The sequence below is a fragment of the Mobula birostris genome, chromosome 7, assembly GCF_030028105.1.
Source record: "Mobula birostris isolate sMobBir1 chromosome 7, sMobBir1.hap1, whole genome shotgun sequence".
Lineage (NCBI taxonomy): Eukaryota > Metazoa > Chordata > Chondrichthyes > Myliobatiformes > Myliobatidae > Mobula > Mobula birostris.
This window is the reverse complement of record NC_092376.1, coordinates 168,724,967-168,797,055: the sequence shown is the minus strand read 5'-3', so window position 1 is coordinate 168,797,055 and position 72,089 is coordinate 168,724,967. Positions and strand designations below refer to the sequence as shown.

At 41.9% G+C, this 72,089-nt stretch overlaps 3 long non-coding RNA genes across 4 annotated transcripts; 2 read left to right on the top strand and 1 right to left on the bottom strand.

The window, feature by feature from the left end:
• Nucleotides 1–18,076: 18,076 nt before the first annotated feature.
• LOC140200881 (uncharacterized) lies at nucleotides 18,077–21,429 on the bottom strand. The gene is made up of 3 exons (XR_011886748.1): nucleotides 21,242–21,429; nucleotides 19,556–19,696; nucleotides 18,077–19,468 (listed from the first exon to the last, which is right to left on the bottom strand). It is a non-coding gene; the product is annotated as an uncharacterized lncRNA (long non-coding RNA).
• A 161-nt stretch (nucleotides 21,430–21,590) lies between these two features.
• On the top strand, nucleotides 21,591–55,181 carry LOC140200563 (uncharacterized). 2 transcript variants are annotated; one of them, XR_011886664.1, is made up of 3 exons: nucleotides 21,591–21,917; nucleotides 43,956–44,124; nucleotides 54,614–55,181. It is a non-coding gene; the product is annotated as an uncharacterized lncRNA (long non-coding RNA). The 2 variants fall into 2 exon arrangements; XR_011886665.1 differs by lacking the exon at nucleotides 54,614–55,181 and adding an exon at nucleotides 49,290–49,383.
• A 10,342-nt stretch (nucleotides 55,182–65,523) lies between these two features.
• Nucleotides 65,524–69,836, top strand: LOC140200562 (uncharacterized). Its single transcript, XR_011886663.1, has 3 exons — nucleotides 65,524–66,130; nucleotides 68,609–68,729; nucleotides 69,120–69,836. It is a non-coding gene; the product is annotated as an uncharacterized lncRNA (long non-coding RNA).
• The last annotated feature ends 2,253 nt before the right edge of the window (nucleotides 69,837–72,089 follow it).

The window sequence follows — 72,089 nt, the reverse complement described above, 5'->3', positions numbered from 1 at the left end:
GCTAAACAAACAATGTCATCTTGGCTAGCCCCCCAAAAAAAAAACTCTCTGTTGAAGGCCATGTTTATGGGAAGACTGGCTAACAATGAATGTTCTATGCAGTAATCTTAAATCCAATACTCTTTGTTCAAAACCTTGGTCAGGCCAATCCATTCCTCCCAACTTCAGTTAGCTTTCAAGACAACTGTTCTCATATGCCAGAGATGTGTTCAATTATACAAAACTTGTCACCACTTGATAAGTTTTCCGTGTCTACTTCTCAAACTTGAGCTGTGATTTTGGATTGCCTCATGGGAATTGCCCGTGACAATTTCTTGTAAGAGGAGAAAAGGAAGGTGAGTAACAATATTAGGTGTGCATAGCTGTAGGAAGAAATTAATTTGTTTATTGCGCTCTCCTGTTCCTGATTACAGAGGAATTTCCAGTGTAACTATACTTGTTGCCAATCACTCACAACTCTGAGGAACAAATATCTGGCAATTTAGATGGGATTTGTAGTGATTCATTCATTCACTATAGGCAGTGTCATATGACTTGGGTGAACATGGTTCCATGACTATGATTGTTCTTGGCAAATTTTTCTACAGAAGTAGTTTGCCATTGCCTTCTTCTGGGTAGCGTCTTTGCAAGACGGGTGACCCCAGCCTTTATCAATACTCTTCAGAGATTGTCTGCTGGCATCAGTGGTCCCATAATCAGGACTTGTGATACGTACCAGTTGCTTGCATGACCATCCACTACCTGCTCCCATGGCTTTATGTGACCATGATTTGGGGGCTAAGTAGATGCTACACCTTGCCCAAGGTTGACCAGTAGGCTAATGGAAGAAAGGAGAACGTTACACCTCCTTTGGTAGAGACCTATCTCCACCACATCACCAATGGATTTAGAATAGTTCCCTCTAAAACAGAAATTGTTTCCCTTTCTTCTGTTGCTTTGCTTTGCACTTATGTTGAGGCACAAGGTGTTTGGACAAGTAAAATTTGCAAAGCTCTTGATTTGTCTCCCAGAGGCCTCTGTTGGTTGGGGTCATTCATGGGTCATCCTAGCTGTTGTACGCAAGTCAATACACAAGCCAGGGCAATCCAATATGGAGAACAAACTGTTCATCTGTGGGTGTCAGCTCATCGAGGAGAAGGAAACGTCCTGAAGAAGGGTCTCGGCCTGAAGCGTCAACTGTACTCTTTTCCACAGGTGCTGCCTAGCCTGCTGAGTTCCTCCTGCATACTGTGTGTGTGTTGTTTGGATCTCCAACCTCTGCTGCCTTGCAGCCACATTCACTCATGGCGGAGGCTTTGGGAGTAAACCCTGAGGAAAAGTGCAGAGCCTGGGCCCCAAAGGCATCTTATGTCGAGTTCAACGCAGACTGACAACTCCTGCGACGCCGCTACTGCCAAACTGTCTCCTTGACATTGTAATAGTATTATTATATTCCCCATCAGGCAAGGTAAATAGGACCCGACGCAGACTGGGAGACCGCTTTGCTGAACACCTACGCTCTGTCTGCCAGAGAAAGCAGGATCTCCCAGTGGCCACACATTTTAATTCCACATCCCATTCCTATTCTGATATGTCTATCCACGGCCTCCTCTACTGTAAAGATGAAGCCACACTCAGGTTGGAGGAACAACACCTTATATTCCGTCTGGGTAGCCTCCAACCTGATGGCATGAACATCGACTTCTCTAACTTCCGCTAATGCCCCACCTCTCCCTCGTACCCCATCTGTTACTTATTTTTATACACACATTCTTTCTCTCACTCTCCTTTTTCTCCCTCTGTTGCTCTGAATATACCTCTTGCCCATCCTCTGGGTCCCCCTCCCCCTTGTCTTTGTTCCCAGACCTCCTGTCCCATGATCCTCTCGTATCCCCTTTTGCCAATCACCTGTCCAGCTCTTGGCTCTATCCCTCCCCCTCCTGTCTTCTCCTATCATTTTGGATCTCCCCCTCCCCCTCCAACTTTCAAATCCCTTACTCACTCTTCCTTCAGTTAGTCCTGACGAAGGGTCTCAGCCTGAAACGTCGACTGCACCTCTTCCTAGAGATGCTGTCTGGCCTGCTGCATTCACCAGCAACTTTTATGTGTGTTGCTTGAATTTCCGGCATCTGCAGAATTCCTGTTGTTTGAGAAGGTGCCTTGAAGTATTTTTAATGCACTGGTGAATAGCCATTTTGTGGGGATGGGTACATTTGCTATCCAAATCAATTTGAATTCCACTCAGAGGAAAGTTGTTTTATTTACCATTTCTAAACTGAATATTAATATTTTTAGAGCAACATGCACAAAATGCTGGAGGAACTTAGCTTGTCAAGTAGCATCTAGTGGCCGCCCATTTGTATTCAACTTCATCTCAGCTCTGCTACATGTTCACAATTTTTTGCTAGTCCTCTTCAATCATCATCACAGCATTTGGAGTTTGTATGCTATTCCCAAGACCATGTGAGTTTCCTCTAAGTGCTCTGATTTCCTCCAAAAATACATGGGTTAGTCAGGGTTACTAATTTGTAGGCATATGCTGTATGTTGGCAACACTCGCAGGCTGCCCCCAATACATCCTCAGACTATGTTGACCTTTAATGCAAATGACTCATTTCATTGTATGTTTCAATGGATCAATGTGTCTGACAAATAAAGCTAATCGCTAAATCTTCTCAGGATCAGTTTCAAGCAATGGATAGAATAATTAGAAATAAGATTAAAAATACTACAGATGTTGAAATTTGGAATTAAATTAAAATTAAAACTACTGGAAACAACGAAACAGGTTAAGCAGAACCTGTGCAGGTAGAATCAGATTTAAAGTTTCTGATTGAAGCCCCTTTACTGATAGCTTTCAGATTTACAGGTAGCTTTCAGTTTCAGAGAAGGGGCAAGGCAGATAGATAGAACAAAAGAAAGATGTGTGATAGGATAAGGGCAGGCTTTCCCAGGGCATGAGTTGTAGGGTTCTACCAGTCAAAAAGATTAACGGGGGCAGCTAGAGGGTGATAAAAAATAATCTGTAGTTAATAGCAGGGCTGCGGAACATGACTGGAATAGGGAGAAAAACTGAGCCATAATCACAGGCGGATGGCTTAAAACATAAATGGCCTACTCCGATACAAACAGACAAAGTAAATTGCGTTTGGAGAAGTTGGAGAATTCTGTGTTCAGTTCAGAAAACTTCGACATGCTCAGATGCTCAGATGGAAGATGAGTTGTTGTTCTTCATGCAGGCATTGGGCCTTTTTTGTAACTATGTAGGCTGGTAGGTTAATGTGGGAGTTGGATGGAGAATTGGTAAACAAAAGCTCGGGGTGATTTCTGCAGAATGAACACATGTGCTCCACAAAGCAATCAGCCCCCAATATGTGTTTTACTTCTTTAACATAGAGCAGTGCTGTACAGTGCTGTATAGGCTCTTCAGCCCACTAAGTTGTGCCGACATTATAACCTACTCCAACAACAATCAGACCTTTCTCTCCTATATAATCTTCGTTTCCTGACATCCATATGCCTATCTAAGAGTCTCTTAAATGTCTCTAATATACAATATCTGCCTCTATTACCACACATTCCATGTATCCACTACTCCCCATGTAAAAAACTTACCTCTGACATCCACCCTATATTTTCCTCCAAACTCTTTAAAATTATGCCCTCTAATATTATCCCTTTCTACCCTGAGAAAATGATGCTGACTGTCCATTCTATCAATGCCTCTTCTCATTTTATATCCCTCTACCGACTCAGCTTTTATCCTCCACTCCAAAACTAAAAGATCTAGCTCTCTCAATTATCCCTATAAGACATGCTCATTAATCCAGGTAGCATCCTGGTAAACCTCTTTTGCACCCTTTCTACAGTTTCCACATCTTTCCTAAAATGAGGTGACCAGAACTGGACATAATAATCAGAAGAAACAACATTGTCAACACAGCAGCATTAGATTATAGCATTGCCTAATCAGCACAGCTTGATGCATCAAACCTTAAATCACTGGTTGAATTCAGTTAGACCTTTTAAGTTTCTCCATCTGGTCACTCAGTTTGCCAAGTAAGCATAAGGTATAGCTTGCAAGATCACATTTCTGACAGCCCTCACCAAATTCAGTGAAACAATTTAATCAGACAATTCTAAACTGTAATTGCCAAGTCTTAATGTCTACAAATACATTTCTTCATAACACAGAAGTGATTATACATCAAAAATATAATAACTTTTGAGTAATTATTGACACCCTAATAATATGAAATCAATAATATTGTAACTGCCTTTCTTTTGTAGATGGGTCTGGTTAGATTTGATTAAAATGAATATTGCTTGAACACTTATGGACAAGTTTGATTCACAGTAGGAGCTGGAGATTTCTGTATTACCATTGGAATGGTGAGATAATTACTGTATGGTTGCACAGAACATCAGACGAAATCTTAGAAAACCAAACCGGAAACTATGGATGAACTGGGAGAACAACTCCCTACTTGAAGTCGAGCACTGCAGCATTCAAATCAGGTAACCCTGGTCTTTACAAGAAATTAAGATATGACCTTCATAAAGCTCTTTCAGATATGTCAGGAGATAGTTGTAGTCCAAAGTCAAGTCCTAGACCAGCCATCAGTTGTGGCAGAGATTGCATGCTACAGTGGGCTGCAAAACAAAATCAGACAGCATCGCCAATAACAGTACATCACTTCCCGATGAGCTTAACACATTTTGAACAGAAGGAAGTAATAGCTTACAACTGACACCTCTAGTACACCTGAACCTAGAGTCACATTACAATATAAGGTCAGCCTTCCCTTCCAGATTGTTTAGAGTAAAGAGAATGCCAGGCAGGATGTTGAAATGCTCCTCTTGCAGGATGTGGGAATCAGGGAGCCCTCCAGTTTCCCTGATGACGACACCTGCAAGAAGTGCATCCAGCTGCAGCTCCAAACAAACCACGTTAGGAAACTGGAGCAACACACATCAAAGTTGCTGGTGAACGCAGCAGGCCAGGCAGCATCTGTAGGAAGAGGTGCAGTCGACGTTTCAGGCTGAGACCCTTCGTCAGGACTAACTGAAGGAAGAGTGAGTAAGGGATTTGAAAGTTGGAGGGGGAGGGGGAGATCCAAAATGATAGGAGAAGACAGGAGGGGGAGGGATAGAGCCAAGAGCTGGACAGGTGATAGGCAAAAGGGGATACGAGAGGATCATGGGACAGGAGGTCCGGGAAGAAAGACAAGATGGGGGGGACCCAGAGAATGGGCAAGAGGTATATTCAGAGGGACAGAGGGAGAAAAAGGAGAGTGAGAGAAAGAATGTGTGCATAAAAATAAGTAACAGATGGGGTACGAGGGGGAGGTGGGGCCTTAGCGGAAGTTAGAGAAGTCGATGTTCATGCCATCAGGTTGGAGGCTACCCAGACAGAATATAAGGTGTTGTTCCTCCAACCTGAGTGTGGCTTCATCTTTACAGTAGAGGAGGCCATGGATAGACATGTCAGAATGGGAATGGGATGTGGAATTAAAATGTGTGGCCGTTGGGAGATCCTGCTTTCTCTGGCGGACAGAGCGTAGATGTTCAGCAAAGCGGTCTCCCAGTCTGCATCGGGTCTCGCCAATATATAAAAGGCCACATCAGGAGCACCGGACGCAGTATATCACCCCAGTCGACTCACAGGTGAAGTGTTGCCTCACCTGGAAGGACTGTTTGGGGCCCTGAATGGTAGTAAGGGTGGAAGTGTAAGGGCATGTGTAGCACTTGTTCCGCTTACACAGATAAGTGCCAGGAGGGAGATCAGTGGGGAGGGATGGGGGGGACGAATGGACAAGGGAGTTGCGTAGGGAGCAATCCCTGCAGAATGCAGAGAGAGGCAGGGAGGGAAAGATGTGCTTAGTGGTGGGATCCCGTTGGAGGTGGCAGAAGTTACGGAGAATAATATGTTGGACCCGGAGGCTGGTGGGGTGGTAGGTGAGGACCAGGGGAACCCTATTCCTAGTGGGGTGGCGGGAGGATGGAGTGATAGCAGATGTGCGTGAAATGGGGGAGATGCGTTTAAGAGCAGAGTTGATGGTGGAGGAAGGGAAACCCCTTTCTTTAAGAAAGGAAGACATCTCCCTCGTCCTAGAATGAAAAGCCTCATCCTGAGAGCAGATGCGGCGGAGACGGAGGAATTGCGAGAAGGGGATGGCGTTTTTGCAAGAGACAGGGTGAGAAGAGGAATAGTCCAGATAGCTGTGAGAGTCAGTAGGCTTATAGTAGACATCAGTGGATAAGCTGCCTCCAGAGACAGAGACAGAAAGATCTAGAAAGGGGAGGGAGGTGTCGGAAATGGACCAGGTAAACTTGAGGGCAGGGTGAAAGTTGGAGGCAAAGTTAATAAAGTTAACGAGTTCTGCATGCGTGCAGGAAGCAGCGCCAATGCAGTCGTCGATGTAGCGAAGGAAAAGTGGGGGACAGATACCAGAATAGGCACGGAACATAGATTGTTCCACAAACCCAACAAAAAGGCAGGCATAGCTAGGACCCATACGGGTGCCCATAGCTACACCTTTAGTTTGGAGGAAGTGGGAGGAGCCAAAGGAGAAATTATTAAGAGTAAGGACTAATTCCGCTAGACGGAGCAGAGTGGTGGTAGAGGGGAACTGATTAGGTCTGGAATCCAAAAAGAAGTGTAGAGCTTTGAGACCATCCTGATGGGGGATGGAAGTATATAGGGACTGGAAATCCATGGTGAAAATAAAGCGGTGGGGGCCAGGGAACTTAAAATCATCGAAAAGTTTAAGAGCGTGAGAAGTGTCAGGAACATAGGTTGGAAGGGATTGAACAAGGGGGGATAAAACCGTGTGGAGGTATGCAGAAACGAGTTCGGTGGGGCAGGAGCAAGCTGAGACAATAGGTCTGCCAGGACAGGCAGGTTTGTGGATCTTGAGTAGGAGGTAGAAACGGGAAGTGCGAGGTGTGGGAACTATAAGGTTGGTAGCAGTGGATGGGAGATCCCCTGAGCGGATAAAGTCGGTGATGGTGTGGGAGACAATGGCCTGGTGCTCCTTAGTGGGGTCACGATCGAGGGGTAAATAAGAGGAGGTATCCGCAAGTTGTCGCTGTGCCTCGGCAAGGTAGAGGTCAGTATGCCAGACTACAACAGCACCCCCCTTATCGACGGGCTCCTCCTCTACTGTAAAGATGAAGCCACACTCAGGTTGGAGGAACAACACCTTATATTCCGTCTGGGTAACCTGAACCTGATGGCATGAACATCGACTTCTCTAACTTCCGCTAAGGCCCCACCTCCCCCTCGTACCCCATCTGTTACTTATTTTTATGCACACATTCTTTCTCTCACTCTCCTTTTTCTCCCTCTGTCCCTCTGAATATACCTCTTGCCCATCCTCTGGGTCCCCCCCCCCCCATCTTTCTTCCCGGACCTCCTGTCCCATGATCCTCTCGTATCCCCTTTTGCCTATCACCTGTCCAGCTCTTGGCTCCATCCCTCCCCCTCCTGTCTTCTCCTATCATTTTGGATCTCCCCCTCCCCCTCCAACTTTCAAATCCCTTACTCACTCTTCCTTCAGTTAGTCCTGACGAAGGGTCTTGGCCTGAAACGTCGACTGCACCTCTTCCTACAGATGCTGCTTGGCCTGCTGCGTTCACCAGCAACTTTGATGTGTGTTGCTTGAATTTCCAGCATCTGCAGAATTCCTGTTGTTTAGGAAACTGGAGCAGGAGCTGGATGACCTCCTGGTCGTTCGGGAGAATAAGGAGATTATAGATAGTAGCTACAGGGAGGTAGTTACGCCAAAGGAGCAGAGGACAGGAAATTGGGTCACTGTCAGGTGAGGGAAGAGGAAAGGGCAGGCAGAGCAGGGTTCCCCTGTGGCCATTCCCCTCAACAACAAGTATACTGCATTGTATACGGTTGGGGGTGGGGGATGACTTACCTGGGACAAGCTGCAGCAGCCGGATCTCTGGCACTGAGTCTGGCTCTGCAGTGCAGAAGGGAGGGTGGAGAAAGAGGAGAGCGGTAGTGATAGGGGACTCGATAGCTAGAGGTGCAGATAGGAGGTTCTGTGGCTGTGACAGAGAATCTAGGATGGTTTGTTGCCTCCCAGGTGCTAGGGTCAAGGATGTCTCTGATCGATTGCATGACATTCTGAAGTGAGAGGGTGATCAGCCAGATGTCATGGTGCACATCGGTACCAATGACATAGCAAGGAAGAGTGAAGAGGTCCTGGACAGTGAGTATAGAGAGCTTGGTAGGAAGTTGAAAAGCAGGACCTCAAGGGTGGTAATCTCAGGATTGCTACCTGTGCTACGTGCCAGTGAGGGTAAGAATAGGATGCTCTGGAGGATGAACAAGTGGCTGAGGAACTGGTGTAGGGGGCAGGGTTACAGATTTCAGGATAATTGGGACCTCTTCTGGGGCAGGTGGGACCTGTACAAGAGAGACGGGTTAGGACCAATATCCTTTCAGGGAGGTTTGTTAGTGCTATTGGGAAGGCTTTAAACTAGATTTGCAGGGGGATGGGAACCAGAGTGTCAGAGCTGACAGTGGGGCTGGGGTGAAAATAAATGATGTTAAAAATTCAAGCAAAGCCGCAAATAGAAAGGTTGGGAGTGGTGGTAAAAATCTTCTGAGGTGTATATATTTTAATGCTAGGAGTATTGCGGGGAAGGCAGACGAGTTGAGGGCATGGATTGGCACGTGGAATTATGACGTTAAGGCAATTAGTGAAACTTGGCTACAGGAGGGGCAGGACTGGCAGCTTAATATTCCAGAGTTCCGATGTTTCAGATGTGATAGGGGCAAAGGAATAAAAGGTGGGGGGGGGGTAGCATTGCTTGTCGGGGAAAATGTTACAGCAGTGCTCAGGCAGGACAGATTAGAGGGCTTGTCTACTGAGTCCTTATGGGTGGAGCTGAGAAACAGGAAAGGTATGGCCACATTAATGGGGTTGTATTATAGACCACCCAATAGTCAGCGAGAATTGGAGGAGCAAATCTGCAGAGAGATAGCAGGCAACTGCAGGAAACATAAAGTTGTGGTGGTAGGGGATTTTAATTTTCCACATATTGATTGGGACTCCCATACTGTTAGGGGTCTAGATGGGTTAGAGTTTGTAAAATATGTCCAGGAAAGTTTTCTAAGTCAATATATAGAGGTACCAACTAGAGGGGATGCAATATTAGATCTCCTATTAGGAAACGAGTTAGGACAAGTGACGGAAGAATGTGTGGGGGGGCACTTTGGTTCCAGTGATCATAACACCATTAGTTTCAACTTGATCATGGATAAAGATAGATCCGGTCCTAGGGTTAAGGTTCTAAACTGGAAAAAGGCCAAATTTGAAGAAATAAAAAAGGATCTAAAAAGCATGGATTGGGACAGGTTGTTCTCTGGCAAGGATGTGATCGGTAAGTGGAAAGCCTTCAAAGGAGAAATTTTGAGAGTGCAGAGCTTGTATGTTCCTGTTAGAATTAAAGGAAAAGTGAATAGGAATAAGCAACCTTGGTTCTCAAAGGATATTGCAACTCTGATAAAGAAGAAGAGAGAGTTGTATGACATGTATAGGAAACAGGGAGTAAATAGGTGCTTGAGGAGTATAAAAAGTGCAAGAAAATACTTAAGGAAATCAGGACAGCTAAAAGAAGACATGAGTTTGCCTTGGCAGTCAAAGTGAAGGATAATCCAAAAAGCTTTTACAGGTATATTAAGAGTAAAAGGATTGTAAGGGATAAAATTGGTCCTCTTGAAGATCAGAGTGGTCGGCTATGTGTGGAACCAAAAGAAATGGGGGAGATCTTAAATGGGTTTTTTGCATTTGTATTTACTAAGGAAACTGGTATGAAGTCTATGGAATTAAGGGAAACAAGTAGTGAGATCATGGAAACTGTACAGATTGAAAAGGAGGAGGTGCTTGTTATCTTGAGGCAAATTAAAGTGGATAAATCCCCAAGACCCGACAGGGTATTCCCTTGGACCTTGAAGGAGACTAGTGTTGAAATTGCAGGGGCCTTGGCAGATATATTTAAAATGTCGCTGTCTACAGGTGAGGTGCCGGAGGATTGGAGAATGGCTCATGTTGTTCCGTTGTTTAAAAAAGGATCGAAAAGTAATCCGGGAGATTATAAGCTGATAAGTTTGACGTCAGTAGTGGGTAAATTATTGGAGGGAGTACTAAGAGACAGAATCTACAAGCATTTGGATAGACAGGGACTTATTAGGGAGAGTCAACATGGCTTTGTGTGTGGTAGGTCATGTTTGACCAATCTATTGGAGTTTTTCGAGGAGGTTACCAGGAAAGTGGTTGAAGGGAAGGCAGTGGATGCTGTCTACATGGACTTCAGTAAGGCTTTTGACAAGGTCCCGCATGGGAGGTTAGTTAGGAAAACTTCACTTGCTAGGTAGACATAGAGAGATGGTAAATTGGATTAGACATTGGCTCAATGGAAGAAGCCAAAGAGTGGTTGTAGAGGATTGCTTCTCAGAGTGGAGGCCTGTGACTAGTAGTGTGCCACAGGGATCAGTACTGGGTCCATTGTTATTTGTCATCTATATCAATGATCTGGATGATAATATGGTAAACTGGATCAGCAAATTTGCTGATGATGCAAAGATTGGAGGTGTAGTGGACAGTGAGGAAGGTTTTCAAAGTTTGCAGAGGGATTTGGACCAGCTGGAAAAATGGACTGTAAAGTGGCAGATGGAGTTTAATACAGACAAGTGTGAGGTATTGCACTTTGGAAGGACAAACCAAGGTAGAACATACAGGGTAAATGGTAAGGCACTGAGGAGTGCAGTAGAACAGAGGGATCTGGGAATACAGATACAAAATTCCCTAAGAGTGGCGTCACAGGTAGATAGGATCACAAAGAGAGCTTTTGGTACATTGGCCTTTATTAATCGAAGTATTGAGTATAAGAGCTGGAATGTTATGATGAGGTTGTATAAGGCATTGGTGAGGCTGAATCTGGAGTATTGTGTTAGTTTTGGTCACCAAATTACAGGAAGGATATTAATAAGGTTGAAAGAGTGCAGAGAAGGTTTACAAGGATGTTGCCGGGACTTGAGAAACTCAGTTACAGAGAAAGGTTGAATAGGTTAGGACTTTATTCCCTGGAGTGTAGAAGAGTAAGGAGAGATTTGATAGAGGTATATAAAATTATGATGGGTATTGATAGTGAATGCAAGCAGGCTTTTTCTACTGAGGCAAGGGGAGAAAAAAACCAGAGGACATGGGTTATGGGTGAGGGGGGAAAAGTTTAAAGGGAACATTAGGGGAGGCTTCTTCACACAGAGAGTGGTGGGCGTGTGGAATGAGCTGCCAGACGAGGTGGTAAATGCGGGTTCTTTTGTAACATTTAATGAATAAATTGGACAGATACATGGATGGGAGGTGTATGGAGAGATATGGTCCGTGTGCAGGTCAGTGGGACTAGGCAGAAAATGGTTCGGCACAGCCAAAAAGGGCCAAAAGGCCTGTTTCTGTGCTGTAGTTTTTCTATGGTTTCTATGGTTTCCCAAGGGTCAATCCATGGAAAGCATCTAGACCAGATGATGCCCCTGGCTGTGTGTGTACATTCTGTACAGATCAGCTAGTGGGGTACTTGCATATAATTTCAATCTTTTTCTGCTTGAATCTGAGATTCCCATGTACTTTAAGAAGATTATTATCATCCCAGTGGCTAAGAAAAGCAAGGTGCATTAATGACTACCGCACAATGGATATAACATCCACCACCATGAAGTGCTTCAAGAGGCTAGCTATGGCAGACACTAACTTCAGCCTCCCAGATAATCTCAACCCACTGCAATTTGCCAACCACCAAGGGAGATGGACACCATCATCCTGCCCCTACATTCATCTCTGGTTTATCTGGATAGTAAAAACAAATTTGTTGGACTATTGTACATTAACAGTTCTGCCTTCAGTACTACAATTCCAAACAAACTCATCTCCAAACTCCTAAACCTGGATTCTATGCTTCTTTCTGCAAATGGATCCTTAATTTCCTGTCCAACAGTAAGGATAGGCAGCATCACTTCCGCCATGATTATTGTCAACTCTGGCGCTCCTCACGTTGTGTTCTGAACCCCCTACTCTACTCCCTGGACTCTCATGACTGTGTGGCCAGATTCTGCTTTAACTCCATCTACAAGTTTGCAGATGATACCACCATAGTGTATCATAGTGTCGGTGGTGGGGAAACTGCTGGAGTCAGTTATCAAGGATGTGATAACAGCAGATTTGGAAAGCGGTGAAATGATTGGACAAAGTCAGCATGGATTTGTGAAAGGAAAATCATGTCTGACGAATCTCATAGAATTTTTTGAGGATGTAACTAGTAGAGTGGATAGGGGAGAACCAGTGGATGTGGTATATTTGGATTTTCAGAAGGCTTTTGACAAGGTCCCACACAGGAGATTAGTGTGCAAACTTAAAGCACACGGTATTGGGGGTAAGGTATTGGTGTGGGTGGAGAGTTGGTTAGCAGACAGGAAGTAAAGAGTGGGAATAAACGGGACCTTTTCAGAATGGCAGGCGGTGACTAGTGGGGTACCGCAAGGCTCAGTGCTGGGACCCCAGTTGTTTACAATATATATTAATGACTTGGATGAGGGAATTAGATGCAGCATCTCCAAGTTTGCGGATGACACGAAGCTGGGTGGCAGTGTTAGCTGTGAGGAGGATGCTAAGAGGATGCAGGATGACTTGGATAGGTTGGGTGAGCGGGCAAATTCATGGCAGATGCAATTTAATGTGGATAAATGTGAAGTTATCCACTTTGGTGGCAAAAATAGGAAAACAGATTATTATCTGAATAGTGGCCGATTAGGAAAAGGGGAGGTGCAACGAGACCTGGGTGTCATTATACACCAGTCATTGAAAGTGGGCATGCAAGTACAGCAGACGGTGAAAAAGGCGAATGGTATGCTGGCATTTATAGCGAGAGGATTCAAGTACAGGAGCAGGGAGGTACTACTGCAGTTGTACAAGGCCTTGGTGAGACCACACCTGGAGTATTGTGTGCAGTTTTGGTCCCCTAATCTGAGGAAAGACATCCTTGCCATAGAGGGAGTACAAAGAAGGTTCACCAGATTGATTCCTGGGATGGCAGAACTTTCATATGAAGAAAGACTGGATGAACTGGGCTTATACTCGTTGGAATTTAGAAGATTGAGGGGGGATCTGATTGAAACGTATAAGATCCTAAAGGGATTGGACAGGCTAGATGCAGGAAGATTATTCCCGATGTTGGGGAAGTCCAGAATGAGGGGCCACAGTTTGAGGATAGAGGGGAAGCCTTTTAGGACCGAGATTAGGAAAAACTTCTTCACACAGAGAGTGGTGAATCTGTGGAATTCTCTGCCACAGGAAACAGTTGAGGCCAGTTCATTGGCTATATTTAAGAGGGAGTTAGATATGGCCCTTGTGGCTACGGGGGTCGGGGCGTATGGAGGGATGGCTGGGGCGGGGTTCTGGGTTGGATGATCAGCCATGATCATAATAAATGGCGGTGCAGGCTCGAAGGGCCGAATGGCCTACTCCTGCACCTATTTTCTATGTTTCTATAGCAGGCCATAACTGAAATAATGATGAGTTATCAGAGTACTGCAATGAGATGGAGAGCTTAGTGACATGGCGTCCTGAAAACAATTTTCCCCTCACCATCAGCAAAACAAAAGAGCCGATCATTGAGGCGGTACAAATGTTTCTGTCTACATCAATGGTGCAAAGGTCGAGAGGGTTGAGAGCTTCAAATTCCTGGCAGCAAACATATGAATCCTCATTCAGTCACATAAATAGCACAGCCAGGAAAGCTCACCAAATGCTTGAACTTCCTCAGGGGGCTAAGGAAATTTGGCATGTTCCTGGTAATCCTTTCTAATTTTTATGCATTCTATGTACTACAGAACAAATCCTATCAGGCGTTGTACAGGAACTGCTCTTCCCATGACTGTAAAATCAGCACATCGCAGAAACCATCTTCCCCTGTGGGGATGCTGTCTATTCTCTTGCTGCTTCAGTAAAGAATACAGCAGAATCAAAGACCCCACCCGCTCAGGTCATTCTCTCTTCTTCCATCTCCCATTAGGCGGAAGATAGAAATGCCTGAAAGTACATACCACCAAGCACAAAGGCACTTCCTTACCCACTGTTATGAGATCATAAGGCATAGGAGCAGAATTAAGCCATTCAGCCCATCATCTGCTCTACCATTCCATCATGGTTGATTGAATGACTGGTTGAGTGGTTCCCTAGTAAAATAAGATGGAGTCTTGACATCACAATTTACCTTTTTATGACCTTGCACTTTATTGTCTACCTGCACTTGCACTTCCCCTGAAGCTGTCACACTTTATTCTGTGTTCTGTTATTATTTTACCTTATACTCCCTCAATGTACTGTGTAATACATTGATCTGCAAGAACGGTCTTTATTTTAGGTTTCCAGTATCTGCATTTGTTGTTGTTTTTAATTTATGTTTACTGTAACATTGAGTACATGTGACAATAATAAACCAATTTTATTAATTCCGTTTCTAACCTCAGAATTTTAGAGCGATGAAGTGAATTGCTTGTTCTTTGATAACGAGTCAGATTTTCATTCTGTGAATGGAATGAGAAGCAAAGTCTTGATTGAAAATATGCTAACAATGATCTAGTCTTCATGTCCAGGGCAAACACCAAACAGAATATGTCTGCTTCAGTGCTAACACAGTGTCTCAGCAGGAAACATTAGCCATCCCATTGCCTCCAGAGAAGCTGTTGAGTTTTTCTTTTGCTCTAGCCTCAGGACTGCACACAATACTCCACATTAGGGCTCAGCAATGTTTTATACAATTTCAACATGACATCCTATCTCCTGTATCGGTAGCTTGATTTATGAAGGATAAAGGCTCTCTTTACATCAGAGATCATTATTTGGAAGCCAGTTTCAAATGAGATTTGCCCACAATCAGGAGACAATTTTTATTTACTCAGAGTGTCTTACAAGACAGAAGAACATAAGAAGAATTGGAATGGGTGTAAGACATGTGTGCCATTCAATCTCCTTTTGGTTCCTTAAGGTCATGGTTAGGCTACTACACCAAATACATTTTCTGCCAGATCTCAATCCTTTGCCATAGTGCCTGAAATCTGTTGATCATAGACTTGAGTACATCTACAAGGAGTGCTGCCACGAAAAAGCAGTAACAATCATCAATGACCCCACCATTCTGACCATACCCTCTTCTTGCTGGACCTTTGGGCAGCAGGTACAGAAGTCTTAGGTCCCACACCACCAGGTTCGGGGACAGTTATTACCCTTCAACCATCAGGATCCTGAACCAGTGTAGATAGCTTCACTCACCTTAATGCTGAACTGATTCCACAACCAATGAACTCATCTTCAAGGGCTCCACAATTCATGTTCTCAATGTTAGATATTTACTGATTTATTTATTTTTTATTTGCACAGCTTGTCTTATTTTGTATGTAGGTTGCTTGTCAGCATTTGTTACTAGTTTTTCATTGATTATATTGTATTTCTCTATTCTATTGTGAATGCCTGCAAAAAAGTGAATCTTGAAGTAGTACGGTACACAATGACATATATGCACTTTGATAATAAATTTACTTTGAACATTGAACTTTGCATCTAGCCAGCAGATGAGCATCTGTATCTGTCTTGAACTGAAGAATTAAAAATGTTTATTCGTCTTCTTGGTGATAACTTTCTTCTCACCTCAGACTTAAATGGAAGATCTTCCATTCTGAGACCAGGTCCCAGAGATCTTGACTATCCATAGAGGGGAAATACATTGACCATCTTGACTGTCAATTCTCTAATAATTTTGTACACTTCAAAATAATTATCCTCAACCCTCTAAACCTGACAGAGTATATACTTTAAAGAATCAATAGATTCTGGCATGGTTTTGGAGGACCGGAAAACTCCAAATGTCACGCCACTCTTCAAGAATGGAGAGAGGCCGAAGAAAGGAAATTATAGGCCAGTTAGCCTGACCTCAAAGCTTGGGAAGATGTTGGAAATTATTGTTAACAATGTGGTTTCGGGGTACTTGGAGGTACATGACAAAATAGGCCAGCGTCAGCATGGTTTCCTTGAGAAGAAATCTTGCCTGACAAATCTGTTGGAATTCTTTTAAGAAATAACAAGCAGGATAGACAAAGAAGTATCAGTGGATGTTGTGTACGTAGATTTTCAGAAGGTCTTTGACAAGGTGCCACACATGAGGCTGCTAAACATGATCAGAGGCCAGGGTATTACAGGAAAAATTCTAGCTTGGATAGAGCATTGTCTGAATGGCTGGAGACAAAGAGTGGGAATAAATGGATCCTTTTCTGATTAGCTGCTGGTGACTAGTAGTGTTCCACTGGAGTCTGTATTGGGGAACCACTTCAGTATATTTTGTATGTCAATGATTTGGACGATGAAATTGATGGCATTGTGGCCAAGTCTGCGAATGATACAAAGATAGGTGAAGGGGCTGGTACTGTTGAGGAAGTGCAGAGGCTGCAGAAGAACTTAGACAGATCAAGAGAATGGGCAAAAAAATGGCAGATGGAATACAGTGTAGGACTGTCTATGGTCATGCACTATGATGGAAGAAATAAAAGCATAGACTATTTTCTAAATGTGTAGACAATACAAAAATCTAAGATGCGAAGAGATTTGGGAGTCTTTGTGCAGGATTCCCCAAGGGTTAATTTGCAGGTTGAGTTGGTGATGAGGAAGACAAATGCAATGTTAGCATTCAGTTCAAGAGGACTAAGTTATAAAAGTAAAGATGTAATGCTGATCTGTATAAAGCACTGGTGAGGCCTCATTTGGAGTATTGTGAACAGTTTTGAGCCCCTTATCTCAGAAAGGATGTGCTGACATTGAAGATGGTTCAGAGAAGGTTCATGAGAATGGTTACAGGAATTAAAGGCTTACCATATGAGCAGTGATTGATGGCTCTAAGCCTGTACTCACTGGAATTTAGAAAAATGAGGGGGGATCTCATTGAAACCTATCGAATGTTGAAAAGCCTAGGTAGAGTGAAGGTGAAGAGGAGTGGTAACCTAGGACCAGAAAGCACAGCCTCAAAATTGAGGGATATCCATTTAGAATACAAGTAAGCAGAAATTTCTTTAGCCAGAGGGTGGTAAACCCATGGAATTCATTGCCATAGGCGGCTGTGGAGGTCAGATTACTGGGTGCACTTTAAGCGGAGATTGGTAAATTCTGGATTAGTCAGGGCATGAAAGGTTATTGGCAGAAGGTGGAAGAATGGGGTTAAGAGGGAAATGGATCAGCCATATTGAAATGGCTGAGCAGACTTGATGGGCTAAATGGTCTCATTCTGAGTCTATGTCTTATGGTCTTATGGGCTACTTAACCTCTCCTTGCAGATCAACCCGTACTCCCCAAGAAGCAGTTTAATAAACATCTGTTGTTTTCTGTCTTAGGCAGGTAAATACACTTTAAAAGGGAATATAAGCTATTGCAAATTATTCTAACTATTTCCATTACAAAATCAAATGTCTGTAACTCTTGAGCTCCAAGTCACACCCAATAATTCCTCTTGTACATTTTGCTTAGGAGGATCATATATTTTACTCTTTCAATAGATTCTTGGTTCATCTTACATTTAGCATGTTCTGTGTATCTTTTGCTATAAAGGCAATCACAAGGAACTTGTTTCACATCTCAGTCAGTATTTCATTTAGAAGATGAGAGGGGTCCGTTATCTTTTTTTCTGTGTCTGATCATCAAAGTACCAATGTTTAGCTTTGCTAAGTTTAGTTTTGTTAAGTTCAGCTCACCTTTTTGTACAGCAAAATCTCTTCAATGTCTGTTTTTTTTTTCCTGTTCACTTTCATATTCTATGCCATCTCACTTTACCAATTTAGTTGTTATCTCACACTCTTTCTAGGGGTTATGTTTCCTCTTGGCAATGTAGTTAACTTTTTATTAGCTTATCAATTAATCCATTCATTGTCACTCTCAAAGTTAACACAAAACTTGACCACATTAATATTGTTCTTTTTTGTTACACAAAACAGGCCTGAAAGCTGATGTGGCTTGCACCTGTCATTTCTAGGCAATACTAATTTTTTGAGTGCATAGGATGCATAGGAGAACAGTTAAGTGTGAGTGGAGGAAAGTTTAGGGGAGATGTCAGAGGTAGGATATTTACGCAGAGAGTGGTAGGTGATGCAGCACACTGCCAGGGTGGTGGTAGAAGCTGAGGAATTCTGGACATTTTAGATTGGCACATGGATGTAGGAAAAATGGACAAATGCATTAGATTGATCGTGGACGTAGGTTTATACAGTTCAGTACAACATTATGGGCTGAATGGCCAGTACTGTGCTGTACTTTTCTATGTTTCATGTTTTATGCTTAAGCCTGGTACACTGCCGAATTTTCCTGCAAGATTCCCTTCAGAATCAGCTTTAAGTCACCAGCATATATGGTGAAATTTGTTAACTTTGCAGCAGCACTGCAATCGCATATATAATAATAGAGAAAAATCTGTGAAATACAAAAATACATATACACATTTAATAGTAAATTAAATAAGTAGAGCAAAAATAGAAATAAAAACGTAGTGAGGTAGTGTGCAAGAGTTCAATGTCCATTCAGATATCAGAGAGCAGAGAGGAAGAAGTTGTTCCTTAATTGTTGAGTATGTGCCTTTATGTTTCTGAACCTCCTTCCTGATGGTGGCAATGAGAACAAGGCATGACCTGGGTGATGAGGTCCGTAGTGAGGCCTTTCTGAGACATTGCTCCTTGAAGATGTCCTGGAATCTTCAGAGGCTAGTGCACATAGAGTGTTAAGCATTCTTAAAACTCCACCATAAATTGACAATCTAACACATCTTCTCTAGTGCCATTCAGTTTCTAGGCAATTGGTTTTTAGTCAGTTCTTGGTGATGAATCAAATCTAGTCTACTCTCTAACCTAAGGGGGGGTGCCCTTTCCCGCAGCCAAAGACCTTATAACTAACAATTATAAACCTCTTAATTACATGCATTTTTTTTAGAAAATAGAAAGTAAGCAAAAATAATTTACTCAGATATAAATATCGACAACAGTAACATCAATTACTATACACAATATAAAAATATTTTCTTATTACCATTTGAGTAACTCCCACAAGAGTGACATAATAAATAAATAAATACTATATAATTCTTAATTATTACATTCTTTTGAAACACAGTCCTTAAAAAAGGCAAATTATTCAATAAATCTCATTCATTAATTTGGAAATGTTATATGCATTTGTATTGATTTGAATCAAATAACTCATTAACTTGTTGGCATCTTTACCCTTTCAAGGGTTTTCAGTTTGACCAAAATCCAATATTATTTTGGGCTTAAATGCCTTCTGCCCCGGCTGTTTCTGTTAATGACTTGTAAAAGGTTAGTGAATCTTGTCAGGAACTCTGTCGACCTCACTTTCACCACTTGAGGTTGCTGGCAGTCTATTGTTCTTGACTAAAAGGTATTAAAATGTATCATTAGTGAAAAGTTAATTCAAAATGGTGTTTCTGAAAGTAGATAAACTGAAGAAATGTGACATACCATGTTTCCCTTTTCTATTTCTAAGTTTGACAGGATACGTTCCATAACAACATAGAGTTCACTGTGACTGTGACTGGACATGTTGACTTTCTTCAGTCCTTCATAAAACTTGCCAAGAACTTGATTACTACATCTAATATCCTAATGGGAAAAGTAACAGTAAATTGATATTGAAACACTTACCACTGTTTACCTTTGTCAATCAGATTTCTGCTGCAAGTCATCCATTTCTGATATTGGTTTAATTATTCTCTCTCCATCTGTATAGCCTGACCTGGAAGGTATAGTCCTATATTTCACAATATTTAACATTTCTTTGTAATATCACTATCCAAATTTCCCCTTTATCTATTGCAAAGTGGATATTGACAGATCCTCTTGGCAATCCTGGTCTCATTCTTTTACAGGTATTTCCTTTGTCCTCCCCATTCTATTTTTATTCCAACTTTCCAACACCTGCAGATTTTGTTTTATTTCTGTTTGTTTTTTTTTCTAATTATGCTTTCTGGATGTTTTTCTATTTGAATGGTGCTTTAAAATGCAGGTCACTATTAATGAAATTCAGCACTTGTAATGGAGAAATATACTGTGATAATAGAAAAGCGTCCCAGGACTATCACTTTTTAAATCAGATCAGATCAAGAGAAAAATTAGAGACCTATAGACTGGATAAAAGCTCTATTCTGTTTTAAAGAGCTTTTAATACACTGTGAAACAAATATTATGAAAATCATGTGGAAGTATTGGAGATAGTCTGAAAAATATTTATCAGAGTAGTTTCTGGGATGAGGAATTACTGTTATAAGGGTCTATTAGAGAATCTGAGGCTGTTCTGTTTAGAGGTGGCTGAGATAAGATCTAATAGAAGTATGCAACGTAATCAGGGATCTGTCCAGAATAGACAGAGGGAGGTTACTCCCTTTAGTGGAGAGTTTAGCGACTAGAAGTCACAGATATAAAGTAAAGAGAAAGAGCTTTAGGAGTGAAATAAGAAATTTAAAAAAACTTATTTTGTGCAAAGTATGGTTGAAATCGGGAATGCACTACTTGCATTTGTGTGTAACCAAGTTTGGTTGAGGCCTTCACAAAGGTAGTGGAGAAAAAATTAGAAGATCACAAAGTAATGGCTGCAGGGGGCCAGGTGGAGAGCAATCTGGACATGAAGTGTTGAGTGAACTCCTTCCGAGCTGGAATTATTCAATGATTCTATGAATCTATGATAGGTCACTCAGTTAACCAAGGAATTCCAATTAACAATAACAATATTTCTCTCCTCTACGTTTTTCCAATTTTTTTGGGTCTCTGCCTCTAGATACTTATGCTCCCAACTGGGTAGTCATGAATACAGGAGATTCTAAAGATACTACAAAAGCAGAGTAACTCATACAAAATGCTGCAAGAACTCAGAAGGCCAGGCAGCATCTATGGAGAAAAATAAACAGTCAAGGTTTCAGACCAAGATCCATTATCTGGGCTGGAAAGGAAGGGGGCTTCTTATTCTGGTTTCTTCCCTTTTCCATGGAAGCTGCCTGGTCTACTGAGTTCCTCTAGCATTTTGTCACATACATTTTCCATTGGAGTGCCTGAAAATAAGGGCCAACTACCTTTTACTCAAGGCTAGTACATAAATTAGAGTTCTTAGTACAAAGATATCCTTGCAAAGTTAAAAAAAAATTGATTCCTTACCAGATTAGTTCTTGGTGTGTCCATATTTCTTGGTAAGGCCTAAAAGGAATGATATTTGTTAATATTTAAGTCTCATAATAAAGGTGAAAATATAATAAGTGCAGCTGAAATTTAGGCACGTCTTAGTCTTCATGAAACATTAGGTTTCGTTGGAGAAGGTGGATCAGAATTCAACGAACAGTGATCAGTGACCCTGCGGTCAGCTGCAGTTTTTCAGCTCAGGGTGAATTTCCTAATCACAGCTGTCAGTGTGGGGGGGGAGGTACAGAGTGAACGCCGGACACTCCCCATCAGGAAGGGAGGCAAAAGTCAGGACAATAATGCACCAGATGCTCTTGCGCACACTCTTGGCACGAGAGGGAGAGACTGCCTCTTCAGCCCAATCTCCTGACTAAAGGTTACTTTCACCAGTGACAAACTTAGGATGAAAGCAACTAAATAAACCGCTATAAATAGACTTATCACAACTTCTGGATAGTTTTCCAGCTTCTAAACAAACTAAAAAATTCAGTTATCAGCAACTTGAACTTACCTTTAAAATCTTATCTTCGTTGGTTCTAATGTCTTGTAAAATTTCAGTAATCCTTGAAGAAGCATTGCCACTATGGTTACAATATCCAAACAAAAGCAGTAGGTATAGACCGATCATCTTGCTGCAATGTTCGAAAGATGCTGGGTAAGTACTTGTTTTACACAGCTGTTATGGCTCATATACACATCTGTAATTCAATTTATATACAAAATGCAGGAATAGTACTATTGTCTTGCTGTGGGGGCAGTGGGTGGAGTATGCTACTTGCGATTATAAAGTGCTTTCATTTCTCATAGCCATCGCAACCCTGTTTGCACTCACTGTTTCCGCTGAGAAAAAAATTGCTTACCCTGGAGAACACAGGACTTTCTGATACACAGTAGTTCCTAATTTTGTTGACTTTAAAGTTCCTGCTCTCACAGCATTACCAAGATTACCTCTGGCATTGATATCCGTAGTGATTTATCTCCCATGCATTTTTCCATGAGCTCTCTGCTGCACCCTGCTGATTCTCAGCCCATCTCCATGCACACACCAACTTCTCTGCAGTATTCTGTTCAGGGGTTCAAATTTCTGAGTTAAAAAAAAATTATTATCAAAATCCATATATGTTGCCCTGAGGTTAACTTACTTGCCAGCATTCACAGTAAAAAGAAAAAAAAACACACAATAGAATCAATGAAAAACTGCAAAGACGGACAATGTGCAAAAGACAACAAATTGTGTAAACCAAGTCAAGTTCAAGTTGACTATTATTCAGCTGTACGTATGTATACCACTAAACAAAACAACGTTCCTCCAGACAAAGGTTCAGTTGCGGTAGATATGACTCACACACAGCACATAAAGTAATAGTGCCACAAGTAAATTAACAAATCATAGGTGCATTTACGACACAGGTTAAAAAGTAGAGTATAATGGTACTGGTGCTTCAATCGTGATGAGACCTTGGTGGTGGCAGAGAGTTCAATCGTCTCAAAACCTGGTGAAACCCTGTTTCCCATCCTAACAGTCTTTGTCCTGATGCTGGAATGCTTCTTGTCTGATGGTAGTGGTCAAAGAGATTCTTTGACAGATGGGAAGGATCATTGACAATGCTCAAGGACATGTGTTAGCGGTGTTCCTGATAAATATCTCCAATGGGTTGAAAGGAAAACATGCAAAAAAGAAAAAAAATACAGAATAATAATGACAAATAAATAAATAATAAATAAAAACAACAGGAATTCTGCAGATGCTGGAAATTCAAGCAACACACATAAAAGTTGCTGGTGAACGCAGCAGGCCAGGCAGCATCTCTAGGAAGAGGTGCAGTCGACGTTTCAGGCCGAGACCCTTCGTCAGGACTAACTGCAGAAAGAGTGTGTAAGGGATTTTCCTTACTCACCCTTCCATCAGTTAGTCCTGACGAAGGGTCTTGGACTGAAACGTTGACTGCACCTCTTCCTAGAGATGCTGCCTGGCCTGCTGCGTTCACCAGCAAATAATAAATAAAGTTCAGAATCCGAAGTATATTTATTATCAAATTACCTATATGTCACCATTACATTTTCTTGAAAACATGCTTAATAAATCCATAGAATAATAACCACAACAGAATCAATGGTTATCGCTTTGCACCTTTTTGGCTAAGGTCTTGTGTAGATACTGTGTGACTAGGCATAGCTCAAATACCAATAAATTTGTTGATGATACAGCCATTATTGGTAGAATCTCAGGTGGTGACGAGAGGGCGTGCAGGAGTGAGATACGCCAACTACTGGAGTGGTGTCGCAACAACAAGCTGGCACTCAATGTCAGTAAGACAAAAGAGTGATTGTGGACTTCAGGAAGGATAAGATGAAGGAGCACATACCAATCCTGATAGAGGGATCGGAAGTGGAGAGAGTGAGCAGTTTCAAGTTCCTGAGTGTCAAGATCTCTGAGGGTCTAACCTGGCCTCAACATATTGATGCAGTTATAAAGAAGGCAAGACTATGACTATACTTCATCAGGAGTTTGAAGAGATTTGGTATGTGAGCAAATACACTCAACATCTATAGATGTAACATGGAGAGCATTCTGACAGCTTGTATCACTGTCTGGTATGGGGGGAGGGGTTCTACTGCACAGGACCGAAAGAAGCTGCAAAGAGTTATAAATTGAGTCTGCTCCATCTTGGGTACTAGCCTACAAAGTACCCAAGACACCTTCAAGGAGCGGTGTCTCAGAAAGGCAGCTTCCGTTATTGAGGACTTCCAGCACCCAGGGCATGCCCTTTTCTCACTGTTACCATCAGGTAGGAGATACAGAAGCCTGAAGGCACACACTCAGCGATTCAGGAACAGCTTCTTCCCCTCTGCCATCTGATTCCTAAATGGACATTGAACCTTTGAATACTACCTCTCTTTTTTAATACATATTATTTCTGTTTTTTGCACAATTTTAAATCTATTCAATATATGTGTACTGTAATTGATTTATTTATTTATAGTTATTACTTTTTACTTTTATATTATGTATTGCATTGAACTGCTGCTGCTAAGTTAACATAATAAACTTGATTCTCATTCTCATTCTGAGATCTTGAGTTATAGAGTTCTTGAAAGTGGGTAGATAGGTTGTGGAATTAGCTCAGTGTTGATGTCAGTGAAGTGATCCCCTCTCAGGTGGCATTTGTTTAATCAAGGTTTGCTTTGATTGTATTCATGATTGTAATTTAGCAGACTCCATTTGAGAACTATCTCTCTGTCAGGGTGTATAGCCAATGCTTCCCTTCTCAACTCTTTTAGGAGACATTTCTGTTCTTCCTGCCTCTTGTTCCTGCAGCTCTGCAGCCTGTGCCTGCAGGCCAGACAGCATCTCTAGGAAGAGGTACAGTTGACATTTTGGGCCGAGACCCTTTGTCAGGACTAACTGAAGGAAGAGCTAGTAAGAGATTTAAAAGTGGGGGGGCGGGGGAAGGGGGAGATCCAAAATGATAGGAGAAGACTGGAGGGGGAGGGATGGAGTCAAGAGCTGGACAGGTGATTGGCAAAAGGGATATGAGAGGATCATGGGACAGGAGGCCCAGGGAGAAGGGAAAGGTGGGGGGAACCCAGAGGATGGGCAAGGGGTATAGTCAGAGGGACAGAGGGAGAAAAAGGAGAGAGAGAGAAAGAATGTGTGTATATAAATAAATAACGTATGGGGTACGAGGGGGAGATGGGGCATTAGCGGAAGTTAGAGAAGTCAATGTTCATGCCATCAGGTTGGATTTCAAAAATGTAGAACTTGCAGTACACAGAGATAGAGTCTCTGCACTTGGCTCCACTACACTACTTGCCCCAGTCTGACATGGGGAGCAGTATCTCAGCTTCAAAAGGACCATGGTAACCAATGCGTGGTTTTGGTTTATTAATGTCATATGTGAAACACTGATTCAGTGAAAAGCCTGTCTTGCATATTGTTCACACAGTCTAGTGAGACATAACAAGGTAAAGCAATAACAATGCAGACATGTGAAAAAATTATGTAAAGCTAAGATGCTTTCAAAAATAATGAAATGAGAAGTTTCTAAAGATCAAAAGATCTACTATAAAGAGCAGTAAACAGTAAAAAAAAATCTAAATCAAACCAAATATTGCTGCCTTTAAAACTGCATCAATTTTCTTAGGTACACCATCGTGCAGCTTTATAAGAAAATTGGCTGGTAGGTTGTTCCAAGCATCTTGGAGAACTTGCCTCAGTTCTCCTGCAGACTTTGGTTGTCTTGTTTGCTTCTGCTCTCCAGGTAATCCCAGACAGCCTCGATGATATTAAGATCAGGACTTTGTGGAGGCCAGACCATCTGTTTCAGAACTCTTTGTTCTACTTTTCACTGAAGGTAGTTCTTTATAACCTTTGCCATGTGCATGGGGTCATTATCCTGCTGCAGAATGAAGCTGGGACGGATCAAACACCTCTCTGAAGGTGTTGAGTGATAGATGAGAATTTGGGCTTCTTAGTATTGAGGATTCCATTAACTCTGACCAGATCACCAACTTCATTTGCAGAAATGTAGCCTCAAACCCGCAGGGAGCCTGCACCATGCTTCACTGTTGGCTGCAGATGTTCATTCATGTAGAGCTCTCCAGCTCTTCTACAGACAAACTGCCTCCTGGTTGAGCCAAATATTTCAAACTTGACTTGTCCGTCCAGAGTACTTACTGCCAGTATTCCACACTCCAGTCCTTGTGTTTTTCTGTGTAAATAAGTCTCTTGGCTTTTTAGCAGCAACTCTTCCATAAAGATTACTTCTGACAAGACTTGTCTGGACTGTGGAGGGGTTTACCTAGGTTCCAGTGGTTTCTGTGAGTTCAGGGCTAACAACAGTGCTGAATGTCTTCTGAATTAGAAAGGACATCAGTTTGATGTATCTCTCGTCTGCTGCACTGTTTCCTTGGCTGACCATTGTGTTTCTGGTCCGCAGCCCTGCCCATTTCTTTGTGCTTCTTCCAAAGAGCTTGGACAGTACATCTTAAAACTTCTGTCTGCTGCATAATTTCTGCTTGGGAGAGGCCCTGCTGATGCAAGATGGCCACCTTATGTCTTGTTGCTATGCTCACTGTTGCCATGGTTTAAGAATTGATGATTTGAAGGCTTAACTGTCACATCTGCAACATCCTCAGTGTTTAGTTTAGTTGGCTTTGCCCAGTTTAATTCTTTCTACACCCAGTTCTGCTTCAGTTAATCAGTTTAGTTTATTCAACTCATTATGTCATTTTTCATTAGCATCCTGCTTGCTACCTTTCTTTAACCATGCTCTGGGCTATCTACCTACACAGTAATCACGTTTTATTAGAAAAGTGGTCAGTGACTTCATCTGTTACTTTCTTTAACAAAACACAAAAAAATCTCTGTAACATTTAATATTCTGCAAACCTAGTGCTTGGTAATTTAAAATTTGCTCTTTTCTTCAGACATACTAATGCAGAAGATAAAAAAGAAATAGCTAAAGCAAAATTTATGTAAAATATCTACAGTGCCTAAGACCTTTGCACAGTATTGTATATATTTAATAAATATATATTTGTTATCCTGAATGATGGTGACACCTTTTAGAGACCTCATGTTTTGAACTTGTCCTCAATGATCAGGACAATAATGCAGGCAAACAATAAAGAGCAAGAACATTATGATGAAGATATTGAGGTCAAGAGGCCACCTGATCATACAAGTGCTTGTTCAAAACATAGAAACATAGAAACATAGAAAATAGGTGCAGGAGTAGGCCATTCGGCCCTTCGAGCCTGCACCGCCATTTATTATGATCATGGCTGATCATCCAACTCAGAACCCTGCATACCCTCCATACCCCCTGATCCCCGTAGCCACAAGGGCCATATCTAACTCTCTCTTAAATATAGCCAATGAACTGGCCTCAACTGTTTCCTGTGGCACAGAATTCCACAGATTCGCCACTCTCTGTGTGAAGAAGTTTTTCCTAATCTCAGTCCTAAAAGGCTTCCCCTTTATCCTCAAACTGTGGCCCCTCGTTCTGGACTTCCCCAACATCGGGAACAATCTTCCTGCATCTAGCCTGTCCAATCCCTTTAGGATTTTGTACGTTTCAATCAGATCCCCCCTCAATCTTCTAAATTCCAACGAGTACAAGCCTAGTTCATCTAGTCTTTCTTCATATCAAAGTCCTGCCATCCCAGGAATCAATCTGGTGAACCTTCTTTGTACTCCCTCTATGGCAAGGATGTCTTTCCTCAGACTAGGGGACCAAAACTGCACACAATACTCCAGGTGTGGTCTCACCAAGGCCTTGTACAACTGCAGTAGTACCTCCCTGCTCCTGTACTCAAACCCCCTCGCTATAAATGCCAGCATACCATTCGCCTTTTTCACCGTCTGCTGTACCTGCATGCCCACTTTCAATGACTGGTGTATAATGACACCCAGGTCTCGTTGCACCTCCCCTTTTCCTAATCGGCCACCATTCAGATAATAATCTGTTTTCCTATTTTTGCCACCAAAGTGGATAACTTCACATTTATCCACATTAAATTGCATCTGCCTTGAATTTGCCCACTCACCCAACCTATCCAAGTCACCCTGCATCCTCTTAGCATCCTCCTCACAGCTAACACTGCCACCCAGCTTCGTGTCATCCGCAAACTTGGAGATGCTGCATTTAATTCCCTCATCCAAGTCATTAATATATATTGTAAACAACTGGGGTCCCAGCACTGAGCCTTGCGGTACCCCACTAGTCACTGCCTGCTATTCTGAAAAGGTCCCGTTTTTTCCCACTCTTTGCTTCCTGTCTGCTAACCAATTCTCTATCCACATCAATACCTTACCCCCAATACCGTGTGCTTTAAGTTTGCACACTAATCTCCTGTGTGGGACCTTGTCAAAAGCCTTTTGAAAATCCAAATATACCACATCCACTGGTTCTCCCTTATCCACTCTACTAGTTACATCCTCAAAAAATTCTATGAGATCCGTCAGACATGATTTTCCTTTCACAGATCCATGCTGACTTTGTCCGATGATTTCACCACTTTCCAAATGTGCTGTTATCACATCTTTGATAACTGACTCCAGCAGTTTCCCCACCACCGATGTTAGGCTAACCGGTCTATAATTCCCCGGTTTCTCTCTCCCTCCTTTTTTAAAAAGTGAGGTTACATTAGCCACCCTCCAATCCTCAGGAACTAGTCCAGGATCTAACGAGCTTTGAAAAATTATCACTAATGCATCCACTATTTCTTGGGCTACTTCCTTAAGCACTCTGGGATGCAGACCATCTGGCCCTGGGGATTTATCTGCCTTTAATCCATTCAATTTACCTAACACCACTTCCCTACTAACATGTATTTCTCTCAGTTCCTCCATCTCACTGGACCCTCTGTCCCCTACTATTTCTGGAAGATTATTTATGTCCTCCTTAGTGAAGACAGAACCAAAGTAATTATTCAATTGGTCTGCCATGTCCTTGCTCCCCATAATCAATTCACCTGTTGCTGTCTGTAGGGGACCTACACCAGTCTTTACCAGTCTTTTCCTTTTTACATATCTATAAAAGCTTATACAGTCAGTTTTTATGTTCCCTGCCAGTTTTCTCTCATAATCTTTTTTCCCCTTCCTAATTAAGCCCTTTGCCCTCCTCTGCTGAACTCTGAATTTCTCCCAGTCCTCAGGTGAGCCATTTTTTCTGGCTAATTTGTATGCTTCTTCTTTGGAATTGATACTATCCCTAATTTCTCTTGTCAGCCACGGGTGCACTACCTTCCTTGATTTATTCTTTTGCCAAACTCGGATGAACAATTGTTGTAGTTCATCCATGCAATCTTTAAATGCTTGCCATTGCATATCCACTGTCAATCCTTTAAGTGTCATTTGCCAGTCTATCTTAGCTAATTCACGTCTCATACCTTCAAAGTTACCCCTTTTTAAGTTCAGAACCTTTGTTTCTGAATTAACTATGTCACTCTCCATCTTAATGAAGAATTCCACCATATTATGGTCACTCTTATCCAAGGGGCTTCTAACGACAAGATTGCTAATTAACCCTTCCTCATTGCTCAAAACCCAGTCTAGAATAGCCTGCTCTCTAGTTGGTTCCTTGACATGTTGGTTCAAAAAACCATCCCGCATACATTCCAATAAATCCTCTTCCTCAGCACCTTTACCAATTTGGTTCACCCAATCTACATGTAGATTGAAGTCACCCATTATAACTGCTGTTCCTTTATTGCACACATTTCTAATTTCCTGTTTAATATCATCTCCGACCTCACTACTACTGTTAGGTGGCCTGTACACAACTCCCACCAGTGTTTTCTGCCCCTTAGTGTTATGCAGCTCTACCCATATAAATTCCACATCTTCCCGGCTTATGTCCTTCCTTTCTATTGCGTTAATCTCATCTTTAACCAGCAACGCCACCCCACCTCCTTTTCTTTCATGTCTATCCCTCCTGAATATTGAATATCCCTGAACGTTGAGCTCCCATCCCTGGTCACCCTGGAGCCATGTCTCTGTGATCCCAACTATGTCATAATCATTAATAACAATCTGCACTTTCAATTCATCCACCTTGTTACGAATGCTCCTTGCATTGACACACAAAGCCTTCAGGCGCTCTTTTACAACTCTCTTAGCCCTTATACAATTATGTTGAAAAGTGGCCCTTTTTGATGCTTGCCCTGGATTTGTCGGCCTGCCACTTTTACTTTTCTCCTTTTACTACTTTTTGCTTCTACCCTCACTTTACACCCCTCTGTCTCTCTGCACTGGTTCCCATCCCCCTGTTGTGAACTAACCTCCTCTCGCCTAGCCTCTTTAATTTGATTCCCACCCCCCAACCATTCTAGTTTAAAGTCACCTCAGTAGCCCTCGCTAATCTCCCTGCCAGGATATTGGTCCCCCTAGGATTCAAGTGTAACCCGTCCTTTTTGTACAGGTCACGCCTGCGCCAAAAGAGGTCCCAATGATCCAAAAACTTGAATCCCTGCCTCCTGCTCCAATCCCTCAGCCACGCATTTATCCTCCACCTCATTGCATTCCTACTCTCACTGTCGCGTGGCACAGGCAGTAATCCCGAGATTACTACCTTTGCAGTCCTTTTTCTCAACTCCCTTCCTAGCTCCCTATATTCTCCTTTCAGGACCTCTTCCCTTTTCCTACCTATGTCATTGGTACCTATATGTACCACGACCTCTGGCTCCTCACCCTCCCACTTCAGGATACCTTGAACACAATCAGAAATATCCCGGACTCTGGCACCAGGGAGGCAAACTACCATCCGGGTCTCTGGACTGATAAAGGCTGATAACTGTGGGATAGACTGTACTTGCACCTGGTGATACGTGATTTCAGGCATTTGTATCTTCGGCCTGATAAGAGAGGGGAGAAGAGAGAATATCTGGGGTGGAATCTTTGATTACGCTGGCTGCTCTACTGAGGCAGTGAAAAGTATAAACGGAGTCCATTGGTTGGGGGCAGGAGGGAAAGGTTGGTGGCAGAGCAAATGTTTTCCGTGATGACCTCATAACTCTCTGCAGTTTGGTTTGGTCAAGTGCAGCCCTGTTGGCATACAAACAAAGCATGATATGGTTTCCTACACCAATTTGATTCTGCAGCAGTAGGAATAAAACCATATAACCTTAAGATATAGGAGCAGAATTAGGCCACTTGGCGAACAAGTCTGTTCCGCCATTTCATCATGGCTGATTCAATTTTTCTCTCAACCCCATTCTCCTGCTTTCTCCTATCCCTTCATGACCTGACCAATCAAGAATCTATCAATGTCTGCCTTAAATATACATAAAGACTTGGCCTCCACAGCTGCCTGTGGCGAAGGATTCCACAGATTCGCCACCATTTTTTTCCTCATCTCCATCCTAGATGGACGCTCCCCGATTCTGAGGCTCTGTCCTCTGGTTGTAGACTCTCCCACTATAGAAAACATCTTCTCCACATCCATTCTATAAAGACATTTCACTATTCAATAGGTTTCAATGAGGTCACCTTTCATTCGGCTGATTTCCAGAGAATACAGGCCCAGAGTCAGCAAATACTCTTCACATGCAAGCCATTTAATGCTGAGATAATTTTCGTGAACCTCCTTTGAATTCTCTTCAATTTCAGCAATCCTTTCTAAGATAATGGGCCCAAAACTGCTCATAATTCTCCAAGTGAGGCCTCGCCAGTGCTTTATAAAGTTTCAATATTACATCCTTGATTTTATACTCTAGTCCCCTTGAAATGAATGCTAACATTGCATTTGCCTTCCGCACCACAGACTCAATCTGCAAATTAACCTTTAGGGAATCCTGTACAATGACCCCCACATACCTTTGCACCTCAAATTTTTGTATTTTCTCTCCATCTAGAAAATAATCAACCCTTTCCTTTCTTCTATCAAAGTGCATGACCATACAATTCCAGAGACTATATTCCACCTGCCATTTATTTGCCCATTCTCCTAATCTGTCTAAGTCCTTCTGTAACCTTCCTCAAAACTACCTGCCCCTCCACCTATCTTCATATTACCTGCAAACTTTGCAACAAAACCATCAAATCCATCATCCAAATTATTGACATATAACCTAAAAAGATCACTACTCACCAGATGTCTACCAGAAAAGGCTTCTTTTATTCCCATTCTTTGCCTTCTGCTAACCAGCCACTGCTTTATCCATGCTAGAATCTTTCCTGTAATACCATGGGCTTGTAGCTTGTTAGTAGCCTCATGTGTGGCACATTGTCAAATGCCTTCTGAAAATCTAAGTATACAACGTCAACTGATTTTCCTTTGTCTCTTCTGCTTGTTGGTTCTTTAAAGAATTCCAACAAATTTGGCAGGCAAGATTTTCCCTTGACGAATCTTTGCTGACTGTGGCCTATTTTATCATGTCTGTCCAAGTCCCCGAAGCCACATCCTTAACAATCGACTCAAACATCTTCACAACCACTGAGATTAGACCTATAATTTTTCCCTTCTTGAAGAGTGACATGACAGTTGCAATTTTCCAGTCTTCTGGAACCATTCCAGAATCTAGTGATTCTTGAAAGATCAATACTAATGCCTCCACAATCTCTTCAGCCACCTTATTCAGAATGCCGTAGTGTACACCATTTAGTCCCGGTGACTTATCTACCTTCAGTCCTTTCAGTTTCCTAAGAAACTTCCTTCTAGTTATCATAACTTCACATACTTCATGACCTCTGACACTTGGAACTTCCACCTAACTGCTAGTCTCTTCCACAGAGAAGAATGATGCAAAATGCTTATTCATTTCATCTCCCATTTTGTTGCCCCCCCACAACAATTCTAGCATCATTTTCCACCAGACCAATGTCTACTCTCGGCTCTCTTTTACACTTTATGTAACTGAAAAAAACTTCTGATACCTTCTTTAATATTATTGGCAAACTCACTTTTGTATTCCATCTTTCTTAATGACTTTTTCAGTTGCCTTCTGTTGGTTTTTAATATCTTCCAAATCCTCTTATTTCCCATTAATTTTTGTTCTATTATACGCCTTCTCTTCAGCTTTTATGATGGCTTTTACTTCTCTTGTTAACCATGGTTGTGTCATCTTTCCTTTAGACTACTTCTCCCTTTTTGTGATGTATATATTGTGTCTTCCGAATTGCTTCCAGAAATTCTAGTCATTGCTGCTCTGCCACCGTCCCTGCCAGTGTTCTTTTCCAATCAATTCTGGCCTGCTCCTCTCTCTGTAATTCCCTTCACTGCACTGTAATATTGATGGATCTGACTTTAGCTTCACTTTCTCAAATTTCAGAATGAATTTGATCATATTATGTTCTCTTGCCCCTATGGGTTATTTTACCTGAAATTCGCTCATCAATTCTTGTTCATTGCACAACACCCAATCCAGAATAGCTGATTCCCAAGTGAGCTGAACCACAAGCTGCTCTAAAAGGCCATCTTGTAAGCACTCTGGAGATTTCCCCTCCTGTAATCCAGCACCATCCTGATTTTCCCAATCTTCCTGCATATTGATATCCCCTATGACTATTGTAACTTCACCTTTTTGGGATGTATTTTTGAATCTCCCATTGTAACTTGTAGGCCACATCCTTATTCATCTTTGGGATCTCTATCCAAATTCCATTGGGGTCTTTTTACCTTTGCAGTTCCTTAACCCTATCCACAATGATTCAATACCTTTCAACTCTATGTCACATCTTTCTAATGATTTGAGTTCATTTTTTTACCAATAGAACAATGCCACCCCCTCTGCCTTCCTGCCTGTCTTTTTGATACAACATGTATCCTTGGACATTAAGCTCTCAGCGGGCCCAAAGATTATTGGGGACCCGAGTCACCCCAACCACAAACTGTTCCAGCTGCTGCCATTCGGGAAACGGTACCGCAGCATAACAGCCAGGACCAACAGACTCCGGGACAGCTTCTTCCACCAGGCCATCAGACTGATTAATTCATGCTGACGCAACTGTATTTCTATATTATATTAACTATCCTGTTATACATAATATTTATTATAAATTACTATAATTGCACATTGCATATTTAGATGGAGTCATAATGTAAAGATTTCTACTCCTTATGTACATGAAGAATGTAAGAAATAAAGTCAATTCCATGCAATTTCGTCCACCTTTTCCGTTGCAACTTATCCTGTTGACTGCAATTTTGCTCGATCAACAACTTCTCCTCACTGCACATTGCCTCTGTTTGCAAACCAGCTAACCCCCTTCAGCAGTACTCTCCGCCTTTCCTACAATACTTCTTGCATTGAAATATAGGCGACTCAGGATACTAGTTGCAACATGCTCAGCCTTTTGATTCCTGACTTTATCTGATCTCTTACTAACATCTTCTCCACTAACTGTTCTAGCACTCTGGTTTCCATCCCCCTGCAATTCTAGTTTAAACCCACTGTGCAGCATTAACAAACCTTCTCACCAGGATACTAGTCCCTTTCCAGTTCAGGTGCAAACTGTCCCTTCTGTACAGGTCCCGCATTCCCTAGAAGACAGCCCAATGATCCAAAAATCTTATGCCAACCCTCCTCCACCAACTCCTTAGCCACATCTTCAACTGTATAGTCTTCTTAGTTTTGGCCTCACTAACACATGGCAATCCTTAGACATCCTGCCCTTTAACTTAGCACCTAACTCCCTGAACTCCCTTTGCAGAACCTCATCACTTGTCCTACCCATATCATTGGTACCTACATGACCACAACTTTTGGCTGTTCACCATCCCACTTAAGAATGCTAAGGACATGATCAGAGATGTCCTGGACCCTGGCACTCAGGAAGCAAGATACCATCTGGAAATCTTGTTCTTGCCCACAGAACATCCTATCCCTTTCCCTAACTAAAGAATCCCCTATCATCACAGTGTGCCTCTTCTTTCCTCTTCTCTCCTGAGTCACAGAGGCAGATTCAGTGCCAGAGACCTGACTGCTGTGATTTTCCTCTGTTAGATCATCCTTATTGATATTATCCAAAGCGACATACCTGTTGTTGAGAGGAATGGCCACAGGGGTACTCTGCACTGGCTCCTTAACCCTTTTCCCTTTCCCAACTTTTGCCAGTTTCCTCTGTCCTTACCTTGTGTGTAATCACTTCTCTATATGTTATATCACCCCCTCAACATCCCGAACAATCTGGAGTTCATCCTGTTTCAGATCCCACTACTTATTGTGATTTGTTAGAAGCTGCAGCTGGACACACTTCTTGCAGTTGTAGTAGTCAGGACACTGGAGGACTCCCTGCCTTCCCACATCCCACAAGACGAGCATTCAACTAACCTGCCTAGCATCTCTACTGTCCTAGTTGAGCAGATATAAAGAAGCAAAGGAAAAAAATAACTTGAATTTTTCTTTTGTTTGCTTTCTCTGAGTGAAGCCTCTCCTTGACGAAGCCTTGAAGAGCTAAAACCTCAAGATCACCACTCTGACTGTCCATTCCGTTGACAGCCGCTGTGCTTGTTCCTGCCTTCCATTAGTTTGCTCTAAATGCCAATTGGTCGCTGCTCAAAGCTCATTATCACTGCCAGGACCAGCGGCTGCCTTTCTCTCCTTGGACAGAAAACCTCATTAAAGTCCCGCTCCCCCACCAAATTTCCGATGTCCGTATTGGTCGCTGGTCAAAAGCCTTTTTGAGATAATGTGAGTTAATGAGGAGCCAGCAGCACAGATAATTGTCTTTGTTCTCCCGACATCATGTTTTCAGGAATATGGCATTCAAAGGATTCAAAGGTTCATTTATTATCAAAATATACAACTCTAATTTTTTTCTTTTCCTGATAGCCATGAAACCAGAAAAAAGAGAATGGCAATATGATCATCAATCCTTCCTCCCCACACAAAAAAAAAAACAAAAATGGAACAGGAACATCGACCACCCCCCCAAACCTCCCTCTCCCCGCACAAAAAAACTGTGAAAGGTCGGATGAAAAACGCAGAATGTAAAATACTGTCAGACTGAAAAATAGTCTGTAGTCCATAGTCCAAAACGATATCCATATCTATAACCAAAGCACAGAAAACCTCGGGGCAGAGCAGTAGGCCACATAGTCTCCCCTCTCTGGTCACAGAGTGATCCCACCAGTGATCAAAAGGCAGGCAACCCGCACTCATCCTCCACACTTGCCTCAATGTTTCAATCTCCCTTGTCGCTTTAATCGGTGAACAATGAAAGCTTTAATTGACAAAATGGAGTCGAGCATCGGCTCACAAGCTCCCTGTCATGAGGATAGCACTCGCTGCTTCTGCCAACCAGAATCCTCTCGGAGACTGCGAAGCGCTGGATCACCCAAACAATCTCCACATTGCAAATCACAGGCACCAACAGTTCGAGAAAGACATTTGAGATGAAAAACAGACATAAAATAAATGAAATAAATAGTTTTGTGGTCTATCCAGAAGATGTTGACCATGGGAGTGTTGTACACAGGTGCCATCTTTACCAGAAACTTATCGTTGCTAGATGGTGTTATCATTCATTGTTAGATGACCTAGTTCTACCTCATGGTTTCTGCTAAGGGAAATCTCTGAACCTCTGAGGGGAGCTCTGATTAACACAAGAGGATTGTCACCATGGGAAACCAGCAATGCTGCCAGATGTCACATCCCAACATCACGTCTGCTCCTCTTGGAATCTTTCACAATCAAGGTACATTCTTAAGAAGAGATTTTATTTTCTCATTTAGTATGTGGGCTTTTTTCTCAGCATCACCTCATGGGTATGCGTTGTCCTTAGATAGTTTACTTGTTACGTCTAATTGTTTGTCATTGGACTAGCTCTGAGTTTTTGGTTTGTATTGCAGGTGTCTCATTTGGGATCATGGGGATTGTTAAGCTCCCTTTGAGTTTATCACTTTTCATCAATTTAGAATAATTTAATTAGCACAAAATTTTCAATGTCCAGAATTCCTATGTCTCCCAGAGTGTATGCGTGCCAACCTCTCTCTGCTGGGTCTTTGTGGTTCCTTGTCAGGTGAAACTCATACTGTGTTCTTCAGTGTATCGTGCATGATTTCAGTTTGTCAAGATTCTGTAGTTCGTCTGAGCTCTTGCTAATTTCTGTGATAAATCTTTAGTTTTATTTTAATTGTCGAAGTCTCTGTGATTCCTGCACTTGAGTTCACCAGTGACCCTCACAGAAACAAAGTCTTCAAGAAAGGTTTCAAGGGGATGGATGAAACGTGGGCAAGTAGGACTGGCTCAGATGGATGTCTTCATTGTTTTACTTGTCTTTAGAGCTACAGCACAGAAACAGGCATTCTGGCCCAACAAGTCCATGCTGCTCTATTACACCTGTGTGACACTGTAAGGTGTTTGTACATCTTTCCTGTAAACCTCCAGGTGCTCTGGTTTCCTCCCACTGTGTAAAGGTGAGCTGGTTACTAGCTTAATTGGTCATTGTAAATTGTCCTGTGATTAGGCTAGGGTTAAATAGGTGGTTAGTTGGTAGGTACAGCTTATTGGGTCAGAAGAGCCTGTTCCACGCTGTATCTCAAAATACATAAAGTACAAAATAAACAGTTAATGTTTTGGACCAAGACCCACAACAGTTTGTGTTTTTAACCTACATCTAGATGTGCAAGCAGATAAACATCTCATGGAAATAGAGCATCTGTTATTACCCGATAACCGAAATGGATAATGATAACTTTGTGAATGGAAGATAATTTTCACTTATATAATGCTTTTCAAGATAGCACAAAATAATCCAAGCTAATATGTTATGTACCTATTGAGTGGAATAGGCGCTTCCAGCCAATTCTTTGAGCTACTCCAGCCAGCAATCCCTGATTTAACCCTAGCGTAATCACGGGACAATTTACAATGACCAGCTAACCTACCAACCAGTACGTCTTTGGACTGTGGGAGGAAACTAGAGCACCTGGAGGAAACCCACACAGTCACGGGGAAAATGTAGAAGCTCTTTACAGAGGATGTGGGAATTGAACCCTGGTCACTAGTAATATAAAGGATTGTGCCTCATCATGAGGCTACTGTGCCACTCCAGTTTTGAAGTGTAAATACTATTCTTTAAGGAAAATGGACCTAGCAATTTCCAGCAAGGAGCAGTGAGATGTTTGGCTGGTTGATCATTTTTTATTGTGTTAGTTGAGAAAGAACAGCTACTGAAAAACATTCTCTTGTTTCGATGTTGCCCAGGAAACTCTCTAGAAAATAGAAGATCAAATAAATGTCTTATCCAAAAGAACAGCCTAGTTAATGAAAGACAAGAGGAGAGTTTGAGAATACAACCTCCAAAGTGACAAACAAGACTCACCAAATGACTCACAGGGTATTAACAAACTTCCTGCCTTCTATTTTTGGACAGATGAACAATACTGCCACTGATATCACTAATTGGCCATTGGGATGTGGAGGTGTATTTGCATTCATGCAACGTTGATGCAAGCCTGGGACTTCCACTCATAATTTCAAAGATTTTGGATGGAAAGGAGAAGTCTCAATGATGGAAAATATTAGCAAAGCATCGTACCGCAGAAAAGTGTTTCATTTTGAAACATCTAGCACACCTTCATACTTTTAACATTCTGCAAGGTGAATGGATGACATGTTTGCTGGTCTAATTGGTGGTTCAGATATTTTTCTTGAATGTAATTGAATAGAGAAGATCTTAGGAGACTCTAAACTCATTCTTATCTGTCGGTTGATTGGTCAAAAAGAGTCTATGACATTACAGCACAGTAAGATTTTTAACAAGATAGCTTTAATAAATAAATGATTATATAAAATATGCAACAAGTATTAGAATCAATAACTTCTCTCCCAATTCCTAAACTAAATAAAACAAAATAATATTAAATCCAGTGATTTTTCCAACGTATCACAGGCTTTGATGGTGGTTACATTCACTTATGAACAACTGTGTCTGTTTACTTTCAGAAGCAATTTTCTTTATTCATCGTGATTTTCCAGATTTCGATCTTAAAATCATTCTCAGAAATCTCTTAAATTCATGCAGGAATCTAGACACGGGCACAATATCAGTTTTCTTGCATTTGGAGCCTTCTTCCTATAGAAAAGACATCTAGGTAATTGTCTAGACATTTGCAATGCATAAACAATACTTAGCTTAGCATTATGCAATCAAAAATCAAAACAACACAAAGTAAAATGTGTAATAACGAACATTTCCAGAATTGGATTGGGAACTTTGTGTGTGGATGCACGGAAAATGTGTATGGTTTATTCTTGGTTTCATACATAATGTGAGAAAACAAGCAATGTACATCTGAAGCCTTCAGGAAATAAAGTGGGACAACCGGGTCCAGGAAATGGGCAGGTATCAGGTTGCCACAAATATGCAAGGAACATAACTCTGAGCTCTACTTCGACCCATATCCAAGTTCTCTCCATAAAAGCATATTGGAGACTATCATCACTTAGTTGCTAATATTGAAGCTTCTTCTGGAGTCTGGAAAAGCACTGTGTCAGAAAGAATCACTATCACTGAGTTGACTCTCTTCCTTGTCATGGTGGTTCTTGACTCACTGGATAATACAGAGTCATGAAATCAGAAACAGTCCCTTCAGTTCCATGCCAAACTATTATTCTGCCTAGTCCCATTAAAGTGCAGCCAGACCATAGCCCCCCCATATGCCTACCATCCATATATTTATCCAAATTTCTCTTATATGTTGAAATCAAACTCATATCCACCATTTCTGGTGAACAACTTGTCCCACACACTCACTGTCCTCTGACCTCAGTTGAAAACACTTATTGCAATTACGCCACCTATACTCTTCATAATTTTATATACTGAACCTCAAGCAAATCTAATATAATACAAAATGCTATCTCTAGTTTTACTTATAAGTTTAATCTTTGAGTGGGGAATTGCTGTGGGAATAAGTCAGGACTTGAGGTGAATAACAATCCAAGTGTATGTTTGAAGCGTAGCACAAGGTATGGATATGTTTAAGTTACCTTGTGTCAAAATCAGAATCAGGTTTATTATCATAGTCATATATATAACATGAGGTTTGTTGTTTTTTGACAGGAGTCCAGTGCAAAGACGTAATGCAAAAGAATGAGTAATGACATAGTTTCCATGGGTTCATAGACCATTCAGATATCTGATGATGGAAGGGGAGAAACTGTTTCAGAATCATTGAATGTGGCTCTTCAGAATTCTATATCTCCTTCCTGATGGTAGTAAAGAGAAGAGGGCATGTTCTGTATGGTGAGGGTCTACCTTGAAGGTGTCCTAACTAGTGGGGAGGTGTGTTTGTGTGTATTTGCTTGCATGTCCGCCTATGCATTTATATTTTTATGCGTATGAGTATGACTGTGTGGATGTGTCAGCATTCAAGAGCAGAAAGAGAAGTCTGATGATATCTGAATTACTTAATTGAGCTATTGTATTATGCAGCATGGAAAGAAGACCTTTTGACCAAACAAGCTACCTCAGATTGTCCCATATGCCTGTATTGCATCCATGTTTATCTAAATTTTTCCAATCCCTGTACCTACCCAAACATCTTTTAGACCTTGTAACTATACTTGCCTGTAATACTTCTTCTGGCAGTTCATTCCATATACCCATCACCTTCTGGGTGAAGATCTTTAAATACTTCACCTTTCACCTTAAATCTTCAATTTCACACACCCCTACCCTGGGAAATTGATCTGTGGTTACCTGTCCAATCTATGTCCCTTATGATTTTATAAACCTCTATGTGGTTTATAAAATCCTCATTCTTCTTCATTCTTCTTCACTCCAGGAAGAACATCCCCAACATATCCAGTCTCTCCTTCTAACTCAAGCCATCTAGTCCTGAGAACTTTGCTTTGATTTGTGTTTTTGTTCTCTCCAGTTGAAACTCACTCTTCCTGTATTGTGATCACCAGAAATTCACAGATTATTCCAAATGAACATAGAACATAGAATAGTACATCACAGTACAGGCCCTTCAGCCCACAATGTTGTGCTGACCCTCAAACCCTGCCTCCCATATAATCCCCCACCTTAAGTTCCTCCATATACCTGTCTAGTAGTCTCTTAAACTTCACTAGTGTATCTGCCTCCACCACTGACTCAGGCAGTGCATTCCACGCACCAACCACTCTCTGAGTAAAAAACCCTCCTCTAATATCCCCCTTGAACTTCCCACCCCTTACCTTAAAGCCAGGTCCTCTTGTATTGAGCAGTGGTGCCTTGGGGAAGAGGCACTGGCTATCCACTCTCTCTATTCCTCTTATTATCTTGTCTCCTCTCATCCTCCTTCATTTGGACACCTCTATCATGTCTCCTCTCATCCTCCTTCTCTCCAAAGAGTAAAGCCCTAGCTCCCTCAATCTCTGATCATAATGCATACTCTCTAAACCAGGCAGCATCCTGGTAAATCTCCTCTGTACTCTTTTCAATGCTTCCACATCCTTCCTATAGTGAGGCAACTAGAACTGGACACAATACTCCAAGTGTGGCCTAACCAGAGTTTTATAGAGCTGCATCATTACATCGCGACTCTTAAACTCTATCCCTCGACTTATGAAAGCTAACACCCCATAAGCTTTCTTAACTACCCTATCCACCTATGAGGCAAATTTCAGGGATCTGTGGACATGTACCCCCAGATCCCTCTGCTCCTCCACACTACCAAGTATCCGAGCATTTACTTTGTACTCTGACTTGGAGTTTGTCCTTCCAAAGCGTACCACCTCATACTTTTCTGGGTTGAACTCCATCTGCCACTTCTCAGCCCATTTCTGCATCCTATCAATGTCTCTCTGCAATCTTCGACAATCCTCTACACTATCTGCAACACCACCAACCTTTGTGTCGTCTGCAAACTTGCCAAACCACCCTTCTACCCCCACATTCAGGTCGTTAATAAAAATTACAAAAATTAGAGGTCCCAGAACAGATCCTTGTGTGACACCACTAGTCACAATCCTCCAATCTGAATGTACTTCCTCCACCATGACCCTCTACCTTCTGCAGGCAAGCCAATTCTGAATCCACCTGGCCAAACTTCCCTGGATCCCATGCTTTCTGACTTTCTGAATAAGACTACCGTGTGGAACCTTGTCAAATGCCTTACTAAAATCCATATAGATCATATCCACTGCACTACCCTCATCTATATGCCTGGTCACCTCCTCAAAGAAGTCTATCAGGCTTGTTAGACATCATCTGCCCTTCACAAAGCCATGCTGACTGTCCCTGATCAGACCATGATTCTCTAAATGCCCAGAAATCCTTTCTCTAAGAATCTTTTCCAACAGCTTTCCCACCACAGACGTAAGGCTCACTGGTCTATAATTACCCGGACTATCCCTACTACCTTTTTTGAACAAGGGGACAACATTCGCCTCCCTCCAATCCTCCGGTACCATCCCCGTGGATAACGAAGACATAAAGATCCTAGCTAGAGGCTCAGCAATCTCTTCCCTCGCCTCGTGGAGAAGCCTGGGGAATATTCCGTCAGGCCCCAGGGACTTATCCATCCTAATGTATTTTAACAACTCCAACACCTCCTCTCCCTTAATATCAACATGCTCCAGAACATCAACCTCACTCATATTGTCCTCACCATCATCAAGTTTCCTCTCATTGGTGAATACCTAAGAGAAGTATTCATTAAGGACCTCGCTCACTTCCACAGCCTCCAGGCACATCTTCCCACCTTTATCTCTAATTGGTCCTGCCTTCACTCCTGTCATCCTTTTTTTCTTCACATAATTGAAGAATGCCTTGTGGTTTTCCTTTACCCTACTTGCCAAGGCCTTCTCATGCCTCCTTCTTGCTCTTCTCAGACCCTTCTTAAACTCCTTTCTTGCTTCCCTATATTCCTCAATAGACCCATCTGATCCCTGCTTCCTAAACCTCATGTATGCTGCCTTCTTCCACCTGACTAGATTTTCCACCTCACTTGAGCTGAGATCTCGCTAACATCTTGCACAGCTGTAACATGAAATTCGTTCTAGAGGCAAAGAGTCATTGAGCACTGCAGCACAAAAATGAGCCCTTTGCCCATCTAGTCCATGCCAAACTATCCTGCTTAGTCCCATCGGCTTGCACCTAGATCATAGCCCTCCATATCCCTCCCATTCAAGTACTGATCCAAACCTCTATTAAATCTTGAAATCAAGCCCACATCCACCACTTCCACTGGTGGCTCATTCCACACTCTCACAACCCTCTGCATGAAGAAGTTCTCTCCCATATTCGCCTTAATTATTTCACCTTTCACCTGAACCTATGATCTCTAGTTCTAGGCTTGCCCAGCTTCAGTGGAAAAAGCCTGCTTGCATTCACTATACCTGCACTCCTCATAAGTTTGTACACTTCTACCAAATCTCCCCTCTTTGACCTATGCTCCAGGGAGTAAAATCCTGTACTCAGTACTCTGACGGATGAAGGAATGTGTGCCAGATGCCTTGTTGATCACTTTTCTACCAGTATTGATAATTCCATCGAACTATGTAATTGTATCCTATCACTGTTCCATAACACTCAAAGGGCCTGCCATTCACATGATATGTCCTGTCCTGATACTTCCCACTTGTCCAGGCTAAATTTCATCTGCCAGTCCTTTGCTAATTTTCCCAGTTATGTTAACACCTGGTGTACCTAAGAAAACTTCCTTCATTTTCCACTAAATCAGCAATTTTCATGGCATCTGTAAATATACCAATGATGTGAGCTATATTCAAGTCCTGGAGAAAAAAGTTTAGAAAAAGAAGGAAGGATCTCACTGAAACCTATTGAATATTGGAAAAGCCCAAATAGAGTGGACATTGAGAGGACGTTTCCAGTGGTGGTGGAGTCTTAGATCAGAGGACACAGCCTCAGAATACAAGGCAAGATTTCTTCTTATGGAAACTATACTGACTTCAGCTTCTTTTATCATGTGCCTCCAAATACACAGAAACCCCATGCTTAATAATAGACTCTAGTGTCTTGTGAAGTCAGGCTAACTAGCCTAAATTTCCTATCTTTAGCTTCCCTCCCTTCAATTTTCCAACCCTCTGGAACCATTCCAGAATTTAGTAATTCTTGGAAGATCACTACTAATACTTCTAAAATCTTCAGCTACCTCTTTCAGAATCTTTCAGAACCCTGAGGTATAGTCCATCGGGTCCAGGTGACTTATCTCCCTTCAGATCTTTCAGCTTCCCAAGTGCTTTCTCCTTAGTGATAACTGTACTCTCTTTTGCCTCCTGTTACTCTCAGATTTCTGGCATACTGCCGGTGTCTTCTACAATGAAGACTGATGCAAAATACTTGCAACACACATCAAAGTTGCTGGTGAACGCAGCAGGCCAGGCAGCATCTCTAGGAAGAGGTACAGTCGACGTTTCAGGCCGAGACCCTTCGTCAGGACTAACTGAAAGAAGAGCTAGTAAGTGATTTGAAAGTGGCAGGGGGAGGGGGAGATCCAAAATGATAGGAGAAGACAGGAGGGGGAGAGATGGAGCCAAGAGCGGACAGGTGATTGGAAAAAGGGATATGAGAGGATCATGGGACAGGAGGCCCAGGGAGAGGGAAAAGGCTGGGGGGGGGAACCCAGAGGATGGGTAAGGGGTATAGTCAGAGGGACAGAGGGAGAAAAAGGAGAGAGAGAGAAAGAATGTGTGAATATAAATAAATAACGGATGGGGTACGAGGGGGAGGTGGGGCATTAGCAGAAGTTTGAGAAGTCAATGTTCATGGCAAACTTCTCAAGTCTTCTTAAACTTCTGCTTCTTTGTCTCTGGGCATTCATCTTCACACTGAATTCGGAACCAGTGCTGAAGAAACAATGGGAAAGAATGCTGCAGATATAGTGGGAGGGGGGCCTCATGCACACTTAGCCAAATATCTGTTTGTTGAATGTTTAGTTTTGTAGTTGGGCAGACTTAGTGAGGTACCTGTTGAGTTTGAAATGTTATTGAATGTTTAGTATCGTAGTTTGGGTGGCTTAGATGTTTGGTCAAATGTTTTACTGTTTATAAAAAAAATGATTAATGTGCTTATTCGTAATCAGTGTCTTCTTTCTCACTTATCAAACCCGTGAACCTGCTTCGTTGTAACACACTCTCGCCACTCCACCCCTGAAGGTGAACGTGGGGAGTCTGATGGGGCTTTAAGGTGGTCGGAGTGTGGAATTGCTGTCTGAAAGGGTGGTGGAGGCAGATTTTCTTACACCATTTAAGCAGCATCTGGTCAATAGCTTGTACTGCCAAGGCATGGAAGGCCAAGGGTGTAATGAATGTAAATGGGTTTGGTGTAGATTAGTACAATGATCAGCATGATGGGCTAAAGAGTGACACTAATTGTGCACTTTTGAAGGGCCCCAATTCAGCTTTAGCACAAGCATATAAGATTGCTTAAACACATCAAAAAGCGTGTAATCCGATTTCTAGACTCCTTCCTTTCATTGTCCATTGTTTAATGACACTTGAGGGATCATGTCAAATACTTACTTTGGTCATCTTCAAATGCTGTAAGTTCGTGTATATGACATCTTGAGCACCCCAGGGGATGTTTTTCTTCATTTTCATTATACCCTCAGAAAATTTAACAATTGATGTATTCCTGCAATTATAAGGCTGAGGAGAAGGATAAATGAAATGTTTCTGTTAGAAAATTATCAATTAGGCTTCCTTCTGTTTTAGGAGGATTACTCAAATGATTTAATCATACAAACAAATAAGATATATCATCAAAATTTGAAACAGGAATTGCTGGAAATACTCAATTGTTCAGGCTGCATTTGTGGGAAGAGAGACAAAGTTAACATTTCTGCTTAAAGATCCTTCATTAGAACTAGCAAATTGAGAAAAGACATTCAAAAACCTGCAGGAGAGCAGGGCAGACCTTATGTATTTCATAGGGTAAAACACAGCATTGGTCAGAAACACTTGGAGTATTCTGAACAGTTTTGAGCCTCTTATCTAAGAAAGGCTGTGCTGGTGTTGGAGAGGATGCAGATGAGTTTCATGGAAATGATCCTGGGAATAAAATGAGTAATGTATGAAGAGTGTTTGATGGTCCTGGACTTGTACTCAGTGGAGTTCAGGAGAATAAGAGGGGGAAATCTCATTAAAATCTATCCAATATTGAAAGACCTAGGTCAAGTGGATGTGGAGAGTACTTTTCCTCAAGTGGGGGAGTTTAGGAGCCAAGAGCACAGCCTCAGAATAATAGGACATCCTTTCAGAACAGAGAAGAAGAGAAATTTCTTCAGCCAGATGTGGTGAATCTGTGAACTTCAATGTTACAGTGAGTACAATGCAACACTGAGGCCGTCTACAAGAAGGTTCAGAGCCATCTCTATTTCCTGAGGAGACTGAGGTCCTTTAACATCTGCCGGACGATGCTGAGGATGTTCTACGAGTCTGTTGTGGCCAGTGCCATCATGTTCGCTGTGGTGTGCTGGGGCAGCAGGCTGAGGGTAGCAGACACCAACAGAATCAACAAACTCATTCATAAGGCCATTGATGTTGTGGGGATGGAACTGCACTCTCTCACGGTGGTGTCTGAAAAGAGGATGCTGTCTAAGTTGCATGCCATCTTGGACAATGTCTCCCATCCACTACATAATGTACTGGTTGGGCACAGGAGTACATTCAGCCAGAGACTCATTCCACCGAGATGCAACACTGAGCGTTATAGGAAGTCATTCCTGCCTGTGGCCATCAAACTTTACAACTCCTCCCTTGGAGGGTCACACACCCTGAGCCAATAGGCTGGTCCTGGACTTATTTCCATCTGACATAATTTACATATTATTATTTAATTATTTATGGTTTTATATTGTTATATTTATGCTCTATTCTTGGTTGGTACAACTGTAACGAAACCCAATTTCCCTCGGGATCAATAAAGTATGACTATGACTATGACTATAACTACAGACGGTTGTGAAGGCCAGGTCATTGGGTATAGTTAAAGCAGAGGTCGATACGTTCTTGATTAGTAAGATTATCAAAAGTTATAGGGAGATGGTAAGAGAACGGTGTTGAGAGGGTTAATAAATCAGCCATGATGGAATGGTGGAGCAGACTCGATGGGTTGAATGGCCTAATTCAGCTCCTATATCTTATCATCTTATAAATTGTAGACAAGGTTATCAGGAGCAACAGATAAGATGCTAGAGGAACTCAATGGGCCAGGTAGAACCTGCACAGAGAGAAAGGCAATTGTCATCACAATTCATGTCAAGACCATTCATCTAGACTGGGGGTTCTCTGTGATCCATGGACCCCTCAGCTAATAGTATGGATCTATGGCATAAATAAGGTAGGGAACCCCTGATCTTTACTGAAAGAGCAGAGGGGAGAATAGACCCAGTATAGAAATGTGCAGAGAAGGGGTGAAATAAGAACTATCTAGTAATAGGTGGATCCAAGTGAGGAGGGGTAATAGACAGAAGGAAGAAGGGAAAATGGAAATCAAGACAAACACTGGGAGCTGATGATTGGAGGCAACAAAGATGTTGGAATCTGATTGGATTGAAAACTGAAGCATGGAACCAAACGAGGGAGGTGTGAAAGACCGATGGGCAAAGTGGGAGGAGGGGATCCAGTGGAAGGAATGTGGGGGTGATGGTTAGAATAGACAGAGGAGGGTAAAGAAACAGGGTGAATGTATGGAGGGAATTGGGTAGATCTGGAAGAGAGAGGTAAAAGACACAGAACGGAAGCAGTTAAAGCTGAAATTGGAGAATTCAATGTTCATGCCTGCAGATTGTAGACTGACTGGACAGAAAATGTGATGCTGTTCCCTTAGTTTGCATTTCTGGTACACTTCCTCCTCCCATGGCCACTGTCCTTTCCTATCATAATCCCTCTTTTTCAGCTCTTTGCCTCTTCCACCTGTCACCTCCCAGCTTCTCACTCAATCCTTTCTCCCTCACAAACACACCTTCCCCCTCACCTGGCTTCCCCTAACTCCTGCCAGCTTGTACTCCTTCTCCTCCCCCTACTTTCTTACTCTGGCTTCTTCCCCTTCCTTTCAAGTCCTGATGAAGTCCCTTGGCTCGAAACGTTGACTGTTTGCTCCTCTCCGTGTGAGTCCTTCCAGCACTTTGTGTATTTTGACTTGCTTATTGTTTTTTTTTAACCCCTTTTCTTGCCATGGTCAACCTGACCTGCCAGGCATGTCTTCCTGTTCTTTCTTTTGCAACTCCTACTTTCTGTTGATTACGTCTTACTCTATAATTGGTCCCATTTACTCATTAAGCACATAAATTCATTTCAAAGGTTCATTTTATTATTAAAGTACAAATGCAGAATACAATCTGAGATTAGTCTTCTCCAGATAGCCATAAAATGCAGAAAACCATAGAAATAGTTGAAAGAAAGACGTGAATCCCTCCCTGCGCACAAAACAAAAGAGAAACAAAATCTCACAAACCCCAACCCCACCGTCCCACACAAATACTAACAGATCACCAATATGCAGAAACAGCAACAGGAACATCAAATCCCAAACCCTCAGCCCACCAATCGGCAACAGTAAAGAAAGGGTGAGAACACAAAAAAAGGCCAATATGAACTATAGTTAGTTTGAATTACAGTCCAGAATAAATAGCAGAATTTTGATAACATCCCTGAGAGCATGAGGAATCAGCAGCCCCTCCCAGGGCAGCAACTCGAAGCAGCTTTCCCCACGGTCACCCCTGTTTTATGGTATACGAGACTTCCTTTCTCACTCATTCACCTTCTAGCTTAACATATTTATTTTAACTCCTTCTCAGTTCTGTTGAATGGTCTTTGGCCTGAAATGTTAGCTGCTTCCCTTTCCTCAGATGCTGCATGATCTGCTGAGTATTTCCAGCGTTTCTTTTGATTTAGGTTTCTAGCATCTGCAGATGTCTCTTTTTGATTTACAAGTTATAAGACCATTAAACCAAAAGATATAGAAGCAAAATTAGGCCATTTGGCACATCAAGCCTCCTGCACCATTTTATCATAGCTGATGCACTTCACTCTCAACCCCAGTCTCCTGCCTTGTCCCGTGTCTCTTTATGTCCTGATTAATCAAAAGCCAATCAACCTTTGCCTTAAATATACATAAAGACTTGGCCTCCATCCGTGGCAACAAATTCTGCAGATGCACCACTCCCTGGCTAAAGAAATTCCACCTCATTTCCTTTATAAATGGACATCCTTCTATACTTAGCTGCGTCCTCTGGTCTTAGACTCAACCAACATCCTCTCCACATCCACTCTATTAAGGCCTTTCAACATTCAATCGGTTTAAATGAGATTCCCCACCCCCATTCTTCTGAATTCCAGTGACTTTAGGCCCAGAACCATCAAGTGTTCCTCATATGATAAGCCTTTCAATCATGGAATTATTTTCATGAACCTCATTTGAACTGTTTCCACATCCTTTCTTGGGGATAAGGGGACCAAAATGTCTTTCAATACTCCAAGTGAGGCCTCACCAGTGCTTTATAAAGCCTCAGCATTGCATCCTTACCCATCAAGATCCCATGAGAAGCAAAAGTCAGTATGTGTTGTAAATCAGGTTTAAGTTTAAGTTTAAGTTTATTGTCATTCAACCATATTCCTCCAGCAAACATTCCTCTGGACCAAAGCAACGCACACAAAATGCTGGAGGAACTCAGCAGGTCAGGCAGCATGTATGGAAATGAACAGACAGTCGATGTTCAGGCCGAAACCCTTCTTCAGGTCTGGAAAAGAAGAGGGAATACAGCAGAATAAAAAGGAGGGGGAGGGAAAGGAAGCTAACTAAGAAGTGATAGCTGAAGCCAAGTGGACGGGAAAGGTAAAAGGCTGGGGAGGAAGGATTCTGATAGGATTAGAGAGTGGGTCATGGGAGGAAAAGAAGGGCTGGAGAGGAAGGAATCTGATAGGAGAGATGAGTGGACCATGGGAGAAGAAAAATAAGGAAGGGCACCAGGGGAAGATGATAGTCAGGGTAGAAGAGATAAGAGGCCAGAGTGGGAAATAGAAGAAGAGGAAAGGATGTAGGATTTTTTTTTTTCCTGGAGAAATTGATTATCATGAAAGGAAGTGGTGAGATGCTAGAATAAATAGGTGAGGGAGGGAAAGGAATCTAGCTAGAATGTGATAAGTGAAGCCTAGTGGGTGGGAAGGGTAAAGGGCTGGAGAAGAAGGGATCCAATAGGAGTGGACTGTGAACCATAGGAGAAAGGAAAGGAAGAGGGGACCCAATGAGAATGATAGGCAGGTGAGAAAAGGTAAAAGGCCAGGGTGGGGAATAAAAGAGAGGAGGGGAGGGAAAAAACTGTTTTACTGGAAAGAGAAATCAATATTATGCCATTAAGTTGCAGATTACCCAAATGGAATATAAGATGTTGCTCCTCCAACTGGAAGGTGGCCTCATCTTGGCAGAAGAGGAGACCATGGACTGACATGTTGGAATGGTAATGGGAATCAGAATTGGTCCTCTGGATCAAGTTGCACAGCATAGTACACACAACTCACATGCAACCACATAAAGTAATATTACTGCAAATAAATTAACAAATTATAAGGCGCATTTACGACACGTTAAAAAAGGAGATCCATATGAAAATCCGATATAAGGAAAAGGAAAGTTCTGGTGATCCAGGGCAGTATTTATGAAGAGTGAAAGTTAATGTTTTAGGTTGATATTCTTTCATTGGAAGCATGAATAAACAAGTGTGTTTTAAGAGAAAATCAAAAAAAACTTGCAGGCAGGGAGTGTAACCCTACTAAAAACACTTATTACCTTCCCCAATTACTTCTTGGACAGGAAGGAATTTCTGAGACTAATGTGATGAGAGCCCTAGGCAAGGATGATAAGGACCCGAGTGCTAGAATATCTGAGACTAAAATCAAGACCTGATGCAAGACTGAGACGAGGACAGGCTTCTAAACTAGACGTCAGATGAGAATCCAAAATACAGCTGACAATTGAACACTGAACCTCAGTTCAGCTGCTCTTTAACTATTAAAATCCTGGCACCAAAACATGGTCGCCAATTAATGCAGCGGGTCTGAATCTTTAAAGGGGCCACCCCAGCTGTCCATATTCGGACAGTCAGAGCATCCCAATCCCAGAAGATGGCGCAGTCATGTGCTAGATAGGTCCTAGTTCTCAAAGAATCAAACCTATTGTGAAAAACTGATCCAATCACCTCTTTCACATTTCATACTCATTCACGCTATTAAACCCTTAAGTTCTACCTCTTCTATTATTGTCACTTTCGTATTTCTTGCAGTAGCTCAGCTTCACCGCAATGTTTTCGCCATACTTTTGTTTTTGCACTCTGCTGCATTAGTCGTTGTTTAGGGCTTGCTCTGAGTTCACTCTGTGACTTTCACACAAGCAAGAAATTTCACTGCATGCTGGCAGAAAGTATTTGACAATAAACTAATACAATCTGATCTGATTGGTGAATGAGATAAATATTAGGATGGGTTAATTTTCAGAATCAAACATATTGATTAACCGAGTCCCCTACTTGCCACTGTGGGATTCAGGTTCATAGTTGCAGATCAATCGTCCATATTTCTGCATACTTGCCCAGTCACTGAAGCACTACGCTATTGTATTCTGTGTGAAAATGACTACAAAGCAATTGCAGTAGCATGTCTAATCAGTTTACTGATACGCTGAAAGGAAATACACCAGTCAACAGAAGTTCATCTAACCAATTTTAACTGCATGATGAAGTGCAATAGAATTTAACTTAGTTGCCTCAAAGTTTTTTTGACTGGATTCCTATTCAGCAATAGCTTCTGTCAGCCCCAATACAAAGTTGTTTCAGCTCCTCCTATGCAATTTCATAATATCTGGATTTCTAAGCATATACGATCAATGAATGTGCCATTAAATGCTGTAATCAAATAGGATCAAATGCTGTAATCAAATAGGAATCTGTTCTGGGAACAAACTGCCGCTGTAAGAACAGATGGAGAAGTGAGTCCGTTTACAAAAATCAAGAGAGGCATTAGTCAAGGCTGTGTTTTCTCCCCTGATTTATTTAATGGGTACAGTGAAACAATATTACAAAAAATAAGAGACATCTTGGAAATCAAAGTTGGCACTGAAAACATCAATAATTTCAGATATGCAGATGACACTGTGTTAATTGCAAGTATGGAGGAAGAACTACAACACTTAATTGATATAATTGTTGAAGAAAGTGAAAAAATGGGTCTATCTATCAATTGCAAAAAGACAGAATGTATGGTGATATCCAAAAAGAAGGAGAATCCTATCTGCGGGCTGAGAATAAATGGGGAAGACATAAAACAAGTACAGAACTTTTGCTACTTAGGAAGTTGGGTGACATCAGATGGCAGGTGCGATTTGGACATCAAAAGAAGAATAGAGATGGCAAAAGACACCTTTACGAGAATGAAGAGTATACTGGCCAATACTAAACTAGGCATGACAACCCACCTCAGAGTACTGAAATGTTGAGTTTATCCAGTTATGTCATATGGCTCAGAATGTTGGACAATAGATAGTTACCTGAGGAAACAAACTGAAGCAGCAGGGATGTGGTTTTTGAGGAGGATGCAAAGAATATCATGGACGAAACGAATATCTAACGAGGATGTCATGAACAGAGCAAACACAAAAAGAGAAATAATATATGAGATCATGAAAAGGCAACGTAACTTCATTGGACATGTGATTAGGAAAGAGGAATTAGAATGCACGGTAATTATGGGAAAGATTGAAGGGAAGAAAGCAAAAGGAAGACAAAGACAAATGATGATGGAGACAGCAGCCAGAGAACTGGAAATGAATACCAATGAATTGATCCACTTGACCCGAAACAGGAGTATATGGGCCATGGTAGTCAAAGCTCAAACTGGGCATGGCACCTGATGATGTTGATGAATCAAATAGTATGAATTAATCCAATCATTCGATACATATATCCATATGGATGAAATATTGCAATCCAAATAATCCTGTATCCCTGATATTTCTGCAGTGCATTCGAGCAGGTTTCTGGATGATTGGATGTTGCTCTCTATTGATACTCAGCACACTTCTGTTAATATAATTTTTACTTGTTACACAGTAGTATAATTAAGTTTTCAGTGTGTTTTAAGAGAATATATAATAAATTAGTTGCTTTCAACCTTTACTATGGTTGCGGACACATATCCGTATTCTTTTCCAGATCCTGGCTCACATTCGGGATTCATGAATGAGCAAGATTTCGACCAGTTAGGATTTCAGAATATCTGGATCTTGGATTATCAGAGATTTACTGATTTGAGAGAACAATACTCACATAAAAATTATATTGTATTTACAAATAAATGAAGACTTACATGTAATTGTTTTGGTACTTGAAGTTTCAAACCCTAGGAAAGGAGACAATATATTCATATATATATATTTTCGTGCTGATGAAAAATATGAGTAATTTAAAGAGAAGTCAATGCAATAGTCTGCTGGTTGTCAGCTCAGCTTGTAGCCTATTGCCACTAAGTCACATTCTGAAGAAGTAAGCACATTAATCTAGACTGGAGCTACAAGTACCGCCTTCCTTTAGGCATCATGGTAAACTGTTTTTTGCTTCCCTTACCTTGTGGATTTAAAGCATCCCATGCTAGTATTTTGAGGAATGACAGGGCATTACTCCTGGGAAACACATGCAAGATGCTGGAGGAACTCAGGAGGCTCAGCAGCATCTATGGAAATGAATGAGCAGTCGACGGTTTGGGCTGAGATCCTTCATCAGAATCTCATAAAGTCCATAAGGGTCTTGGCCAGAAACGTTGACTGTTCATTCATTTGCATAGATGTTACCTGAACTGCTGAGGTCCCCTACCATTTTCTATGTGCTATTCTGGATTTCCAGTATCTGTAGAATCTCTTCTGTTACTGTTCCTAGGAAGGACTACCCTTCAGTTTCCACTGTTGGTGGGTCACATGTCAGTAGTTTTATGTTCTGTTTGAGGCACTGATGAATTATCTGCCACAATTCCTATATCCTAACGTGATTCAATAAGAATTACATGGCTGTAAAGCATTTCAAACTTTTATATAAAAAAGGAGTTAAGACACATAAATGCAAACTTTTCCATCCTTCAAAATACTAACGTCAAATTTAGCAAACATAATAAAAAACCTGCGGATTCTAAAAATTCAAATTAAAAACATAAGTCATGCATGATCTGTAGAAGTGGAAACAGAATTAAAGTTTGAAGCTAGAAAGTGAGCATTTTTAAATTATATTGCTCTACAGATATAAAAAATAAATATAATTGGTAGAGATTAAACTTACACCCAAGGATTCCAAATTCAATTGATCAATCCAGTCTAAAATTTCTTTAGCAGCTTTGTCAGCATGGCAGCCAAGAGCACAGCAGGTTAATAAGATCAAACTAATGTAGAACATTTTTGTTAATGGAGGAGCTGTTCTTCAACACTGTCTCTTAAGTTATCATTGCATAGGAAGATAGATTCTAACTTTTTATATCTTCACATCGGAAATGTACCTGTCACTTTCAAACTTATCTCTAAATAGTTGCAACAGCAAAAATAAACACTCAACCTTTATGAGTAATTTTTTGTCACTGGATTACATTCCATTAACTCCGTCACACTTTGCTTGCTGATGCAAACTTTTGTGGTTAAATTAGCATTTTTTTTACTTGCTCAGAGGATCTGGACAATTATTCGATATCATACTGTTGTGGGGAGATAACTTCTCCATCAAAATTCAAAGTAAATTTATTATCAAAATGCATATACAGTGGCATGCAAAAGTTTGGGCACCCCTGGTCAAAACTTCTATTACTATGAATAGCTAAGCAAGTAAAAGATGAACTGATTTCCAAAAGCCATAAAGTTAAAGATGACACATTTCTTTAATATTTTAAGCAAGAAAACTTTTTTATTTCCATCTTTTACAGTTTCAAAATGACAAAAAGAACACCTGTCCAACTGTTAAGCACGGGGGGAGGATCGATCATGCTTTGGGCTTGTGTTGCAGCCAGTGACATGGGGACCACTTACTGGTAGAGGGAAGAATGAATTCAATTAAATACCAGCATATTCTGGAAGCAAACATCACACTGTCTGTAAAAAAGCCGAAGATGAAAAGAGGACAGCTTCTACAACAGGATAATGAACCTAAACACACCTCAAAATCCACAATGGACTACCTCAAGAGGCACAAGCTGAAGGTTTTGCCACGGCCCTCACAGTCCCCTGACCTAAACATCATCGAGAATCTGTGGATAGACCTCAAAAGAACAGTGCATGCAAGACAGCTCAAGAATCTCACAGAACTAGAAGCCTTTTGCAAGGAAGAATGGGTGAAAATCCCCCAAACAAGAATTGAAAGATTCTTAGCTGGCTACAAAAAGCGTTTACAAGCTGTGATACTTGCCAAAGGGGGTGTTACTAAGTACTACCATGCAGGGTGCCCAAACTTTTGATTCGGGATCTTTTCCTTTTTTGTTATTTTGAAACATTAAAAGATGGGAATAAAAAAGTTTTCTTGCTTAACACATTAAAGAAATGTGTCATCTTTAACCTTATGGCTTTTAGAAATCAGTTCATCTTTTACTCACTTAGCTATTCACAGTAACAGAAATTTTGACCAGGGGCGCCCAAACTTTTGCATATCATTGTATGTCACCATATACAAACCCGAGATTCATTTTCTTGTGGGCAATCACAGCAAATACAAGAAGCATAATAAAATCAATGAAAGACCGTACCTAACAGAACAGACAACAACCAATGTGCAAAAACTACAAACTGTGCAAATACAAAAAGAGAGATAAATGATAATACTGTACTGTAAATAAATAGGCAATAAATATCAGGAACTTGTACGGAGGGATATGGTCCATGTTCAGGTCAGTGGGACTAGGCAGGAAATGGTTCGGCACAGCCAAGAAGGGCCAAAAGGCCTGTTTCTGTGCTGTAGTTTTCTATGGTTCTATGGTTCTAACTTGAAATGAAGAGTCACCAAAGTCAAACAAGTGGATGGTATCTCTTCACAGTGGTTAAAACATACCAAAACACTCTGATCAAATTAATCAGTGTCTCCATCTTGCCCCTGAACGGTGAGCTGCTGGCTGTTCTCCAGCTGTTCCCACCACTTCTGGTGACATCTCAGCCGATCATTCTGGCTGAGACTTTAACTGCATTGTCAAAGTGGCTAGTTGATCTGGCAGTGATGACGGCAGGCCGGAAGGCTGCTCCAGAACCCTGGTGGGAACGGCAGGAGATGCAAAAGTTTTGGGGTGCCTTCAGCAAGCATGCAGTTTGAAAATAGCAGCAATGTAGCCAGTTGAAGCAGAATGCCTCATCCTGAATCAAACACACTTCCTCTTGGTGTTGAAGGCAGCCACAGTCAGATCCACTGATGACACCCTGGTATTCTTGTTCAGGACATCTGTCACCTACAGAAAAACTGAAAGGCAGGCAGAAAGACATGGAGGTTATACACAACTGGAAGGGGCAATAGGGCTATGAAAACAATGACTTCACACCATTTTAAAAGTTTCTGCCCTCAGGCAATTAATCTGATTAATGATTCCAATAAAACCCCGTGCCCCACCCACTCTATTACCTCAGTCACTAAAACTGCGGTGTAACTGTAAACCAGTTTTTATATAGCGAGTATTCATGTACTTCTACAAATTTTATTCCATATCTGTAGCTTAACTCTAAATTATTTTTATATCATTCTTTATTGTTTATAATTATAAAGAGACGCAAAGGGAACTGGGAGTCCCTAAAAGCTAATTTGCAGGTTGAGTCTGTGGTGAGGACAATGATGTTAGCACTCATTTCAAGTCGACTGGAACATAAAAGCAAGAATGTAATGTTAATACTTTATAAAGCACTGGTGAGGCTTCACTTGGAGTACTTTGAGCAGTTTTGCCCCCCCCCCCATATTTTAGAAAAGATCTGTTGAAGTTGGAGAGGGTTCAAAGGAAGTTCATGAAAATGATTCCAGAACTGAATGGCTTATTTTATGAAAAGCGTTTGATGGCTCTGGGTCTGTATTCACTGGAATTCAGAAGAATGAGAGGTGACCTCATTGGAACCTATCAAATGGTGAAAGGGCAGATGTGGAGAGGATGTTTCCTATGATGGGAGTGTCTAAGACCAGAGGACAGATTCAGAATAGAGGGGCATCCTTTTAGAATGGCAATGAGGAGGAACGTTTTTAGCCAGAGAGTGGTAAATCTGTGGAATTCTTTGCCACAGGCAGCTGTGAAGACCGCTGTGTACATACATCTACTGATGCTTCTGGACACATCTTCAGTGATGTTCCTGGAATCATCGGGTGTTTCGGGTCTTTCAACATCATACAACCTCCTCCAGGTGACCCAGCCGGGGCTGATCAGACCCCAGCTTGTGTCCAGATGGCTAGCCACTTATGACTCCATGGCTCCCCACTTTTGAGCCACAGCCATCTTGAGGCCCACTCTGCCGCATCGGTGGTACTGCGGATGGCTCTCCTCTTCCTCTCTCCCTCGATGCCCAAAATGCTGAAGGCTCTAGCTAAGGAACAGGCTACGAATCCCCAACAACCAACCTCCACTGGGAGCTGCGATACTGACAATAATTGTTGTCATGGCATGCAGCTTCCTATCAACCCCTCCCTTCGCCGTTGCCTCCAGAATTTGGTTAACATCTTCATCAAACTGCTTCCACAGTGAAGTTATGTTAGCTGCAGGCCATTTGATCTGCCTCCTGTTAGACTTCATGTTAGAGGGATTACTTTGCAACACTTGGAGGTTCTGGACACCATGGGGTGACTATGGGGTGACTCCGGGCCTGGCTCCTCCTTCGTCTCACCAGTTCGGACATCTGCGCGTTGTGCTGCTCCTGCTCCCGCCAAACACTTCATCCTCGCTTGGTGGATCTTCAAGCCGCGATCGTTCTTGCGGCTTTTGCCACATGCACACTGCTTCCTCATCGTCGTTTGTTCATTGTCTGGGTCTGATGTCATTGTGGCCATCCGACTGCGGTGCTCATCCTCCCCCCCTCTCGGGCACCCCTGGGGGTATCTTTCCCTTAGATTCATTGTAGCTTTTGTGGGGGTCTTCCTCTCAGAGGATGCAAATTGGGTTGCCAGCCCGTTCTGCCCCGGTTGCCGTCTCTCCGGGCTGGCACTGACTCTCCAGTCGTCACCACTCTTTTCACAGTTGTCACTCGGTCTTTCCTGGTTATGCATATTTAATGTAGAGTTTGATAGATTCTTGACTAGACAGAGAATGAGGGGGTATGGAGAGAAAGCAGGAGATTGGGGCTGAGAGGAAAATTGGATCAGCCATAATGAAATGGCAAAGTAGACTCAATAGGCCAAATGGCCTAAGTCTACTCCTATATCTTATGGTATTATGGTTTTATGATTGTTGAATGTTGTTCTTTATTGCATGTCGTGCTAATACACCACAGCAAACTCCTAATACATGTAAATGTAAATGTATGGTGAATAAAGTTGGTATTTGATCCTTAATCATTGATACAACTGCTGACCAAAGAGAAGACTGAGGGACTAAAGAGGGTCTCTCTTTGATTGACTGATGTGAAGAAGTGTATCATAAGTTCTAGGATAACATGGGAAAAGCATACCCAACTTCAGCCATATCCTGACCACTACCATACAAAATGCTGGAGGAACTCAGCAAGTCAGCCAGGCAGCATCCATGGAAGAAAATAAAGAGTAGACGTTTTGGGCTGAGATGAAGGGTTCTTGCCTGAACCATGACCCCTTATTCCCCTCCATACATGCTGCCTGACTTACTTAGTTCCTGATGAATCTTGTGGGATGGTTCTCTGAGCAGACCAGCAAAGTCATTCAGCAGAATACTCAAGCAAGTCAAGCAGTATGCTTAAATTCACACAGGCAGGACTGAACCTGAGGTGAGCAAGTCTAATGCAGCAACTTTACTGGCAGCATGAGTGTACCACCCTCACACCATTGTGACCACTGTGGACACACTCATGTATGTTAATGTAGTGGCTATTTTAATGGACTTGGACCATTGGAAAATCTTGGATCATTGATTAAGAGACATGATTTCAAATACCAGCATGGCAGCAGCATCATCATCATCAGGTGCTGTGCCCAGTTTGAGCTTTGACTGCCATGGTCCACACACTCCTGTTTCGGGTCAAGTGGATCAATTCATTGGTATTCACTTCCAGTTCTCTGTCTGCTGTCTCCATCATCATTTGACTTTGTCTTCCTCTTGCTTTCTTCCCTTCAATCTTTCCCATGTGCCCCTCAGCTATGTGGAGTACTTCGCCATGTATTCAACCTGAGCCTGAGGCTCCAGAGGGTTCCTATACTGTGGAAGACATCCTGCCTCGTCCCTGTGCTGACGACGCCGCACCCCAGCGGCCTCAATGACTACAGACCGGTGGCATTGACCTCCCACATCATGAAGACCCTGGAGAGACTTGTTCTGGAGCTGCTCCGGCCTATGGTCAGGCCACGCTTAGATCCCCTCCAGTTCACCTACCAGCCCCGACTAGGAATTCAGGATGCCATCGTCTACCTGCTGAACCGTGTCTACGCCCACCTGGACAAGCCAGCGAGTACTGTGAGGGTCATGTTTTTTCACTTCTCCAGTGCGTTCAACACCATCCGCCCTGCTCTGCTGTGGGAGAAGCTGACAGCGATGCAGGTGGATGCTTCCCTGGTGTCATGGATTCTTGATTACCTGACTGGCAGACCACAGTATGTGTGCTTGCAACACGGTGTGTCCGACAGAGAGATCAGCAGCACTGGGGCTCCACAGGGGACTGTCTTGTCTCCCTTTCTCTTCACCATTTACACATTGGATTTCAACTACTGCACAGAGTCTTGTCATCTTCAGAAGTTTTCGGATGACACTGCCATATTTGGATGCATCAGCAAGGGAGATGAGGCTGAGACAGGGCTACGGTAGGAAACCTTGTCACATGGTGTGAGCAGAATTATCTGCAGCTTAATGTGAAAAAGACTAAGGAGCTGGTGGTAGACCTGAGGAGAGTTAAGGAAACGGTGACCCCTGTTTCCATCCAGGAGGTCAGTGTGGACATGGGGGATGATTACAAATACCTGGGGATACGAATTGGCAATAAACTGAACTGGTCAAAGAACACTGAGGCTGTCTACAAGAAGGGACAGAGCCGTCTCTATTTCCTGAGGAGACTGAGGTCTTTTAACATCTGCCGGACGATGCTGAGGATGTTCTATGAGTCTGTGATGGCCAGTGCTATCATGTTTGCTGTTGTGTGCTGGGGCAGAAGGCTGAGGGTAGCAGACACCAACAGAATCAACAAACTCATTCCTAAGGCCAGTGATCTTGTGGGGATGGAACCGGACTCTCTCACAGTGGTGTCTGAAAAGAGGATGCTGTCTAAGTTGCATGCCATCTTGGTCAATGTCTCCCATCCACTACATGATGTACTGGGTGGGCACAGGAATACATTCAGCCAGAGACTCATTCCACCAAGACTCATTCCACAGAGCATCAAAGGAAGTCATTCCCGCCGGCGGCCATCAAACTTTACAACTCCTCCCTTGGAGGGTCAGACACCCTGAGCCAATAGGCTGGTCCTGGACTTATTTCATAATTTACTGGAATAATTTACATATTACTATTTAACTATTTATGGTTCTATTACTATTTATTACTTATGGTGCAACTGTAACGAAAACCAATTTCCCCCGGGATCAATAAAGTATGACTATGACTATGACTATAATTACCAAGCACTCTAACTCCTCTTTCCTAATCACATGTCCAATGAAGTTACGTTGCCTTTTCATGATCTCATATATTATTTCTCTTTTTGTGTTTGCTCTGTTCATGACATCCTCGTTAGGTATTCTTTTCATCCATGATATTCTTTGCACCCTCCTCAAAAACCACACCCCTGCTGATACAATTCATTTCCTCATGTTGCTAGATATCGTCCAACATTCTGAGCCATATAACATAACTGTATAAATGTAACATTTCAGTACTCTGAGGTGGGTTGTCATGCCTAGTTTAGTATTGGTCAGTATACTCTTCATTCTCGTAAAGGTGTCTTTTGTCATCCCTATTCTTCTTTTGAGGTCCAAGTCGCACCTGCCATCTGATGTCACCCAGCTTCCTAAGTAGCAAAAGTTCTGTACTTGTTTTATGTCTTCCCCATTTATTCTCAGCCTGCAGATAGGATTCTCCTTCTTATTGGATATCACCAAACATTCTGTCTTTCTGCAATTGATAGATAGACCCATTTTTGCACTTTCTTCAACAATTAAATAAGTGTTGTAGTTCTTCCTCCATACTTGCAATTAACACAGTGTCATCTGCATATCTGAAATTATTGATGTTTTCAGCGCCAACTTTGATTCCCAAGATGTCTCTTATTTTTTGTAATATTGTTTCACTGTACTCATTAAATAAACCAGGGGAGAAAACATACTCTTGTCTAATGCCTCTCTTGGATTTTCGTAAACTGATTCAATTCTCTATCTATTCTCACAGCGGCAGTTTGTTCCCAGTACAGATTTCTGATTAGGCGGCGGTCTTTCAAATCTAGATCTAGAATTTCCTGTAATATTTCAAATAACTTATTGTGCTTCACTTTATCAAATGCTTTTGTGTAGTCGAAAAAACAAACAAACAAATCTTTTTGCACTTGAATAGCTCATTCTGATAGTATCCTTAACATCAATATTGTGTTTCTGTTAATTTTTTGTTAATCTTTAGTCTTTCCATTTCATTTATCACATTGTCCAATCTTCCTGCTTGATATAGCGTTCTTACATTTCAAGTGGCAATAATTTTCTTTTGTGTTACCTGAATTTTATGACCAGTAGCTTGATGACGGTCGAGGATCCCCTGCAGTCCAGAATCAACCCTACCGAGCGAAGCATCTTCAGAATTGTCTTGAAGATCCTCTTGACGCTGTTGTTGTTTGATACATTTTGTGAGTTTGACCATGGTTTTCTTAGCAAATAGCAACAGTGGTTTGCTATTGCCTACCATTGGGAGAACTAAAGAAATCACCATTTCTCTTCCCAAGTGTTCATCCGCCTGTACTATAGCCGTTGACATTTGAGGTCGTAGCTCATCTGCCTTCTCTATCATAAGTTCAGTTACTGAACCTGCTGGATCTGCCGTTGGCCTTCGCTCGTATCCTGAGCAGGAACCCTTGCAGGTGCTACTGTTCTGGGTCGGAGCGCCCCAGGAGCAATGAATGACTAAGGGGTAACTCCACTTTCCCCAAAGCTCTGTAAGTCCCCAGTCAGAGCCTCATCACCGGTTGCAATTTAGAGTCATACCCAGGACTGAATGGCAGCATGGGATGATGTTTATTTCATGAAATTTATCAAGAAAATAGCACCCATAATCAGGGACTCCCACCGCCCAGGACATACTCTCTTCTCCTTGCTGCCATCAGGGAGAAGGTACAGGAGCCTCAGAAATCACACCACCAGGTTTGGGAACAATTATTACCCCTTGACCACAGGCTCTTGAACAATGAGGATAACTTCACTCAACTTCACTTGCTCCATCATTGAAACGTTCCCACAACCAATGGACCCACTTTCAAGGACTATTTATCTCACATTCTCGATATGTATTGCTTATTTATTTATACTATTGTTTCTTCTTTTTGCATTTGCGCAGTTTTTTTTTACTTCTGCATTCTGGTTGAACACCCTAGTTGGCCAATCTTTCATTGATTCTATCATAGCCATATGCTATAGATTTGTTGAGTATTCCCAGAACAAAACAGATCTCAGAGTTGCTTATGGTGACATATATATACTTTGATAATAAAATGTACTTTAGACTTTGAACTTCAGAATGCAAAAGTCAGCAGTTCAGCAGCTCAGGCAGCATCTACAGAAGGAAACAAACAGTTAATGTTTCAGTCTGAGACTATTCACCTTAGCCCAGAATGTCCATATTCCTCCTTGGGCAACACTCACCAACAAGAACCAAAACCCTCCTTGGTTTGCAGTGAGAGGCTCCTGCCCTCCCCTTCAGATCCTTCCTACATCGTTGAGTCTCACTCTCAATGCATCCTGCCCTTGTGATGGCTGCAATGAGTACAAGTTGGTTGGCCTCCTCTTTGTAGACTGTGAAAAAGGATATAAGGTGCTTGGTGCGGTTTGTCCCGCGCGGCTGTGCATAGAATACCCTCTAATCTATGGGATGTATCAAGGACATCTTCGAAAGGTGAGGCCTCAAAAAGACGACATCCATTACTAAGGACCCCCATGACGCAGGACATGCCCTCTTCTCTTAACTGTCATCAGGGAGGAGGTGCAGGAGCCTGAAGACACACATTTAATGTTTTAGGAACAGCTTTTTCACCTCTGCCATCAGATTTCTGAATGGTCCATGGACTCTTAATCAATACTTCAGTATTTTACTCTCTCTTCACACTACTTATTTATTTTATTTATATATTTCTTCTTGTAACTGGTACTATTTTTAATGCTATCTGTGCCGCTGCCTCTAAACAAAATTTTCATGAAATAAATCTGATTCTGATTATAAGACAAACATCAAGTGCAGCTGGAAGATCATGTACTTTGGTCTGGCAGAAATTGTTGGTCTTCCATTGCAAAAAGATGTCCAAAATTCTGCCAATTGCCATTTTCTAGGTTTTAGGAGTAAGTGTTAAGGGATGCACTGAAGACAATTCAGCCTCTCAAACATTTGAAATTTACATTGTCCTAGGAGGCTACATGATCGCCAATACTGCACACAGATCAAATCAAGTCAATTTCAATTGTCATTCAAACATAGATGAAGACAGCCAAAGGAAACAGAATTCCTCTGGGGCCAAGGTGGAAAACACAGCACCAACAGCACATAGCACTTATAGTTATGATAGCTGAGGAACTCCCAGTGACAGAAAAAATATAGCCCAAGTCTCTAAGTGGCAAGGCCTGTAGATTAATGGTGCATAGGACGTTGTCATGGTTCAGTCTGTTTTCCACTGAGTGAACACAGGAGAGCAGGACCAACCGAACACTGAAGGGAAGCACCGACAGTGGGGGACCAGCCTCTCAACCAGTACCCACAGAGACCTCTGCTCTCTCCCACATCTCAAGTATGATATTCTTCTCAGGGGTTATTCCCTTAATGGAGAACACCTGTGTGTAACTTTGTTTAACATGGGGCGGCTGATGCTTTGGCAGCCATCACATGGCCCTTGTCAGATAGAGGACAGGGTCCAGTAGCATCGAACGAAAGGCAAGTGGGGCCCTTCACTGCAGTGGTCGTCCCCCACCTTTACTGCCATTGTGATGTACAATCTTCTTCCACCATCTCCACTGCTGAGGTCTTGGTTGGATCACTCTTGTTCTGAAACCTCCCCTTTGACCTTACCACCATGGATGACCCTTTCAGGAGCTAAGACCCAGATGGTACCATTCTCAAAATCTCAGTAACTCAAACGCCAAAGGTGACGAACTTCGGAGAAGTCCCATATGGTGTTTTAGTCCGTATGCCTGCATGTAAACAGGAGCATACATCTCTATCATTTTTGCTGCACTGATCCGAACAAATTCCCTTAAAATTCAGCATCAACATCAATGCATTCCAAGATTTGCTACAACTTGTGCATTTCTTGCAAAGCTGCTATTTCAGCCCAACCCTTGTCAGTGAACAGGGAGAGGATCTTTGAATGATTATATTCAGAGAAAATAAAGTCTTGCTCATTGCTGTCTTTCCTGTGTTGGAGGATCTTTGAATGATTATATTCAGAGAAAATGAAGTCTTGCTCATTGCTGTCTTTCCTGTGTTGGCTAGCAGCGTGGTGCTGAACAGAACTAAACTCCTGGTTTGATAGCTGATATTGTATGTGTTGTCCATTCACTTTTTTCTTGCTCATGTAATTTGTTCATTTCCTTCTCTTTGGGTGTATGATGTTTTCTTGGATGGTTTTCGTGGTGCTTCTTTGCTTTGTGGCTGCCTGCAGGACGACGAATTCCAGGATTGTATTCTGTATATATACTTTGATAATATGTGTACTTTGAACCTTTGATGGTAATATACAAGCACAAGTCAGGTTGCTGAGCATGACATAAAACAGGGGTTCCCAACCTTTTTTGCACCGCGAACCAGTTTAATATTGACAATATTCTTGCCGACCGGCCAACCGGGGCGGGGAGCGTTCAAGTAGGGTTAAACTCACCTCAACATGTCTTTTACAGTTAGGGTTGCCAACTTTCTCACTTCCAAATAAGGGACAAAAATAGCAGTCAAATCCCAGGACACTTGCGTTTACCCAGAGAAAGACTACCACACATGAAGCCTTGCACGGGCACCTGTGTGCACATGCGCGTACGTGCCGATTTTTTTCCACAAATCGGTTTTGGCTTAATCTTTCTGACTATACTGTACATACATTATTTCTACCTTATATAGGCTGTGTATTTATCATATCATTCCTGCTTTTACTACATGTTAGTGTTATCTTAGGTTTTATGTGTTATTTGGTATGATTTGCTAGGTTAATTTTTGGGTCTGGGAACGCTCAAAAATTTTCCCATACAAAGTAATAGTAATTACTTCTTCGCCTTATGCCATTTTAGCAGGAACGGTTTCATAGGAATGCTCTACTTTAGCGGGGGAAATACGGGACAAGGGCAGTCCCGTATGGGACAAACCAATTTAGCCCAATATACGGGATATCCCGGCAAATACGGGACAGTTGGCAACCCTATGTTCAAGTTCAACAGTGTGTGACAGGGAATGAGGAAAAGGTGCAGCTGACTCATATCGATAGCACATGCTTTGCGGCACGGTACCGGTCCACGGCCCGGTGGTTGGGGACCGCTGACATAGAAAACTTGGGAGATTACAAATCACCTGACACTTTGATATAGCAATAAATAATTAAAGTTTGTTAGCATTATATGATATATAATGTTAGACATGGGAGAGCTATCATGAGAATAAGGGTAACAGCCAGTTAATACTTGTTAGAACCAGTCTTTAAAAACAGCCTAAGCACAGTGTCCCAACCATTGATAAGTGAAACTAGTCATTTTCCAAGGGATATTCTGATTCACCACCATTGTAACTGCAAAGAAGAAAATAACAGATTAATTTTTATGTTTATTGAGCCTCTTTGAATCTCCTAGGATGGGGGTCAAACAATGTAATAGTTGGCTGTCTTTTGTATCAACAGAATGACAGAGTAACACACACAAAGTACTGGAGGAACTCAGCAGGTCAGACTGCATCTATGCTGACCAAGGTGCCCCATCAAACAGCATTTGGCCAATAGCCTTCTAAATCATTACAATCCATGCACCTGTCCAACGGTCCTCTAGAAGTTGTTATTGTACTGTCTCAAACATGAGGAATTCTGCAGATGCTGGAAATTCAAGCAACACACATCAAAATTGCTGGTGAACGTAGCAGGCCAGGCCGCATCTCTAGGAAGAGGTACAGTCGACTTTTCAGGCCAAGACCCCTTGTCAGGATTGTACTGTCTTATTGACTATCTAGTGGGATGGGGGAGGAATTGTCAACTTTTTGGTTTGAAACCTTACATCAGGCCTCAGAAGAGGCTCTGAAGAGGAGAAGGAGATGTAGTGATATAGTAGACTGATGTGATAGGTGGACTGAGGACTGGTGAAGCCACATGGCAGGCTAAGTAGGGAGGGGAGAGGAGGAGAGGATGAAGGATGGAGGTAGAAAAAAAGGAATTCAGATAGAGCAGAGTCGGGTGAGGAGAAGGTGGAGATAACCACTGATAAGCCGTTGTGGTTCTGTATATCACACTGCAGTAATTAGCTCCACCATCATCCCAGGCTGAGTTCTTCCAGCAAATGTTGTACAATTTAACAACGACTGGCTATAACAACTTCAGTTAAAGGATGATCTATTGGTCAAAACTCTGTAGGAAGTTCCCTTGTTCTCTTTCAAAGTTATGCCTTAAATTTTGTTTACTTCCAAATAAAACTGGCTAATTTCAACATCAGGCAATACTGCATTTTGTCCTTTGTCAATTAATTGTGTGACGACTGAGTTATTGCTGAGCCACACAGCAAAGCAAAAATAAGGTGTTTTCACTGATAGGATCGTTGATACTGGAATAGATCATTTGTTTACAGATATAGCATTGAAACAGAATAAATTTAAATGTATTTCTCATTTCAGGCTCTTTGTCCTAAAGCAACAAGGTTCTGAATTACTTTTGTAACTACATTTGCTCAGTCGGCCATGATCCTTGCACGAGATCCCCGAAAAATAATGATTCCCATTGGTGCTTGCAAACACCGTAATGAACTCCAATAAATGGAGTTTAAATCCATTGTCAAAAATGAATATATTTTGCACACCAATGAAATAGATATCATTGTTACACAGGCAGAGCCCTCCCCATTATTGTACACATTTACAAGGGGTGCTGCCACAAGAAACAAGCATCCATCGTTAAGGAAACCTATCATCCAGGCCAGCCCTCTTCTCACTACAACCATTGGGAAGGAGGTACAGGAGCCTTTGGTCCCACAACACCAGGATCACGAACAATTATTACCCTATATCCATCAGGCTCCTGAACCAGGGTGGATAACTTTGCTGACCTGACTCCACAACCTATAGGCTCATTTTCAAGGGCTCTGTAACTTACGTTCTCAGTTTTGTCCATTGTTTTTATTATTTGCATAGCTTGTCTCCTTTTGCACATTGGATGTTGGTCAGTCTTTTTTTATGTATAGTTTTTCATGAATTCTGTTAAACCAACAAGAAAATGAATCTCAGGAAAGTATATGCTCACATATACATACTTTGATAGTAAACTTACTTTGAACTCTATGGAGAGCAAGCATTCTCGTGAATCTAATTTCCATAGTGTTATTGCATTTCCCTCCATTGAGAACATCTACCAAAAACACTGCCTAAGGAAGGTGAAAAGCATTATAAAGGATGCATCTCACCCTAACCATAGACTTTTTACTCTCCTCCCATCCGGTAGGTGCTACAGGAGCCTCTGGTCCCGCACCAGCAGACACAGGAAGAGCTTCTTCCCTGCGGTTGTGACCCTGCTGAACCTCACATCACAGCGCTAAGCAGTACTGCACCCATATTTTACTGTCTCAGTACTTTTATATTTGTGTGCTGTAGCACTTACTTTTTATTCACAGTTATTTTGTAAATAACACTATTCTTTGCATTTCTGGTTAGATGCTAACTGCATTTCATTGGCTTTGTATCTGTACTCCGCACAATGACAATAAAGTTGAATCTAATCTAATCTAATATGCACCATAGAAAGACATTGAAAGTGTCCTACTCCCTCCATTGACTCCATCTATTGTTACCACTGCCTTTGGAAAACAGCCAACATCATCAAGGACACTTCCTACTCCTGTCATTCTCTCTTCTCTCAGATCAGGCAAAAGTTAGAAAAGTTTGACAGTACATTACCACCAGACTCAAGAACAGCTTCAGTCCTGATGTTTTCAGATCCTTTAATAGACCTCTCACATACAACAACTGAACCCTCAATCACCCAATCTACCTTGCCATTGTCTTGCTAATATATATACATTGAGTGGCCACTTCATTAGGTGCACCTGTACACCTGCTCCTCAATGCAAATATCTTATCAGCTAATCATGTGGCAGCAACTCAATGCATAAAAGCATGCAGACATGGTCAAGAGTCTCCATCGTTGTTCAGATCAAACATCAGAATGGAGAAAAAACATGACTCCATAGCTCTATGACTCTAGAAATTGAACAATATGCAATGAAGAGCAAGATTTCCCACCTGACTTTTCATGATAGGAAGGTCATTTTGAAGCAACTGGAAATGATTGGGCCCCATATACTGCCTGATGAACTCCAGCAATGATACTCTTGGTCTGGAATGATTGAATACCAACCACTAAGACCCATCTTCTTTTCTGTGAAGGCCAACATACTCATTGACTTTAGCTTTACCAGTCACCGATGTCAAGAGCAGTTGCCTCTTTGGTCTACGGTTGGATGAAATCTAGAGCCATCTGGTCCTTGGAAATCCAAACTAGGCATTGGTAAGTATACTAATGATGAGTAAGTGCTGCTTGCTAGTCTCTCAATAATGACTGTCATCAATTTGCTTATGACTGAGAGTAGGGTGATAAGAACAAGACTGGATTTCTCTTGTTCTTTATGAGCAGGATATACCAGAGCAATTTTCAATATTGTTAGGTAGATGCCAGTGTTGTAGCTTTTTTAAATGAACTAGAGGAATGGCTTCCTCAGGAGCACGTGTCTTCAAGAAGTACAGCTGGGATAGTATCTTCAATACAGCCTTCACTGAATCCAGTGTCCCCATCTCTTGCTTTTGAGTTGAATGAATCAAATTGGTTTAAAAATGGCTCACGCATATGGTGAAAAGTTGAGAAGGACTATCCTTGTTTAATTTTAATTTTATCTTACAGATGCAACACGATAAAAGACCCATCCGGCCCAATGAGTCTGCCCAGTTACATCCATATGGGCAATTAAGCTACTAACCTGCATGTCCTTGGAATATGGGAGGAAACCAGAGCACCCGGAGGAAACAGGTAGTCGTGAGAAGAATGTACAAACTCCTTATAGACCACAGCAGAATTGAACCTTGGCCTCTGGCACTGTTACAGCATTATGCTAACTGCTACGTTAACAGGACTCCTGGGCTGAGCACAGCATCTCTGATGAATTTGCAATTTATTGTATACCTGAACTTTAGCTATTAAAATTTATTCTGCATTACTATTGCTCTCCCTGCTTCAATGCACTGTGTAATGATTTGATCTGTGAGACCAGTATGCGAAACAAGCTTTTCACTGCATCTTGGTACATCTGATAATAAACCAATATCAATACTGATGGGGATGTTCTTGGAGATTTCTCTGAATGTTTGCTGTTTAGATATCAAATACAATTAATGATTCATGTGGGAGAATTTTGATTTGATTTGTTGATCAAAAGGCATTTGTACTCCTGGGATGTGGGTTAACAAGTTAGGCACCTCACTTTTAGACATTGCTTGACATTCTTCCCAGCATTCCTTCCTGCACTCTGTTGCTGATCTTTCTGTGAATTGTGAAAAATATCTTCGGTTTTGTAATTTTAAGATTAAAGATCTGCAGAATAGCCGCACAGATGTTGCAGAATTGAAGCAACATGTAAATAACTTTTTATTAAAATAGACCTTCAATGTAGTAACTTTTGATGTTGTCAATTGTATGTTTGCTATTTAGAATGTAATACACTATATCAAGACAGTATCTAAGAACCACAAAGTCAAGACTGTGTGAGCAATTATGGTAGCATAGAGCTATTACAGTCTAGGGCATTGGAATTTGGAGAACAATGCCTCTGTAAGAACATTTATATGTTCTTCCCGTGAGCACGTGGGAACTCCCGCTTGTGGTGGATGATGTGGAGGTGCTCAACGAAGCGGTTCCCCATCAACGTTCCACTTACGGTCACCACAGATTACTCTCATGTAATTATTCTCCTCTCACTGTCATTGTCTCCCTCCTGGCAGAGTTTGCAGCACAAAGTAACAGCATCAGGATCAGAATCGGGTTGAATATCGCAGCACGTGTCATGGAATGTGTTGCCTTTGCGGCAGCAGTACATTGCAATACATAACAATAGGAAAAACGTGAATTACGGTAAGTATGTATATATATTAAATAGATAAATTAAACAAGTAGTGCAGAAATAAGTAAGTACGTAGTGAGGCAGTGTTCATGGACTCAATGCCCATTCAGAGATCGGATAGCAGAGGGGATGAAGAAGTCAAATGGCGTGTGTGAAGAGAGTAGAAGAGAGGGAGCATATTTTAAGACGATTGCAGGAAAGTATCGGGGGGATGTCAACCGTAAGTGAGTGAGTGGTGAGTGTGTGGAGTGCCCTGCCAGGGGTGGTGGCAGAGGCAGGTATATTACAGACACTTAAGAAACTCTTAGCTGGGCACATGGATGATAACAAAATGGAGGGCTCTGCATGAAGGAAAAGTTAGATTGATTTTAGAGTAGGTTATAATGTTGTCATAATATAGTGGGTCAAAGAGTCACTGTGCTGTAGTGTTCTATGTCCCATGTTCTTAACATTTCAGGTCAATGACAATTATAATTAAATACTCATATTTTAACATCTGCTCACATCATTATTTCTCACCCAACAAATGAGAGCATGGTGGATGAGGAATAAATAAAATAGTGAGGAAAGTAATCCATCCATTTCAAGAAACTCTCTGGATATGCCTATCAAATTCTGCTCCATCTATGTCTCTGGCACTAAAGAAGACCCAGACAATATTGGGAAAACTAAAGCTACCCTCTCAACTACCCAATTGCTTTAATGCTTTTCGGTAAACTTCTTATATATCTGCTTCTTCCCACTGTTTAATGATCCCGATGTTTTTAGGAAAGGAATTTGAGGTAGATAGAAAAATAGTTCCCCATTCTTAAAAGAACATAGAACATGGAAGATAGAACAGAAACAGACGCTTTGGTCTTCATTGCTGTACCAAACTAAGTACACTAATGACATGAGCTAGCAGTGGAAGTGGTGGATACAGATACGACTTTAACACTTAAGGGAAGTTTGGGTGCAGTAAATACATAGATGGGGGGCGGGTATGGAGAGCTGTGCTCCAGCTGCAGGTAGATGGGACCAAGCAGAATAATAGTTCAGCACTTACTCAATGCATCAAAGGGCGTGCTTCTGTGCTGCTGTGCTCTATGATTCTGAGTTCAGTAATTGAACATCAACTAATCCCTCTGTCTACACAGTGTCCATATCCCTCTATTACCTGCACAATCACCTGCCTACTTAAGAACCTGCTGAACACCTTGATTGTATTTGCCTCTATTGCCATCCCTGGCAGTGTATTCCAGACACCCACTACTGTCTGAGTAAAAAAATTGCCCCAAAAATGTTCCATCAATTTACTCCCTCTCACTTTAAATACATGACCTTGTATTAGATATTTCGACTGCAAGAGGAAGATCCCAGCTATCTACTGTATCTATGCCTCTCATAATCTTATAAACTTCTATAAAATCTCTCCTCAGCCTCCACAACTCCCAAGAAAACAACCCAAGTTTGTCCAACTCCCTCTTGTAGCACTTGCCTTTTAATCCAGACACCATCCTGGTACCGTCTCCTAAACCTCCAGGTCTTTCCTAGAATGGAGTGACCTGACCTGAATTCAGTACTGCTGAGGCAGCCCAACCCATAAAGCTGGAAGATAACTTCTTAATTCTTGAACTCAATGCTTTGACTAATAAAGCCTTCTACACCCTATCCTAAGCCACTACATCCTTCCTATAATGAAGTGATCAGATCTGAATTCATACTCCAGGTGCAGCCTGATAAGAGTTGAATAAAGCTGCAACATTACCTTTTGACTT